The sequence below is a fragment of the Tyto alba genome, unplaced genomic scaffold, assembly GCF_018691265.1.
Source record: "Tyto alba isolate M040663 unplaced genomic scaffold, T.alba_DEE_v4.0 Super-Scaffold_22, whole genome shotgun sequence".
Taxonomy (NCBI): domain Eukaryota; kingdom Metazoa; phylum Chordata; class Aves; order Strigiformes; family Tytonidae; genus Tyto; species Tyto alba.
The window spans coordinates 5,019,219-5,079,994 of record NW_024881296.1 but is presented as its reverse complement, the minus strand read 5'-3'; the positions used below and the strand labels follow the sequence as shown (position 1 = coordinate 5,079,994).

General features: G+C 39.4%; 2 protein-coding genes across 2 annotated transcripts in view; both read left to right on the top strand.

Annotated features, from left to right (window-relative positions):
- Nucleotides 1-1,847: 1,847 nt before the first annotated feature.
- LOC104365161 (ATP-binding cassette sub-family B member 10, mitochondrial) lies at nt 1,848-45,909 on the top strand. Its single transcript, XM_042796115.1, has 20 exons — nt 1,848-2,334; nt 12,768-12,968; nt 13,308-13,510; nt 15,199-15,333; nt 16,970-17,116; nt 17,897-18,032; nt 20,467-20,562; nt 25,507-25,716; nt 25,977-26,056; nt 27,407-27,587; nt 27,831-27,874; nt 29,365-29,399; nt 29,998-30,287; nt 35,755-35,850; nt 40,795-41,004; nt 41,265-41,344; nt 42,695-42,875; nt 43,119-43,162; nt 44,653-44,687; nt 45,286-45,909. The coding sequence occupies exons 1-20, from the start codon at nt 1,848-1,850 to the stop codon at nt 45,575-45,577; spliced, it is 3,183 nt and encodes a 1,060-aa protein (XP_042652049.1). The 3' UTR covers nt 45,578-45,909.
- Nucleotides 45,910-50,773: 4,864 nt separating this feature from the next.
- LOC122153755 (ATP-binding cassette sub-family B member 10, mitochondrial-like) overlaps nt 50,774-60,776 on the top strand; it is a 10,425-nt gene continuing 422 nt past the window's right edge. The window contains exons 1-7 of the mRNA XM_042796156.1: nt 50,774-51,139; nt 56,084-56,293; nt 56,554-56,633; nt 57,984-58,164; nt 58,408-58,451; nt 59,942-59,976; nt 60,575-60,776. The exon at nt 60,575-60,776 is cut by the window's right edge and continues 422 nt beyond it. Coding sequence (XP_042652090.1) covers nt 51,070-51,139; nt 56,084-56,293; nt 56,554-56,633; nt 57,984-58,164; nt 58,408-58,451; nt 59,942-59,976; nt 60,575-60,776 — 822 coding nt within the window. The 5' untranslated portion in view covers nt 50,774-51,069. The remainder of the gene's footprint in view (nt 51,140-56,083; nt 56,294-56,553; nt 56,634-57,983; nt 58,165-58,407; nt 58,452-59,941; nt 59,977-60,574) is intronic.

The window sequence follows — 60,776 nt, the reverse complement described above, 5'->3', positions numbered from 1 at the left end:
TAACCAGAAACATCGAAACCGCCCTAAAACTGGGGACGGGGGGGAGTTCAGGTCAGGATTCTCCCCCTCCCCTCCACGGGGCGGCTCCGCGCAGGGCGAGGCCGCGGCCCCTTTCCCGCAGGGCCCGTCACAGGGCGGGGGGCGGCAGCTCCGCCCCGGCCCGCCGGTCTCGCTCCTCGCCCGAGGGATCGATTGGTTGCGCCTCTCTTCCGAGGGCAGCGCGAGGAGGCGGGGGTGGGAAGCCGCCAAGCGCCAGAAAAGTCCCGCGGGTGTTCTACGCGTGGAAGCGGCGCGAAAAATGGCGTGGCGGGCGGAGGTCGGGCCCCCTGGCGGGCCGCCGCGGTGCGGGGCGCTGAGGGGCGGGCGCGGCGTCCCGCCATTAACGGGCACGCTGGGCAGAGCGTTAATGAGAAGCGAAGCCTCTGCCCTGTCGCCCGTGGGGGCGGGTCGGGGGTGAGATCCCACCGCCCTCGCGTGAAGTGGGGTCAGCGACGGCGCGGGCACCCAGTGGCACGCGTGTCGCTGTGCTTCACCCGGCGGCTCGGTGCTCCACTGCCCAGGGGCTTTGTCCACTTCGGTTCTGTGGGGCACCTCAAGCGCTAGAAAACGATCACCGGGTTTCGCTTAAATATGCAGTTCCTCCCCGCAGCCTCGGAGGTTAGCATCGTAAAAGGGCAAGGAGGCTGGGAACGAGGAAGGAGGGAAAACAGACATCTCGGGTGAGGTTGCCCTGTCAGCGTGGGTCTCAAAACGTGTCGGTCACCTGAGGGCTGCGAGGAAGACACGCTAATTTACCCAAATATCAAGGGAAAACAGCTCTGGCGAGGTGATGGTTTTCCCAGGGTGTGGCTCCATCCCTCAGCATGCTCGCTGGGTGCGCTAGCCCCTCGATTTCCCTAAATACTGGGAATTTGGCTGTATGGTTTGTGGTAGAAAGAGACTGTGTTCACATTTTCTCCTGATTTTTTAATGCAATTGTACTTATTTGCAGACCTTAAAAGTGTGCTTGTTCAAACGGCGTTCTTGCAAACCAAACCTTGCAAGCCAACGTTAAGTAATGCACAAAGAAGCCTGACTTAAAATTTTAAAAGTAAAGCGTAGGTGTTCCTATGCCAGGCTCCCCAGCGGGGGAAAACAGGACACTGGGGTCAGTTCCTCACTCTGGCTTCCAGTACTGCACTGCCTCAGCAAAGCTGCATCCCCAGCGACTCGGCTTCTTTTCCTTAAGGTTAGGGGCAGCAGACTCTTTGGAAGATGTCTTGTACCCTTGCACAGTACCACGTGAAGAAAATTGTAATGATGAAGGGCTGTTCCTACGGATCCTGTAGACTGGTTGGCGCAAGGGCACGTAAAGCCTGTTCCTACGGGTGGCACGGCCGCCGGCCCGAGTGAGGGTCGGGCGCAGGGTGCGCTGAAAGGCAGCTCTCCTCTGGCTGGAGATTTTCTCTTGCCCAGACCCAGACCGAGCCCCCCGGCCAGAGGCAGGACGCACTGTGGACACAGGCCAGCCCGGGATGGCCTCCCCTGGCGTGACCCACGCAGGCCTGGGAGGGGGGACGAGGGGAAAGGGGCAGAGCCCCCAATTCCTTCTCCGGGGGCCGGGAGCCTCAGCCCCCGGCCGCCTCCCTGGTGGGACCGTGCCAGCACCGGGCAGGGCAGGCTCGGGCGCCATTTCAGCAGGCCCCGTCCCCGACCCCTCCCGGGGCCGGGCGGCGGCAGAGGGCGCTGGCTGGGGGTCGAGGCGCGGCCCCGGTGGCCGGGACGAGGCCGACAACCAACCGCAGCCTTATCGGCGCGCCGCAGGCCGGCTCGGGCCCGGGCCGCCGCGGGTTCCCGGCTGCCGGCCCATGGGCGGCGGCGGCGGCTCGGAGGCGCCTCCTCCTGCCGCAGCCCCGGGCGGCGGGGACCGGCTGCAGCCGCAGCCGCAGCAGCAGCAGCAGCCGCTCCGCCGCGCCGGCCGCATGGCGGGCTACGCGCCGCGCCTGCCCTGGCTGCTGCCGCTGCTGCGGCGGGCAGCGCCGCCCCCCTGGGCTCGGGCCGCCGCTCTCCGCGCCCCGCCGCGCCCGCCCGGCAGGTGCGGGACGCTCTCCTCCTCCTCCCCATCTTCTTCCCCGCCGCCGCAGCTGCTGCCGCCGGGCGCGCCGCGCTCTCGCCACTTTCGCCTCCTCCTCCCGCCCGCGGCGGCGGGCAGCGCCTCGCGCTCCCTCAGCGCCTCGCGCTCCCTCCGCGCCGCCGCCGGCGCGGAGCCGCCGCCGCCGCCGCCGCCGCCGCCGCCGCGCTTCGAGTCTCGGAGGCTGCTGGCCCTGGCGCACCCCGAGCGCTGGAGACTGGCAGGTACCGGCCGCGACCGAGGGGCCGCCCCGGGCCTTTGTGCGAGCGGGGAGGGGGCGGCGGGGCGCCGGCCGGGGGGTGTCCCGGGGCCGGGGGTGCAACCTTGGGGGGGGGGGGGGCCCAGCCCGCGGCGGCCGGGGTGAAGGGGAAGGTCGCGTTTCCCCTCCCGAACCGGCGCATCTGGCAGCATCTGAGCACGACGGGAAACCTTCGAGTGGGCGTCTGATAAGCGTAAAACGCTAAAAGCATGCCTTCTTCCTCCCTCCTCCTCTTGGCATCTCATAATTTGTTACTTTGAAGGAAAGGCAAAGTTTTGGAAGTCACAGAACTCTTCTGTTCTGCTAGTAATGTTGGTTAATGCCTCTCTGCTTGTTCAGTGCTGGCTTCCCAAGCAGCCTGCCGTAAACTTGGGCCTGAGACTGCAGGGAATGAAATACAAATGGGAATCCTAAACTTTCTTGCCTAAAACTTTTGTGAGGTGTTTTGAAAACGATTCACCTACTTATTTTTAGTGTCTGTATGGTGAGGTCAAACACCATGGTTGTATAAATTGCGCCCTTAACAGTGGTATCCGATACGTTATCTACCAAGAGTAGAAACAAACTTTTCTTGTCATTGCTTCTCCTGGGGATAATAAGATAATAGTTATTAGTAAGAAAGGAATATCAAATTATTATGTGCTTTGGTTCTTTTACAACCACCTTTATTGGTGGACAGCATGTGTGCTATCGTGGCAGCGTGAGGCCTGTAGGCCTTAGTGAAAACTGGGGAAGTTCCCATGGGATGGGTAAAGGGTGTTCGAGAGAGAAGAGATGAGGTAGTTAGACTTTCATTAAGAAGTGCTTTTGAGAAATATAAAATACTTTGCACAAGATTTTATTTACAGTGGATAGTTACAGGTCTTTATTACATGTTGGCATTATATAGCCAAAATAATTTGGATCCAAATTAATTTTTATAAGAAATTAGGGTTATTTCTATGCCATTAACACCTGTTTTATGCAGCTAATACCACTGTCTTGGGTGTGCAGAGTAAAAGCAGGGGAAAACTGCTGGGACAGGGCTGGATATAGGGGAGAAAAGGTGTTCAATAAGGCATCAGCCTTGCTCAGGATTATTTTTTTAATCGGTTTATGGACTAAAAAAAAAGCTTCTGCCTGTAACTAATATTCGGTCTAGTCATATTTTGGTGAAGAAGTGAGTATCTGATTAGGTAGATTACCTGCTGATTTTACAGCAAAGTTTGTTGGTTTTCCCATTGAAATTGAAACAAATAAATAAATTGGTTGTTTTAAGGATGGGTTTTAGGAGCCATAGGTTCCTAACAGAGAACTTAATTTAGTCCCCTTTACTGAGCACTTGCTGTCAAATTTTTTATCACAGGCAGGGTATGGTATACTTGTTTGTAATTATATTTTAAATTAGGGCTAAGTGCCCTTAATCTGTGTAGTCTGCTGATGGTGTTACCTAAGTAAATTGACTGTCATGGATACTAAAAATCAGCTACATGCAGTTTTCTCTTTTGTGATAACAAAGTGGACTAAATTAAAACTTTTTTTTTTAAAAAAAAAAAAAAAGAAGTAACAGCTTGATGATAGCAGATCATGAGGGTGGAAAAAAATATGCAAATGTAACCACTTTTCAACATTCTGTTGGTCTTGGTTCTGGGAGAGGAGTGAATTTATGTAAAATTTTTCTTCTTTATTGACACCCTAGTTAAGAGAAAATTTGTTATATTATGTGGGAGCATGGAAAAGATAAGGGAAGTACTTTATGTCATTATAGAGTGCAGGAATAACCAATATGGATAAAATGCCTTGTAAGTGACAGTAGGGAAATCACATGTACCCGTTGTATCTAAAATACGTTGAGTTTTGTTCCTGTTGCATCTTTGTACTGTCCTTAAAATCTCAGTATTTCTGGTTTTCCTGCATTCAGAGAAAGAGGAAGGTTAATGGTTTCACTGTATGAAACAACGAACCGAGGGTAAAATGTTCAATTTCTTCTTCAAGTCCACATAACTGGTAAGCAAATACTGTGGGATCTCTTCAGAGGCTTAGAGGTGCTGTTTTGTTCTGCAGGAAAGGTGAGCTCTTCCAGATCTTTTGCATTTTATATAACCAGTAGTTGGGTGGATAGCGTTACCACTAGTGGAGTGAAGTGATATATACCTTTTCTGTGATTCCGCGTGGCACGCGTCACGATATTCTGCTCGCTGCAGTTGTGCACCGAAATTGATGGTCACAGAAGGTGAAGGAGTTGCGGGGATGACAGTGGAGGCCTGGAGAATAGAAACGATTTGCGAGACTAGGTTCACCCATCTTGGGGTGGTGGGGCAGTGGTGTCAGCTGAGGAGGTGCAGGAAGAGCAACCTGCTCCAGTTGTGACTGGCACATCTTGTTTTACGCAGGGCCCCTCCAGCATCTGCTGGCTCAGGAAGAAGCGGTGTGCCCTGGCCAGGGGTTGCAGTGTGCTGGCATGCAGCACCCGCTGCAATACGTTCCTTGCAGAAGGAGGTTCTGCCCCTCCAGAGGCTGTTAGGCATGAAAATAAATGTACCAAAGACTTACTGTCAGAAGGAAAGGAAAAAAAAAAAAGGGGGGGGGGGATGGAGGGGGAAGTATCAGTGTAATCCATGTTTCATCTCCAGTTACTTCCAGAGCTGTGAGTATATTTTAAACAGGACATGTGTGTTAAATTGTGCTGTTCTTATTAACAGTGGTAAAAAGATGGCTACCTACTATGATGGGAATTCACTCTGTTAGTGGCCACAGTTTCGTGCAGTGAAATTAGGTGTTTGGAAATTCTGTAATACCTCCCAGATTTAACAAAGGATGGAAGTAATTGTAGAAATTTTTTGGCTGATCCTGTGCAGTCAGGTCAGGTAAACCTGTGTCTTCAGTTAAATTCAATTCCCAGGGAAGAGGACAGAGTCATTGTTTAAATTATTAAATCCTGCTGTGTGTGTGAGGCCACAAAAATGCCTTTTCAAAACGATCCCTTTTATTTCCTCCTGCCTCCTTGTTTCTCCTTGTGAGAATCTGTCTGTTGCGCTTTATCCAAACCACACTCGAAGGAAACAATAGTACTATTGAATTGTAAAGTAAGCACAAGGAACTCTCATATTTTTAATCAAATAGCAAAGTGTGCCCGTTGCCAGTATAGGGCTTCCTGCATACTGAATAAGAAAGTTTGTTTTGTACACAGGTCTTCTCTAGTGATGTGCAAGAAATGTAAATTCAGAAGTTTCATTTTAGAATTTTTGGCATATTTTATAATAGCTGTTTTCCTATAGGTTAAAATTTGCCATGAAATCAGAAGAGTGCTGCCTTATTCATAATCTGATTTTTCTGTACTTTGAAGTTACACCAGGTGATGCACTTTCTTGTCCTTAAACGAGAAATACTGGATTGTTGTAGATTCACCTTTTGTAGTTTCTATTAAGGAATGCATGCCTATAAAAACAATACTTAAAGAAAAGCAAATTTAAAAAATTACCTAAGACTACCTAATTTTTTTTTAGGTGTATTCTTTGTAATATAGTTCAGAAACTATTTTAGTAATTCTTTTGATTGGGGGTGATTGGGGTAGTGAGCAACTTGAATTTCTTTTGTGCAAGATGCAGATAGAAATGTGTAACACATCAGCTGTGAGCATTCCTATTAGAAAGTCATGGTTTTGGTTATTTATACTTGTAGAAGCTGGCATTTCTGATGTCAGGTACTTGAGTGGGAGTATCTTTGAGAACTTCAATTATTTTAGGAAATTAAATCGGGCAGATAGTATGTATTTAGATTCTAGTAATATTTAAATGGTTTAATTTTTAAACTTTTGCTCTTCCAAGCTTTGTAGCATGAGTTTGGACGTCATCAGGCAATCCACACGCTGTTAAGGATATGTTTCTCCCCCCTCCATTTAAAAATTAATTACAAGTCAGACAAGTGGCATCTCTGAAAAAAGCAGTTTTCATACACCCACTCCAAACCTTCACAGTGAGTCTAATTCTGTAGTGTGATGTGAATAATGGGAAGGAAGATCGTGGGGCAGAGGGGAGACTTACAGGCACTAGAATACCCTTCTCTTAGGAACCTGGATTGGACCCCAGTCTTGTAAATCTTGCTGTTTCTGTGCTGTCGCCCAGTAGCTGGGAAATTCCTGGCAAAAATTTGGGTTCACCTGTCAGGTCCACATATGTGGCCACTGTTTTTTGTTACTGTATGTAGTTACTGTAAAGTGGTTCTGCTCATCTGAAAGCAACTCAACAACCACACCTAACTTGAATTTTCTGAAGGCAATTCTTGTGGTTTTAAAATCGTAATTCCTGTATGTGTGGTATATACAGGGGTACTGGTTGTTCTCTCATGCAGTGTGCCTTTTGTAGGAATCAAATAGGCTACCTGTTTTTCTGTTGTTTCCCCCTTCTCCCTCCATCCCCCTCCAGTTTTTCTTCTGATTTGGTCAGCATTCTGTATGAAACTCAGAAAAGGTCCAAGTGGCCTTGTAGCTTTATCACAAAAAGTTTGCTTTTCTGGTGACAGTTCCTTATTTTAAATGGGTGAACTGTTAATGAAGCTGCTTGGGTAAGACACTGCAGAAACGGTAGCTGCTGACCACTGTGATGAGTTAGGTGCTTACAGGTTAATTTATTTGTGGAGTGTTTTTGCTGCGCTATTTGTGTAAATTGTGAAGATAGAAGGAGTAATAGCTAGATTGATCTGACATAAACATTGTCTTCTATACAAGTAACAAGTTAAATGCTTTCATTTTAAACACATGGTAAAGAAAGGAAGCTGTACTCCTGCGAACCTAGAATTATTTTATCACTTTCCAACACTTGGTGATCAGAAACTTGGTTGATTTTATGGCTGAGGAAAATGAGTATGAGAAAATACAATAGAAATTTTAAAATACTTTGAAACGAATTCTGGTTTTTAAATATCTCCAGCTGCACTCTATGCATAATTAATGGTTTATGTTATTTTAACATGTTACGATAATATACAGAAATTACTAGTGTTTTCCTACTTTTCTGAGTGAGCTCTATACTTCTGCAATATCTGAACTACAGAATGATCCATTGTCCTGAAATAGTAGTCCAGGGAATCTGTTGAAAACATTTGGAGGAGTCTAGCCTGTCTGTATGGGCCATCCTTTTATTGTGCATTTTGATAGGATAGTAAGCTTTTAGAAAGAAAAATTATATCACTCCCCTTCCGCCCACCCTGAATTACTTTCACATTTTGTGGGTGTGTGATAAGTTCTCTAAATATTTTCTACAATGAAAAAAAAATGTGAAAAAGAAAAATTTCAATGGGTTCTTAAACAGGCCTGTTTGTGACAAGCTGGTTTTGAGTGTCTTAAAAAGACTAACTTGTGGAACTCTCTGTATTGATAATAACAACTTGTAAAATAGAGATACCATCTTTCTTAAGAGAAAGTGAAGATACTTGCCTATAGTCAGAGTCAAGCCTCCATCTTTGCTTGCAAGCGGAGATTTTGCACAGCTCTGCGTAGGCCTTCCATCAGGCTGTGTGCCTTGCTACCTCTTCCTCCTTCTCTCTTGTGCAAAGTGGCAGTCTTATTTCTTCATCCTTTTCTTGGACTTTCTCAGATCACTGTGTTCTGCGCTGCCTGGAAAGGCACTTCTGTTGTTAAATATCCTATCTGAAAGCTCTTCTGACAAACCCTCTATAGCCTACTCTGCAAGGGCTCCTTGATGTTTTATTTGCTCCATAGCAAAAGACTCCTGGCAAGTCTGACCCATTTGATCCTAGGGGCCTCACTGAGGAGCTACCAAGAGTGATTTCTGTCAGTCCTGGATACCTCATGGCTCAAAGAACAGGCTTTCTTCAAGGTGATAAACTTCTTCCATAAGTTGCACCACGTAAGTGTTCTGTGCGTGAGGGATGCCACCAGCCGATACTCCGGGGCTCGCTCCTGTGCTGGTATCTCGCTGTGCCCTCCAAACACTGGACACTGTGTCTTGTTCTTGCCATACTATCTCAAAGGTATTGTTTATTTTTCTTGTTTAATTCTGCAACTATTAATTTATCCAAACTGTTGTACAATCCTGGTCAGTCAGATGACTGACAGTATGCCAGCCTTTTCCATGAGCTGTCTTGAAGATATTTTCAGGAAGTTGTGCAACTGTATTGTTACTGTACCAAAGAAAAGAGTCTTCACCATTTGAAAGCCCAAACTGCTCTTTTGTGCTTAAAAAAAATAAATAAAAAAAAAAACAAAAAAAACCCAGCAGCACAGACTCAATGACCACATCAAACTCTCTACAGAATACTCCTATAAACATTTTCTAAAATTTGTGATCATCACTAGAAATAGTAACTTGTAAGATTCGGTATATTGACAATACCTGCAAATTAAGACATTTCTGCTTGGAAAGCTAGCAGCTTTCCAAAATACACCAGGAATGCAGTATACAATTGTGCCATCAGACAAGAACTGTATTTTTTTCTGAGCACCATATTGCAGTTGTTTATTAATAATGTAAGGAAGATGATTCTAAAAAGTTGTTGTATAATAATAGGTGAGGTCCAGATATTGTGTATGAATTTACCTTAACACAGAAAGTCACCAGTCATATCTAACTTAGAACTATATAGAACATCCTTAAATGCTTACAGTTTACTCTGGAAGAACATTCTACCTTGAAATAAATATTTACAGAACTGACTTCACAGGGTTGATACCAGTCCTTCAACCTCCCTATATTAATCCAAAAGAAATTTCTTGTGGGCCAGGCTTTACCAAAGAGGAATGGACTTTACCTAACCAATATGTATAAAATGTATCAGTTCCTCCTCCCATAAAAGAACAACTGAATAGCCTGATCCCTGTGAATTCACATGATAGAATGCACTAGACTTCATTTGTCACTCCAAATGCCCTTGTGGAAATTCAGTGTTAAGCTAAAAAAGTCACTGTGTATTAGAATAAAGCTGCACAGATAACTGGTAAAGGACAGACATTCTTTGTTACTGGTAGAAGGATACATCTCACAAATCCAAAGCTTACTTTCTGACCTGCCAGCCCTGATCTTCAAATGAAACCAGCAAAATACTTAAAAGATTATGAGAGGTAACATTGATAATCTTAAGGAGTAGTAAAAACTAGATCGTGTCCTGTTGCTGTGCTACCATGCACTGGCAAGCATCATCATTGCTTCATTTTTCGGTCCTTCATCCTTGATTGGCTTGAATGATCTTAATTAATTTGAGGTCAAATCTTTATGTATTTGTGTTTAAAACAGCGCTTCCCCCAACAGGCTTGCAAGCAGTTTTTTGGTTTTGTACACTTACACATACTGTCCTGGATGAGAAGTATGATCTGTAAGAACCAGCAAAATTAGAAATCTCTTCGTGGTGTTCTTGCACGTAGAAAATTGGGTTATGACTCTTAGACACCTAGCCCATGTTCTGAAGAGATGTTTCTGATAGCTCTGCCTGGTTATTGTTTGTGAATGTCCTGGTTTATCGCTGGGTGACCAATTCCTTGCCCCTGAATACATTTACTGTGAAATGAAGTTGCAGATCTGCTGTCAAGAATCAAGCCCACATTAGCCTTAACAGAGAGCATGTTGATCTTAATAGTGATAAAGGCATCGGTTTGTCTGTGCATCAATCTGAATTTCTCTGCAAGTAGACAAGCAAAATGTTAGCCTAACATTTCCAAGAGGACTGCTCAGCTGCTCCTGGAGCCAGCTTGCCTTGTCTTTGCTTCTGTTGCCACTTTGATGTAGTGCTGGGTTTATAAGTTCTACTGATCTGCCTCACATTTTCTTTCTTTTCATCTCCTAGATGAAATATATAAAATATATGAATATATAAAATATATAAAAATATATAAAATATAAAATATATCTCATAGATGAGATATATAAAATAAAGCTTCCGAAATACACTTTTTTTGGCATAATTTTCTGGTTAACAGAGTAAACTATGTGAAACTAATACTCTAAAGTTTACTCTGACCTTTTCTTCTGTCAGTAACAACCTTCAGCGTCACTGAAGTGCCTTCATATCTGGTTGCCGAACACCTCGTACTCCTCCCTTTAGCCAGTTATCACGGTGACAGCTCTTCTTTGAATGAGGAGATAGAGTGAGTGTTTGCTGATTCTATTTCTTCAAATAGTCCAGAGTTGTTGTTTTTCAAAAAAAAGAGCAACAGCTTGATACCTCTGCTATTTTCTAGTTGTTCTGCTGGTATAATCATGCAAGCGAGAGTTTCAATTAGGAAACTGTTTTTGCATGTGATTTGTGATTAAATTAATGAACACAGGTATATTGCTTAAGGAGAAAATTAAAAGTGATATCTGCATTATATAAACTTTCATTTTCAGGACTTCATTGTTCCAGTATATTATTGATGCTTTGTCTAATGTTTAAGTAGTTTAGTAGTTTTCAGTTTGTTTTATGTACTAGTGCTTTTTTACTTTGCTTTTTTACTTTGCTTTTAGTTCGCTTAAAGCTGTTGGAAGTAATTACAGTGAAGCCCATGCTAGTTTGAATGAAGAAGAGCTGAAGGTAAATCCAAGCCAGGAAGGCTGTACCACTAGACAGAGACATAGGGGATGTTTAGCTGTACAGTTCAGTGAATATTTTATACAGGCAGTTCATATGTCCAGTTCCATCCATAATGGAGAAATTGTCTGGACTAGTGAAGTGAGCTGCAATGCAACACTCTCCTTATAAGCAATGCTTATGACCATCTCCAGTTGCCTTATACACCAGCCTTTCCTGACAGGAGATGATCTGGCTTTTGTTGCATTTTTCCCAGCTGCTTCACAGCTTGAATACACTAGTGCAGCCAGCATCTTAGTAAGGTCACTCATTCTTACAAAGGTTTAGCTAGTAAATAATATGCTTATGAGATGTGTCTGTGGCATGGATCACATAAGTTTGCAGCAGGAATTCGTTCCCTTTCTACTCCGGCTTCTTGCAGTTTCAATCGCTTCAAGTTAAAGATCGGACTTCTTTATCTTTCACATGCTTGCTGGCCTGAGTGTAACACGATGGAAAGATCGCAAACAGATCTTGAATGCAGGTTGGATGCAACAGCAAGGGTAAAGCTTGTTTGGGCAGTGTGTGGAGCTCTCCCAGGACTGCTCTGGGGCACTGCATGAAGGTGCAGAGAAGTGTTTGCTTCAGGTGGCGGCAGGTATGCGATTTTTGTACCCTGAATTCTTCATCATAAATGCACAGCTGTATTTTACACTTCAGGTAAAAACGGAAACAAAGCCTTTCACCAGTGTGTGGGGGTGGTAAGAGGCATCAAACCATCTGTGACAGATGTTAGAAATATTGCTCACAGCAGTGTGCTGCTGGGAGGCTCTTTGCTGTCTTCATCTTAGAAGTGATGCAAGAAGCTCAGTAGAATGGAACTAAAACTCAGGCAACTTCAGGATTTCCCATACAGTATGTTTTTGCCTTTAAAGGTGTTATCTGCTTGTAGTTTTGTAGCAGTACTATGAATGGTTGCTTTAAGTGTGGGGTTGGCTGTTGGAAAATTGTGCTGTATAAATGGCATTGTTTGTTGTGGTTCAGTGGTTTTCATATCAAGTTTGTTCAGTTTTCAATTAAGATGTGTGTCTTTTCTAGCTCTCAGCCTTCCAAGCTTGGCTTGCCTTTTCAGAATCAAGCTCTGTTCTTGGCTCAAGAAATTTCTTTGCATGTTAAAGTTCAAAAGGCTAAGTCTTGGTCCAGTGCAATTTTCATACTCTCTGTGATGCAGTGTCAAACCAAGTTACATAGCTTGTTCCATGGGTGATCTTGCAACTGTAATTCAAGAGTTCTGTTTGTCAGCAAATGTACTTCTAATTCAAACTTACAGTATTTTTCCTTTAGACAGACAATAGTAAAGAGTAAAACAAAACAAATGTTTATAAATTTTGCCAGTCAAGAGTAAATAAAATGGTTTTTTTCGTTGCTTGCTTCCCACCCCACCCCCCCCCCCAATAAAATTGTGTGTTTTAGACAGTTCTCATATCAGATCTTTACTTCAGTCCATTGCTATCTCAGAAATAGACAATTGGAAGCTTTAATAAAGTAACAAGCATGAATAATAAAACCCAAACCAAACAGGAGTTGAAAGATTCTGTGTGAGGTATGGAAAATGTGGTAACTGTTGATGCACTCTAAGGATGACATCTGTGAAAAGTTAGCCTTTTTATATGGTAGTGTGGAAGGTTAGACAAGAGAAGCAATTCCAGGACTGTGACTGTATACAGAGGCTTTCAGGATCTTAAAATGTGCCTTGCCTATGTTAATTTATATAGTAACTTAAAATACCCCATTCAGAACTGGGCCGAAAAGAACGCTGATTAATAGAAATTTCAAGTGAAAAATTATTTCATATGTTACTATTAATGAATTTGGCAAATTCAGAATGATTTTCCTTTCCTTTTCCTTGTTGATTTGCAGCTGCTGTTGGCTTTCTGACAGTTTCCAGTGTCATAACCATGTCAGCCCCTTTCTTTCTGGGGAAAGTTATTGATGTTATTTATACAAATTCCAGTGAAGACTTCACTGACAGCCTGACCAGCCTGTGTGCCTTGCTGAGTGGAATCTTTTTATGTGGTGCTGCTGCTAATGCTACTCGTGTCTACCTCATGCAGACTGCAGGTAAAAACAGAAGCAAAAAGTTGTATTGAGAGTCATATTTTTTCACAGTGTCAGGATATCTAATGATCTGAAATAAATTCTTGGCACTGAGAGATTCTTCTTGGAGTCAGTAGCTTTTTTTACCAGATCAAAGGTAGACTAATAGTGCAAAGATAAGTATGCTGGAATAATTGCTCATTTTTCTGTATTGTTACGTGATATCTTGAAGATCACTCTCTTTTGGTATATTCTGTAATGGTATATTCTGGTCACTCTGTAATGTGACTTGTTCAGTGCTGCATAATCCTGTGATTTTTAATATTGTTGGTGTCATGCTTGACTGACTTCTGTTTCTGACAGGACAAAGGATTGTGAAACATTTGAGAACAACCATGTTCTCCTCTATTCTGAAGCAAGAAACTGCTTTCTTTGACAAGACCAGAACAGGAGAGCTGATAAATCGCTTATCTTCAGACACAGCCCTCTTGGGCCGCTCAGTGACTGAAAACCTTTCAGATGGGCTCAGGGCAGGAGCACAAGCATCTGTGGGGGTTGGAATGATGGTACGGTGGTCTCTTCCCTTCTTGTCACTTCTTGTAGTTTCAAGTTTGTTTCAGTTCTGGTAGGTAATGTGTGAATGTGATTCAGGCCAGAAACTGTTGTGTGCTTTTGGGTACAAGTGTATTTCAGCGGTTATCTATGATAACTCTTATGTATTGCATTGCAATACATCATGTGCCTGTAGCCACTTGATGTTTGCTTATGAGCCAAAATACAGAGAATGAAGGTTTGAAATTAACTACTGTTACTGCCCAAATTTATCAAGCAAAGTATAGTAGGCAAATAGCTTAACTCTATTCTTACTATAGATACTAAAAGCAGTGATAATGTTCCCATGGTTGTACATAAAATAGGGTGTGAAGGTCCTGATGTAGTAATTGAAGTTGGTTGATTCTGGATAAGGCGTAGGTGAGCAAAGGCAGCGCTGAATAACAGATTACCGCTGAGGATTTTTACAGGTGTTAATCTTTCTGCCTTAGTCTGCCAGTAAAGAATATATTTAGGTAGGAAGCGTGTTAATGAAGGCTTCAGTGCAGTACATCAGTTAATAGTCCTTGATGGTCAGTTGGTTTACATAAAAATCTGACTTCCCTTGATGTTTTCTGTGGCATTAATTTTGTTACGCTTATCTGAGAAAAGATATGTTGGTGGCAGTTATCTTAACTGAAGGTGTGGTAATTTCTGCTGTCTACGTGGAGTTAAAAACAGGTAGCAGAAAGTCTCCTCATAAAAATATGCTTCTAGTATTGATGTTATTAGAAACTGCTAAGAGTTTCCACTATGAGGCTTTAAAGCTTTAATACTTTGTCACTGATAAGAATTATGGCTTTCTGTATTTATCTAAGCAAATAGTCTGAGGTTTTATTTTGCCATCGATTAAATGGAATAACTTTTGTATAAAGTTATTATTGTGTTCTGCTCAAAAATGCTTCCATGATACAGTATTGAAAGGTGGACTATAAAAGCTTGCCCAGAAAGAAGAGATTAATATGAAATAATTATAAAGCCTGTCAATTAAGTTGTTTTTGATTTTTTTCTGGAGATTTCTGTTTTCAATACAAAAAGCAAGATGGAATGAAAACACATTAGATCTAATTTCAATAAATCTTATGAAAAGAACCTATTTAGGAGCTTTGATGATGATTTTTGTGATCGAGAAGGTTTTGCAACAGTAAATTAAATCCATCATTCCAGGTTATGAGCATTCATAGGTGCTGGGGAGCACCGGTGACTCCATCCATTCCTCAGTTACCCAGAAGTAGTATACAATATTTCTTTACTCAAACTTTCTGTATTACACCATCTATTTAAAAGTTGTGAAAGCACTTTAGAAACTATATAATAGGTAATGTCTTTCAGCATGCCTGAAAGATTTCCTGGTAGACCTGTTTACTGGCAGGTGAAGATACTTGGCTAAGACCACACAGCAAACCAGTGAGAAAGCTAGAAATGAAATCCAGACTGCTTTGCTTATAATCCTTTGTTCTAACCATGGGATACATCCCATATGCTGTGGAAGAATGGATGTTTTTGCCTGGAAGAAGTACAACAGGATTAATGAAAGCATGGCAACACTAAATTACTATCCTACTAGTTTTAGAAAACTCTAGCCAGGGAAGTTGCACTTCAGTACTGGAGTGGTTATTTTTAATCTGAATGCTAACCCCTGACACATACCTTTTTCTTCTAGTTTTTTGTGTCTCCTAGCCTTGCTGCATTTGTTCTGAGCGTTGTGCCACCGTTGGCTGTCCTGGCTGTGATTTATGGAAGATATTTGCGAAAACTTACTAAAATGACCCAAGATTCTCTTGCAGAAGCAACTCAGGTAATCTTTTAACAGACACTTTCTAGTTAACTTCAAAGTTTGCTACTGTATTTAGGTTAATATCTCTGGAGTTACAGATCTTCTGAAGATAATTGTACTGTTTATTGCCCTAAGCCATGCTGAGCCTGTAGTTTTGCACCTGAATAGTGTGAGAGGTAAACGTCAGTAACATTTATTCATAGATCTCAAAACCCACATGCTTTGGTTGTCCATAACAATATAATGTGGAAGTAACAGGCCTTGAGGATTTGGGAATCTGGGAGAGGTTAAGGACATGAGGCTTTAGCTTTGTGAGACCATACAAAAATTAACCTATGAAGTCCTTTGTGATTTGGTACCTGAGTTTGAAAAACACTTTTCTTTGACTGTGGTTATGAGTTTGAAGCCATCAGAAGCATCCTAGATGCACGTGTATTTTAAGAAAACTTTACTATCAAGTTCTTCTCTGGAATGGATTATTCGTGCTTAACATTATTTTCAGCTCTTTAATGTTTATGAGGCTTGACATTTCTTAAACTTTTCTGGGTATCTCAGCACATACCCGGATATTTGGGAGAAAAGTAGAGGAAGTTGTTGTTTCTAAAGAGGCTGTTGTAGGGGGGCCTTAATTGTGTTTGCTGACTGCACTGCAATATTGCAAAGTGCTATCAGAGAATAGTAGTGATAGTGACCTTTTCCTCACAGGCTGAGGGTGGGGAAACATCATTAAAAAGCATAGAAATATAATTAGGAAAGATCTAGTTAAAATAGCCACAGTTGTCAGCTGTTTTAAACTTGGGCTGTCCACTGTAAGACTTCTGCAAATTGACTCTGTGGAAGGAAGATTAAGCCCTCTTCTGTTTATCTTCCTCATCCTGTGTTGGAAGGGAAGATCATCCCTTTGTAAACCAGGTGTGAGACTTCACATGACTAAGCAATTTTAGTGTTCCATTCAAATTATCAGGTTGAATGGAGGACAGAAGGAGGAGAATTATATTATTATATCATATTTTTACTCAGAAAAGCAGGCCTTGTTTTCTGTAAGACCATCACAGTGTCTATTAACAACTTAGTCTAGTTGGTTACAATTGAGGTAATTTTAGAATTAATACTTTGCTGTTTAGAAGTTAGACTAAAATACTGAGTTGAAATGAGGCATTAGTAGTTAAGCTAAATTAATTCATAGTGTTGCTTTGATCAAATGAGTGGAATTGTTTCAGGAAATACCTGCTGGCTTTCTTGCGTGATTTAGTGTAGAATAGAATATTCTTTATTTTTGCCCTCCCCATGGTGTTATTGCAAGTTATTGTGAATACTAATCTTCTTGTTTGTGTTGTTCCCATCAAATGAAGGCTTTTTTTTAACCCTACTTCTATATTTTTCTATCTTTGCTAGCACTAAGGCAATCTTGAAGTTCTTTTTAAACTGCCTGGGCATGCAATTTACTTTTAACTTAATAAAATTTAAAAAAAAAAAAAAAAAAGGCGGGGGGGAGTGGTTGGGGAAGGGAGGGCATGAGAAATTTTCCAGTGGTATCCGAAGGAATCTGTTTGGAGATTAGTATAGTGATATTGCTCTAACTTTCAAATGTTCTGTAATATGAACATTCCAAAATGTGTGTCTGTGTGTATTTGTTTTGTTCTTTGCTTTAATGTAGTTGGCTGAAGAGCGTATTGGAAACATAAGAACAGTTCGAGCTTTTGGGCAAGAAGTGGCTGAAATAGAGAAGTATACAAATAAAGTTGATTATGTGCTACAACTGGCTAAAAAAGAGGCGCTAGCTCGGGCAGGTTTCTTTGGAGCAGTAAGTATTTTGGTGAAAGTAAACCAACCATGTTATGCCAAGTGTCAGCTAATTTAAAATTCACGAGGATGCTTGTAAATCTGCAAATAAATGAATTGTGTAAATTGAACCTACATAAAACTGTGGGAAGACTGCACTTAAATCAGTCTAAATTGCTGTGAAACTTCATGTCAAGATACACCGGTATGATAAAGCTGGTTTAAGCCTCTATTTCTGCCCCACACCCCGTAGCTTGGTACTATTTATCTGAGCTCATACCTCCTATTCAGGGAACTAAACCAGTGGAAACCTTCCCCCAGCTTGAGAATTTTACAGGTTTGGCTTCGTGATGAGATGAGCATCAATGCAAAGGAAGCTGGGGAGTGTGCAGGTGGGGGAGGGAGGCTAGGATTGCATTTTTCTGTAGCAATTTACAGTGAGTTTGCTTCATGGTATTCTAAAACTGCAAAATAACTGCAGACAATCACCTCTTCTCCTTTAATGAGGGTTGAGACTAATGTTTGATGTTCCTATCCATCTTGGGTTTAAAAAAAACAAAAATGTTGCTTGCTTTTTGAATGCTTGTTGGATAGCGCAGTGCAATGCCACTGGATGCCTGTCTGTCTGTCAGCTTGGTTTGCTTTAGAATTGGTTTTGTTCAAATTTAACTCAGTCCTCTAAAAATCTAGATACCTGTAGTATGGGAATTCTTTTTTTAGAAGGAAAATTCTGAAACAACATTTTAGAGGATGAAATTTAAGATGTATGTGACAAAATCTGCCTTTTCCTCTTTTTCCTTAGACTGGCCTTTCTGGAAACTTAATTATCCTCTCAGTCTTATACAAAGGAGGATTACTAATGGGCAGTGCCTACATGACAGTTGGTGAACTCTCATCTTTCTTAATGTATGCTTTCTGGGTTGGAATAAGCATTGGAGGTATGGAATGAGAAATTAGATTTTCTTCACTTCAAAGCATTACAGTCAGTATGGGGGTGGGAAGGAAGAAGCTCTTAAAAGATCTGGCTTTCTTAAAAAGTCTCTTCCCAAGAAATCATGCATTTTGTTTTCTGAAGAGTTAATGAAAATAATAATTTATAACTTAAATCTTAATATAAGCCTTCCATTTTCCCAAAGGAACACAGAGGGTGGGGTTTTTTTTTTTCAATGTTTGCATGTGACAGATAAATATTACTTTAATTTTCTTTGGCTCTAAATTAAAATTCTTGGTATATTGTGTAAAGAAATATTACTGGTATTATATTTTTTACAAAATATGTGAGTCGGTGTTCTACATACCTTTCTAAATAGAATATGTTTAATTTAGCTGTGATTCAGTATAGTGTCTTGAGCTGAAAGAGTAAACAAAATGCCAGCGGAACACTACACTCTGGTGCTAACCTTTTGGTTTTCCTTACTGACTGATTTCTCCTTGAAGCTCAGACTCTGTAATCTAATGGCCCAGAAATAAACTGTTCATCTTTTTGACAGAGCAGTCTTCACTACTGCATATAGGCAGAAATGAAGATAAGGTACTTTGAAGTTTGATCACTGTTTGGAAGGCTGCTCTTTAAAGTGAGTCTGTTGCTTCTGAGAGACCAGCAGGGCAATGCAGCTCATTTGTACTCTTCTTTTCTTAGACTAAGCCTGATATCATGGGAAGCATAAAGATATACCTGAGAGCAAAATTCACAAAACGTGCTTCCTTGAATATCAAAATTTCAGTGCACCCACTCCCACTACCAAATTCTTTCCTTCTCTGCTTAAATCATCCAAGTTTGGTCAACAGACAGATACCTGGCACTTTGGAAACATGGGACAACTTAATGTTAAATAAATGGAAAGTAAGGTTACAAGTACTGATAAAATGTAATTGAATTAGCTTCTATTTGCCGTAAAAACATATTTTAAAATTCTACTTAAGATTATTGAAGAATACAATTCTGCACAGAGCTCATTCTCATGGGGACTCTGCAGTCTTGCCACAGGAGGCATGCCTTCCTTGACCGCCTACAAGGCAAAGATATCTTTGAAGTGCTAGGTCTTCTTTGTGTATGCCATCATCAACACGTATATGACTTCATGCAGTGAACTGTGAAGTTCACTGCGTAATTTGGGACTTTGCCCCTTTTTGTTGTAAGTTTGCTGTGTTTTCTACCAAACACTGAACACAGGTTATGAAAATGAAAAACATTTTCTAATTAGTATTTGCTGTACATATTATACAGTGCTTTTTTATGGGTGGTTGTGAATTTGCAGACCTCGTTGTCTCAGTTTCAAGGCACTGTGTGAGGCTCATGCCTTCTCCCCTGTGCCCTGCTCTAGGATTGTAGGTACTTTGGCTCTTTTTTCCAAGCAGACAGCTTCTCACCATGACTAGTGCCTTGTGTTGCAAGCTTCCAGGTAGTCCTCAGCAGCCATATAATGAAATGCCTTCTCTACACTCCCAGACTCATGATCTTGTGCTGGGCTTGTTGCTTTGCAGTAATAAGCCTGTAAACATTTTAGTATACCTTGGGTTTTCTGCCATCCTGAAATCACTGTTAACACTCCACATTTTAAGGTGGAAGTGGTTTATTCTGTTGGAATTCAGAGAGTTTTGAAATTGGTTATTCTATTTTGAAAGACACGCAAAAAGTGAAGAAATGAGACATTTTATATTTATGTCTGACTCCATTTTTGGTTCTAGGTGCGTTTCTGTGTTTATTTCAGCTGGAAAGTCCTTCAGCCAAGCCAACTTGAACATGTTTGGCACAGCTGCTAAGAGCAGGGAACCAGTGCTATATGTAGCCTCTGTCCTTAGCTTTTGCTTTCTCCAGTAATGTTTGAAGCACACTAACTTGGGAGATGTATTTCTTTACATTGTCCATTCTCCACATAGCTTCTCAAGCGTCAGTTCAGCCTTAGGTTTTGTGCCCTCCCTCCCCTGTGGCTGACTCAGCCAGGCTCCTTTGTAGTAGTATAACCCTGTCTGACAAAGAAGGGCACTCAGAGCGCCCAGTTCTACTGAATGATTTTGAAAATACAGCGGGTTGTATGCAAGGCTATTTCTCTAAAGTTGGATGGTGTTCTTCCTGACAGATGCCTGAAAAAGAGTTGCTTTGCTTTTGAGTATATGCAAGCTTAAGTGTTTTCTTACTTTTATTTCAGACTGATTTATTTTACTGATAAGAATGGTGAGTAAGGGTTATTGGTAGCTCTCAAGTGAGACTAGGTAGGGTTTAAATCAGCATGTTTGATAGCGTGTTGGAATAAAAGGTTCCCTACGCATCTGATTCTTCAATGCTGGTGATGAAAAGTATAATGCAAATTGTATGTCTCCTATGTCTTCCATTCCGTATGGGTGCATAATACTGTTTTACCTTTTGATTAGGTCTGAGTTCCTTTTATTCGGAGCTAATGAAAGGACTAGGTGCTGGTGGACGTCTGTGGGAACTTATTGAAAGGAAGCCCCAACTTCCATTTAATGGTGAGTCCTTGGTTTGTTACTGTTCCTAGGTTGATTTTTCTCTTATTGGTCACCAGTACTTCAGAAGGATGTTTGCAATACTTAAAGGTAGTACTGACTTACATTCTTCTGAAATAAACTAGGTAATTCTTCTGACTTTTCCTAACTGAAACAAATGATGAAATTTTCCTTTAATCAGAAATATTAGAAGCTGAAAACTTGGTGGGTTTTTCCTTTAATTCAGAATATGCTTTTAAATATATTACTTTGAAAGTTAGGTGACTGAGGACATGCTCATTTCTAGCTTCTTGAAATATTTCTTTGATGTCATCCCCACTTTCTCTTGGATCAGCTTTAGAGTGAAAAGAGTTGGAAGAAAGGAAAAGGAGGGGTGGGAGGAGCTCTGAGATGGCTGTATCTCGTATTTCCACTAAAAGGTTTACCATGCTCATCTCTCCTGGCTAAGAGATTAGCAGTCTGAAAAGAGACGCTTTCAAAACCAGGTGTTTTTCATTAAGACTGTCTCAGGTTTAAAGGGTTCATACTAACCTCGTGAAAACGGTTCCTTGGTGAGACATGTTGATTTGAAGCTGAATTTGCAGGCACAGACAGTTTGAGGCCTTTCAGCACCACATGCCAGACTGAATTTTGGAGTGGGGGACTGAGGCATGACTGGGGAATGAAAGCGAGGAAGGGATGGAGCTGAGCTGGGGAGCCCTGCTTCATGGGAGGGTGTGGATGTGCAGGTACAGCAGGTGTTGCTTTTGAAATGATTTGCACCCTTCTCAGTAGTGCTGCCCACATTTCTCCCGTCTTTGAGGGGCAAGGAGCCACTCTAGCACACGGCTTACCTGACTCACCTATGGGTAGGGGAGCTGTGGGCATTTTGCTGCATGAGCAGCCTGCCATACCACGCGGTTGCCTAGCTGGGCATGTGTAGTGTTGGACCTGGTAACATGGTGATAATATTTTTCGTATAGCTGCAGTGTTCCAAGGATACAAACAAGGAAGTTTTGAAGGGGAGGTAGTATCCCTGATGAATCAAGTTTGACATTGTTGGAAGTGCGAGGAGAAACAAAGCAATTTTTGTGTCAAATCAGTCGTTCACATCTGAATTTTTTTCATGGGCTGCTTTAGGCCTAAAGATAGGTTTGTGAGTCTGAAATCACATCTGTTTTTATCGGTACATTTATAGAAGAGTACCTTTGAGAGGTGTTAGATTTTTATGTGAGTTTGCTGATGTAGTAGTCAAATCCCAAAAAGAAGATACGCAAACTTCATCTATAAATCTACCTCTTAAATAAGTAATTAAATATAGTAACATATAAACAAATAGAAACAATAAATATTAGCCACTGTGTTTTAAATATTTAATTGTTTAAATAGTATAATAAAATATTTTTAAATATTTAATAATATTTAAATATAGTAAAAAAAATGTATTTCCAGCAACACCTTGTTTCCAGCTTTATCATTTGGAAGCTAGACAATGCCCTCCAGTAGTGAGTATATTTTGTATAAACAGCATTTGCCTGTATCCAACAAAGTAATTCAATGAGCTGCTCATAAAAGATACTTTCTGTGCGAATTGCTGAATTTTATCAGCTGCATCCCACTAAGCAAAACTCATACATGAGTGTTCACCAGCTCTGTGTGTTGTTAAGAAAAGCAATATAGCAGAGTCCAGGTGAGCTGTTAACACTAGATTCTCTCTGAGTTTATGGTCCTCTAGTTTGTAAACTTTTTAAGGGCTGCTCTAAGAGGAAGAGTCTGAAAAGAAGATCCAACAGACCTAAAAAGGGCTTTGAGTGAGCTCTGGCTTTAGGAAATCATAGAGCACCAGGTTGGAAGGGACTTTAAGGATCCTCTGGTCCAACCTTTCTTGGCAAAAGCACGGTCTAGACAAGATGGCCCAGCAACTTAGAAGTATCCAATGTTGGGGAATCCACCACTTCCCTGGGGAGATTATTCCAATGGCTGATTGTTCTCATTGTGAAAAATTTTCCTCTTGGGTCCAATCAGAATCTCCCCAGAACTAACTTGTACCCATTATCCCATGTCTTTTCCATGTGACTCCTTGTAAAAAGGGAGTCTCCATCTTCCTTGTGGCTACCCTTTAAATACAGGAACATGGTGATAAGGTCCCCCCTAAGCATTTTCTTCATGCTGAACAAACCCAGATCTGAGCCTTTCCTCATACAGCAGGCTTCCCAATCCTTTGATCATCTTTGTGGCCGAACCTTCTCTGGACCCTCTCCAGCCTGTCCACATTGTCTTTGCATAGTGGGGACCAAAATGGAACACAGTATTCCAGGTGTGGCCTTATGGGTGCTGAGTAGAGTGGGGTAATGACTTCTTTATCCCTGCTGGTGATGCTCTTCTTGATGCAACCCAGCATCCTGTTGGCTTTCTTTGCTGCAGCAGCGCAGATAGAGTTTTATGTTTTGAGTTAATTACCACAGAGGGGTTCTTTTGAAATGCTGTGCTTCAGATTTCTGTTTTGCTTCTGTCTCCCTGTTCTGGAATTCGTTAAATTCTTAATCTGATAGACACCAAGTCACATTCTGACCTCTGTCTCTTATCTCTTCACAGCTGCAAACCTGGCTGTAGGATGCTTTTCAATGTGTATAGACTTTATTTAGTCAGTGAAAAGTAATATTACCAAAAGGAAACCACTATCTGGCTGATGAAGGAATAACTACACGCTCTGGTTTGTAGCAGTGAAGCTGGCTTAAACTTCCTGCCATGACATCCAGTGCCGCACTGAAGTTTGCTGTGCCCTTCATATACCTAGTGCAACTGTTGATTTCATCATCATTTGGATGGGATTCTTTTTTTTTTTTTTTTTTTTATAATCTGGATTATTTCAGTGCTCTTCATCTTTACAGTGGTACCAGGGCAGAATAAGCAGTAGTATTGGGTCAGAAGTTGTCTTTGCCCCTGAAGGTATTGAATTGTTTAATCACATCAATAGTGACATCCAGAAAACAATCTTTATTTTATAGATGGAACACAAATTGATCAACGTTTCAGATGCCCACGTAGCATAGGTTTAGAGAAATCTTCTTTTACATTTCCTTTCAATATAAACTAAATATATAGGAAAGGATATAAACCTTTGTCTCAAAACGCAGTTATCATTGATTCTGTCTCATCAGACAATAAAGCCAAGAGATTATTTCTTTACTGCCCAAACACACCTGAAACATCTACTCGCTTGGCTAGTTAGGTTTTATTTTCACAGAACTTCAGCTGTTGGTGATAACAAATACCTCTGGAACAAATTATAATGGCTTTTTTCCCTGTATCTAGAATCCAAATAAGAAACAGGTACAATCCTATATATAGCTTTTAGATATTTTTACAGTAATGTACAGAGGAAGGACTTGTGGTACCATACTTCCTGTATTGCAGTAGATTTCAGTGTTTCAGGCCATGGAATAGACCGTGCAATAACTTGAACTGAGAATAAAGATAAGAGATTACTTGTTACTTGGGAATAGTAAGGATTATGCTGTTACCACAGAATTTAGCAAATACATTTATATTCCCAAAGGGAGGTTTACAGACCCTTGTGGTTTTACCAAACAAATAAGTTACAATGTATATGTCCACGGATTGAAGTCAGAGAAGGAGTCTGAAATTGTGTGCTCTTGCCTTTGCCATTTCTATGCTACTACCATTAAACTGAACGCCTGGAGAAGAGGAGGGAATATGGGGAAAAGAAAAGCAAAATAAATTACTTGCTCTGGGGACAGCAGGACTAGTGAAATCTTGATTGCTACTCGTGAGGGTCTGTTTCCCATCCACAGTTACTGTTTAACCAAACTTGGGCATGTGCTACCGTGTACTGTGGCTGTTTGGGGGTTCCTTGTGTGCTGCATCAGAAAAGAATTAAGGGGTTTGACTTGCATCTCTTTAGCATGAACAAACACTACTTGGGTGTTGCTCTGGTGCTGCCAGTTTTCACAGAACTGGTAGGAACTTCATCAGTGAGACTTTGTCCCTTGGGAATGCGGCACCACTGTCCAATTAGTTTGCTTTGTATGGATGTGCATCGCTGAGGTTGAACAGGGCTTGAAGAAACTGTGTTTGTCTTACCTATTTATAAACTTTTTCTAGCGCTGATATTCTCTGAAGATAATTGTTTAAATCAAATGTCGTGCTACAGAAAGGAGCTGGTTTTATTTAACTTCAGCAGTCGTTCTTTCATGATGGTTCATTATGGTATTTCACAAACTAAAATTTTAATTTCAGTGAATTGTTGCTTAAGAGTTATGCTTCTGATTGGTCGTTGAATACACAGTTGTCTTGAATTTATTAAATATACTTTCCACTTTAAAAAAAAATAATCTAAAAAATAGCCATTAATGCAACAAACCTAGCAGCAACTTTATTGCAGTGACAGTTTTTGCTTAAAAGCTACCCAGTTAACAGACAGTGGAGAGGGAAGGGCTCTTATCCAAAGCGGAGAGTGTTTCAGGTGACTTGTGGCTCGGTGAAAGGGCAGTACGTGATTTGCAATGTTTATCTTTTTGCATGTGTTCTATGGCAACAGGACTTTGGCCTTCAACAACTCCATTTTATTTCATTGCTCCTAGTGGACAAAACTTAAGTTGTTTATAATGTGTTAAAAAATTCAGATAACTCTACTAGAAATGAGCATTGTGAATTGTTAGGTATTAGCAAGATGCAAATTCTCCCTCTTGCTGTACAGTTACCCTCTTGCCTACGGGTTCACTGCTGGTGAGCAACCTGAAGTTGCGTTCAGGACAAGTGGCAAAGCACAGTGGTTCAGTCATGGCTGAAATATAATCCCTGTGGTCCTGAATTGTGGCTTGCCCCTATCCCTAGATCTAACATGGAGATAGATGTTTCTATTGGGTGTCTGTAAAGCAAGTTCTAGGAGGGCTGAGCTGATTTTTGTTTCTGTTCACGTTTCTGTATTTTTTCTTTGTCATACAGAGGGAATCACATTAGGCAAAGACACATTCAGAGGTGCTTTGGAATTCAGGGATGTCGAGTTTGCATATCCAACACGTCCAGAAACATCAATTTTCAAAGATTTTAGCCTTTCCATTCCAGCTGGCTCTGTTATGGCTCTGGTTGGCCCAAGTGGTACAGGGAAATCAACTATTGTATCCCTTCTACTGAGGCTGTACGATCCTATCTCAGGTATGCTTTGCGTGTTGCTGTCATTCATAACAACTGATGCTTTGCATCTCAGATACCCCTTATAAACAGTTGGGGTTCCTGTTCCACTGATGCACCACGCTTGCCTCTGGGGCATGTGGCTACCTTGTGGTGCCTGCATAGCTTCTGCCTTTCTGATCCACCAGTATGGGATTCCTCAGGGGTCGTTGTTCTCAGCTGTTCTTTCTGCCTCTCTTCAGTACTTGTCAAACACACGTGACTTTACTGTTTCTTAAATTAAGGTACTATCACTGTTGATGGCTTTGATATCCGTCAGTTAAATCCACTGTGGTTCAGGACAAAGATTGGAACAGTGAGTCAGGTAAGGGAAAAAAAAAAATTCTAAGTGAATGAAGTAATTTTGTGTGATCAACTAGCTGTGCCTCACTTTGCTTCTTTTTAAAACTATATCATTTTGCTTCTTAGTGAAATCCCTACATCTCACCGTAACTACTGTTGTGCATGCTTTGTTCCAAAATTAAGTATTCCGAGCCCATCCCATTATTCTGTAATCTTTTTTTACATATTGATAGAGATTCAGATTGTGAAGGTAGAAGAAAAGTGTGCATGTGGAGACCGGAAAGTACATTGTTGCAAATTGCATAGGTGTTACTATCTTGATGTTTCCTATGATTTGTTGGAAGAAGGTAATAGAAAGCTTTATAGTTAATCACATTTTGTATTAACGGCAGTTACATAATCATATTTTACACAACCATTTGAAAACTGACCTTATGTGCTCTGTGTTGTTTCCAGGCAAACACAGTTCCACTAGGAAAGCATGAAAGTACAGTAGTTTTGGTGCTTGCTGTTGTAGTGTCCCCTCCCTAGCGACCCCCAAACTCTGGAAGTGCAGACAAATGCTTAATGGTCTCCTAAAAATAGACTGACCAAGTAAAATATGTGTGTTCATTCCCTCATCCCCCTAGATGCTTCACAGTGTAATTAACTGTTAGGTTGATGTTTTGGTTAAAAGCATAAAGATAACTTGGCATATGTTGCATTTCAAAACAACTATTTTTTGTAATAATGCCAACAGAAGCTTTTGCGCAAAAATGATTTTCATATGAACACATTAGCATTTTTCTTTTAGAATGTAGGTATTCCTCTCGAGTTACCAGTAGGAGATTTATACTGGTATTCATCTTATAGCATGTCTCTTTATTTTATAAACAGAGCAGACAGCTTGTGTCAGATATTTTCCCATTGTACATCACTTGTCCTACCTTCTAGTCCTCTTCTCTGTTCCAAGCTTTAATGTAAATTAAATGCACAAAATGGCATGAAAAGTGTGTAGAGATTAAGAGAAGAATCATCATTTTTGCAAATGATGCTATGTAGTAAAGTACAAAGGGAGAGTTTCTGATGTTTGAATGAATAGCTTTTTCTGAACTTTTCCTCAAATATTAAGAACTGAGAGTTATGTTATGTTTTGTCAGTTAAAAAAGCAACTTATTTGTAATCGGTTTTCACTGCCCATTTTTGTTGCTAGGTGAGGTTTTTTGTTGTTTTTAATTCAGTTAACTCTTGCTCACGTATTCTTTTTTATGGATATAAAAGCAATTAATGTTGGGTCTGAGAAGTGATAAGGGATTTATGTTATCTGGGATATAGACAATACATGCATGTAATTACAGATCTACCATATTAGTTATGTTTTTGAATTTTTCAGGAACCAATTCTGTTCTCCTGTTCTATTGCTGAAAATATTGCCTATGGTGCAGAGGATCCTTCTACTGTGACTGCAGAGGAGATTCAGAAAGTTGCTGAAATAGCTAATGCTGCTAGTTTTATCAGAGATTTTCCAAAAGGGTTTGACACTGTAGTTGGAGAAAAAGGCATTTTGCTTTCAGGTACTTTTTTATACTGCTTATCTTAAAAATCTTGATGCTATAGAGTGAAGTAAAAATTCTGTTATTTTTTGTTACCAGTTCTTTCTTCAAGTCATAGCCTGCCTTAAGTATTAAAAAAATGCCCTCCTTCATCTCCATTCCCCCTCTAAAGTACATATGCCTAATTCTGCTCAGCCCATGCATTCAGTTAAAATTACTTCACATCTTTTTCCCTATTTCAATTTACTGAGCTTTTTCCCCTAGGTGGACAGAAACAACGAATTGCGATTGCTCGAGCTCTGCTCAAGGTAAGCCAGCACTCAAATAGCTATTTAACTACTTTGTGGGGAGGTCGGAAGGGTTAAAAAGGAGGATATGTTTCAATGAGAGAGGTTAAAAAGTATTTTTAAAAAGAAAATTGTATCTTTTATATTAATTAAGAAGCTTGAAAGGGCCAAGTGGTTTAACTAAAGACAGTTTACTTACATAAGTGCTTCTTCTTGTCTTTTAGTCATGTTTTTTGATAGTTCTTGCCAAAACTGGTGGTAAATCATGTTATAATGGCTCACTTTCAGAAGACCGGGTCAAGGATGAAGGAAGACTTTAAGAATGTGGTGCCAGTAAACTTGTATATGACATTTCAATCTCTGTTTAGATCTCTGTCTTCTGGGTTGCAGGTTACTGGCACTACAGATGCCCTGTCTTGGCTTTGAGGGGAGCTGGTCTGGATATGGGACAAGATACTATTTTGGTCACAGTTTTGTGTCATTTTTTTCTTCAAGGGTTGGCATGGTTCTGGCTTTAGGGCAGACTCTGCGCTACACAAATTTGAGGAGGCTTCTGAGGATCAGGACAGGGAATTTGGTTCAGGGACAGCCATGGGGCCTTACAGGGTGGCTGGAAGCTTTTGACCCTTGCTGAATTCAGCTTACATTCATGTTAAGCTGCGTGGGTCTCTATAGCATTTTAGCATGCCCAGTTCTGCTAGATTACTGGGAATTTTTCATTATAGCAGTTCTCTTTCACCATGAATGCTGAAAAGCTAATTGCATTTCATGTCAAGTACAGTTCATGGGAGTAGAGACTTCATTGGGAGCGGGGGGGGGCGGGGAAAAGTTGTAAAAAATAAATGAGTAGTTGATACATATGTGATTGGGGGTGCAGTGGAGTCCCTTCTCTTCCAGATGAAGTCTAAAGCTTTTAGTCTCAACTTTATCAAGTTTGGTTTATGTACTGTAGTTCAGAAGCAGCTTCTTAGGGATATGAGTGCTGGCAATTTTTTTTATTATTATTTTTTATTTAATTGGGAAGAGTTCTTAAATGCTAGCTCTTAAATACTACTTATTTCATCTGTGGGTGAAATGCTGCTTGTTGGTAGGTTGTTATTTTTTGCTACTAGACCATTATATATAGCAGACTGACAGAAAGCAGAGAGTAGCTGGGCCTCTGTGAAAGATCCACATAAGAGCAGTAAATAGGAAATTGAACTTTTGACTACAATGCTACCAAGTATGCATTAAAAATCATGACCTACCTTTAGTTTGTATCTTTTAAATAGTTATCAGGTAATAGCGTTCTGTTACTTTAGTTTGGAAAATTTGAAGATGGAAGAGTGTTATTTCTGTTTTGTCACCCGAGGATTTAGGCTTCTTAAAAGTTATACTTTGAACAACAGTCAGTTCTTTTGATGAAGTACGCTTCCTTGGAGTTTTAAGCTGTATGAATCCTATTCTGTATTGATATAAATAAGCAGATCTTGTCTAATTCTTATTATAACCAATTTTACTTTCTTCTTCAGAATCCTAAGATTCTTCTGTTAGATGAAGCAACGAGGTAAGAAAGAAAATAAATAGAAGCTTAGAAATTATCTGTCTGTAAAACTTAGATTTGGGAGTTCTCTCTTTCCTTCTTTGAATGCCCTTGCACAAATTACCTAGCCCCTTATTTTTCTCTACCCACAAAAAGAATGTGCTTTATAGAATGTGTGAATTGGTTAGGAGACCTGTGATAAAAGCTGTTTATGCAAAGGGTAGCTGGCACACTGCTGTAATTTTTGATGAAGTTAAATTTGTAATATGTAACTTGATTTTGAAACATCTACTTAAATCTTTTTTGTATCTTTAAACTATGATCTTAGTGTAAAACAGAGGTGATTATACCTTATAATATATTAAGTATAACTTAATTTTTTTCACTGAATTAATTTAGTGTTATTTCTCCATGCATATTTTTGCATATGAGAATATGTAGTGCCTATAACTTAGATGTGTGCACTAAGCATGTTCACGAAACTTTCATGCAGTTCCATTGGCTCATCTTCACCAACAATAGCAAAGGTTTGCAGTTTTAGCAAAATAAGCCTAATACATATAAAATTAACCTGTCTTAAAATATCCTCCTTTGTCCCCTCATGCTTCCCATTTCTTACTAGCGCTTTGGATGCTGAAAATGAGTATCTAGTGCAAGAAGCTCTGGACCGGCTGATGGAAGGGAGGACAGTCCTAATTATTGCTCATCGTCTGTCTACTATTCAGAATGCTGATTTTGTTGCAGTCCTTGGCCAGGGTAAAATTCTTGAATGTGGAAAACATGAGGACCTACTTGCAAATCCAAATGGACTTTTCAGGAAACTAATGCAGAAACAAGCTTTTCTTCAGAATGGTGATACTTTTGCATTAGATTTACAATCTAGAGAAAAGGATGTATTAAAAGAAAATGTATGAGAGAACATACGGATAATGGAAACTTACAAACTACAAAGAATATAACTTATGTGTCAGTTATGTAAATGTTATATTTTTCCAAAATGTACAAAATATTCTTTGAAACTTAAATGTGTTTAAACTTTTTATTGAAAGCTTTTTAATAAGTATCACAACTTTTAAAAATGTCTATCACACTGAGATTATTTCAGTGTGTGGATTTTTCTGTTTTGTGTCATGTTAATTGAGACCATTTAGAATCGTTTTCTGTAATGCACTGTATGATCATGTGTTGCATTCTCAAGCAAATACAGTATTTTAAGGGTAATTAAATGACAGTCTTTTCATTTTCATATCATTGTCTCTTCCATTTTCAAGGAACTTTTGCTTTCTGTGCTTGTCAGTAGTCTTAAAATGCTGGAATTCAGAAATGTGTGACACTAACGTACTCTGAAAGCTCTGTCTGACTTCCACTGCACTGTCCTTTCAGTTACCATATGTTCTGAAATCTGGAAGTTGATTATGATCACCATCTACAGTTACTGTAGAGAATTACATATGAGAAAACATTTTAGAGAATATGGAAGCGTGAGTTGGAGGAAAGTTCTTTAAAAACACAAACAAAAACCCCACAAAAAAGCACAACCAAACAAAAAACCTAACTGACTTTACATAAGGACAAAGAAAGTGTTTTGGTATATTAAGTCAGCATAGGAAAATCTAAAATTTGCATGCATTTTCTTCTCTATTTTACAGTTCTTTAGTTTCACTTCCTTTGTAAGATGCCTTTGTAAGATGGCATCCACAAGAACACACTCATAATGTAAGTTTTTGTCCTTTTTTTAAAGCATGTGTAAGTTTTTTATTGTTACTTAAAATTTCATTCATAGAAATCCCCAGTTTTCCCTAACTACTTAATTAGGGACAACTAGTAAACTACCTCTGCAAGGACAACTAGTAAAATAAACAGCATTACATTGATTTGAATAACTGCAGGAGGGTACATTTGGCAGTAAAGGGTAGGCTTCATGTTTCTAATTTGAGAATCTCTTTTAATAGAATCTCTCTAGACTTTCTGAGGATGCAAAACCCCACAAGATAATATTAAAAAGCTAGTAAATTTCCAGGTCACATTAAAGCTCATCTATGCTAGGAAAACTTATTGCTGGAAAACTTTGTTGGCAATAGGTGAGATACCTAGTGTTGGGAGAGCTTAAAATGTTTGTCTAATGGGCCATTATTGGCCCTTTGTGGAACACAGTGAAAACTCTAAAGAGATCTGTGTGCTAGGGAATGAAAACAAAATTACATCCACATGTAATTTTATCTTCTGATACAGCTTTACTAAAAGCAGATACTGTAATAAAGGTATGCCAGAAATACCACTGACCCAGTGATTAATTTCTGTGTTGATTACCAATTATTCTCTTTCTAATGTATGTAGAGGGACTTGAACTTTAATCTTTACTCATGTAATCCCTCCTTATGTGAGATGCAGCGACCCCCTTTAGTCACAGGTTACAGGAATTACTTGCACCCTAATTGAAGGAATGTTTTATGTCTTTTTGTTCATTAGTTGTTCTGACAGGGTTGTAATCTACAGAAAAGATAAAAAGAAGCTCCAGTCCACAGAAAGGGGAATGTCTGTCATAACAGGTACACTGAATAACAGACTCTTCAGGTTAGAACCACTTGAAATACTCCTTGGAACAAACCACAGACTTCAACAAGGTAAGAAAACAAAGTTTCTTAGGAATTTGCAAGTGGAAAGCCTTGCTGGACAGCTGCAGGTTTGTGGATTACACACCTGCAACGTATGTGATGTGTGCACAGGGCATGAGTAGCACAGCAGTGCTACTCAACACTGGATAGCATTGCATTTTGAACTGTAGGAGCCCTAGTAGCTTAATGTGGAAAAAGGTGAGAGAAAGAAAAATGGAAGTACTGCACACTGATGTTACAAGAGTGGAAGACTTTCCTGTCTAAGGCGGAAACTCCTGGTGTATCTCTAACAATCCTGATAGGTGTCTTCTGCTAAGGACCACTGTTTCACGCTGCTGCCCTGCGTTGTGCAGTCCGTAGGACAAACAGGGGCCATGCGGTGTAGAAAAGACTTAATGTGAGAGTATCTGACTGGGCATCGCAAATAAGTTTAAACCAAGCTTTCTTACACTCACTGACTGTATTCTCCATCGTTGCCCCTTCAGTCTTTAGTAACACTGCGTATCTGCTATTTGTTTTGTTTAAGCTCCTGCTAGTAGGAAGAGGTTCAGCTCCATGAGGGATGGTTATTAACAGCTCAATACAGCTGTGCTCCTCCTAGTGCATTCCAAAGGCCAAAAGGTACTCAGAAATGCTTTTGATCGCAGACAAATACGATTTAAGTCAAATTAAACTTACCCAGCATCTCCTGAATGAAAGGTCAGACCTTATGCAGAATTGGTAGAGGTTTCAAAGTGTCCTTGCAGCCCTGGTGCAGCACACTGTATAAGGCCATCTCTCTTTTATGCTGCACACACTAGTTTTCAACTTTGGCCTAAACATATCTTCTCTGTGTAGAAAAGTAATAAAGATGATTTCCCAGGCATTAAAGAATAAATGTAATTAATTTCACATGCACACCCATATATCAAATACGTAATAAAAATATCTTCCAGTTTTTATCACTAGTTGCCATATTTTAGTTGATCTCTATGGGCATTATTTTGAAGACTTTTGTAAATACTGCCTTTTTTACCCTTGCCACGGGGACCAGAACTATTTCCTTCCTTAACTTTTGCTGCTCAGTCATGACTTTTGGGGCTTAAATACTGTATCTAATTGCTTTTCAAAACTACCTTGCTAAATTGACTTTACTAATTAAGGTTGAGTATTTGGAGGCTTAATGAAAGGTCAGCTCTCAATGTATGCGTAATCCCTTTACTGTGTTCCTAGTTAGTTTTCTGATTTTTGGCAGCACGAATGTTTTCCTGAGTGAAATAAGACACTGAAAATAAAGTGTCTTGAGTAACTGTATTACTTAAACTACTCATTAAACTATTTATTTTAATGCTTAAATAGAGTACTGATCACAACATTATCACTGTGGTGAATGATTGGCATCTCTCAGCTAAAGTTCTTTCAACTCAGGTTTCAAAATGCAACTTTCTGCTTTAATCTTCTGATAGAGAGAGCCTCTCTATCAATACTTTAATATTTGAAAAGGAAGTTGACAGTTACTGGAGTAATAGAAGAAATTATCCTGCCTTTGTGATTTCCACCAATTCTGCCTTCACCTCTCCACTGCTCAACATTTTCAGCTGTCTTGAATGTGGACAATCATTTCCAGTTCCTTAAGGGGTCTTAAAGTCATGATGCAATGATCCAATAGATTAACACTCTGACCTATCAGGAAACTGTGAATCTGATGAGCAAGACATTATATTTTTTATCTTATGAAGAAGAAAATGGTACTGATCTTTAACACACAGCTTTGTTTAAACATCTGCATAGTCCCACAAGGCATATTCAGTTAACTAATTCATGACAATTTTATTTGTTTTGTAGGTGATGGAGTTTGCTGCTACCCTTTCAAACTAATTTTGTTTCTAAATGGGTAGGGAGCTATTTGTGGGTAGTCTACCCAAGCAGTATTTTCTACACTGGTTTTCAATCCATCAACCAATAAATAAAAAAAAAAACAAAACAAAACAAAAAAAAAACAGAAGTAAAAAGATGATCAATCCCATACATTTTCAAGTTGTGGCTCTAATATAAGTTCACTACTTCCATTCTCTTAGGTCGAGTCCCCACTAGGTCAGTATTGTCAAAATTGCCTGCTCGACATTCACCTTTTCATGTGAAAAACATATGCCACATGAGTCCCAGTTCAAGAACTGGTTAAGTCTCTAACCAATATCGGCATAAACTAGTTCCATGTCAAAAATTAGATTTAAAGGTTGAGTTGTATCCTGTCTCCTGAAGATGGAGCTCAACACAGTGCTAGGACAGCAAAAGGCAGCTGAGTAATTCCCTGAGGAAGTGTGGCAAAGAGAATATGGGAGTCAATCAGCAAAAAACGGCTGCTGACACTGCATCATCCTAAATATTTTACAAATTAGATATGAAGAGGAGCTTTCAGTTTTTAAAATAATTTGAATGTCACTGTTGATGGACGGTGGGAAATGTGGATGGCAGCTTTAGTTTTACTCTCTTTTTCCCCATTTGCTTGTGTGTGCATTTCTCTTTGGTTTGGCTTGTTTTTCTTGTTGAAACAACAGTTAACATGATTTAGCACCACTGCACGGAATATAATAGAGAAGGCTATATAGAAGGATACTACATTAATGTAACAGTATAGTAAAGCTCCGCTAAATGTTCATACTTTGCTTTTCCCATAAAATCAAAGCCAAAGGAGACAGAGTGAAGTTAAAAGGCAAACCACTGACATACACAGGTTCCCCAAACTTCAGTACTGCCAGATGAAGCATCTCAAGTTTAACCTCTGCATTTCAGGTTCAGTCATATTGGACCACAACCAATAGAGAAAGCTTAACACCCATAGCTCTTCTAATCAAATAACATATTTTTGAAAAATTATGGGAAATTTTGGAACATTCTATTTTTAGTTAATTTGATCTTAACTGATTAGCTTGATAATATACATACAACTCCTTCCCCAAGTAGATGGTACACACATATCTTCTGAAAGCTTTTTCATGCAAATCAATGCAGTTTTTTCTTTCAGTGAGAAAATGTAGTTCCCCTTTAAGACTAAAATCTAATTCTATACCTTGGAATAGTTGTAGTGCATGATTTTCATTTACCACAGGTGTGAAGCATACCAATGTTGGCAAAGAATGTTTTCTTGGTGTTTATTTTTATTAGAAATCTTGGGACAAACACAGGTTACGCAACACAGGCAATTTTAAAGATCGGGCCACAACGTCGGTGGAATGCGCGTCCTTCCCGACGTGCCAGGCAGCGGTTTGCAAGGGTCTTTCAGCCGCTGTTCCCTGAGTGCATCCAGCCACCTGTCTCTGCCCTACTGAGCGCCAGAACTGCATGAATTCAGCGAAAACTGCTTCCCAAATCCAGCCTTGTGAATCCCTCCGGCAGCATCCCGAAGGACCGAGCGCACCCCCTCTTCTTCAAGCCGACCCGGGCGAGGCGCCCCGTGTTTTTGTGGGGCCACCCCACCCAGCCGGCCGCCTGAAAAAGAGTTGCTTTGCTTTTGAGTATATGCAAGCTTAAGTGTATTAATGTTTTCTTACTTTTATTTCAGACTGATTTATTTTACTGATAAGAATGGTGAGTAAGGGTTATTGGTAGCTCTCAAGTGAGACTAGGTAGGGTTTAAATCAGCATGTTTGATAGCGTGTTGGAATAAAAGGTTCCCTACGCATCTGATTCTTCAATGCTGGTGATGAAAAGTATAATGCAAATTGTATGTCTCCTATGTCTTCCATTCCGTATGGGTGCATAATACTGTTTTACCTTTTGATTAGGTCTGAGTTCCTTTTATTCGGAGCTAATGAAAGGACTAGGTGCTGGTGGACGTCTGTGGGAACTTATTGAAAGGAAGCCCCAACTTCCATTTAATGGTGAGTCCTTGGTTTGTTACTGTTCCTAGGTTGATTTTTCTCTTATTGGTCACCAGTACTTCAGAAGGATGTTTGCAATACTTAAAGGTAGTACTGACTTACATTCTTCTGAAATAAACTAGGTAATTCTTCTGACTTTTCCTAACTGAAACAAATGATGAAATTTTCCTTTAATCAGAAATATTAGAAGCTGAAAACTTGGTGGGTTTTTCCTTTAATTCAGAATATGCTTTTAAATATATTACTTTGAAAGTTAGGTGACTGAGGACATGCTCATTTCTAGCTTCTTGAAATATTTCTTTGATGTCATCCCCACTTTCTCTTGGATCAGCTTTAGAGTGAAAAGAGTTGGAAGAAAGGAAAAGGAGGGGTGGGAGGAGCTCTGAGATGGCTGTATCTCGTATTTCCACTAAAAGGTTTACCATGCTCATCTCTCCTGGCTAAGAGATTAGCAGTCTGAAAAGAGACGCTTTCAAAACCAGGTGTTTTTCATTAAGACTGTCTCAGGTTTAAAGGGTTCATACTAACCTCGTGAAAACGGTTCCTTGGTGAGACATGTTGATTTGAAGCTGAATTTGCAGGCACAGACAGTTTGAGGCCTTTCAGCACCACATGCCAGACTGAATTTTGGAGTGGGGGACTGAGGCATGACTGGGGAATGAAAGCGAGGAAGGGATGGAGCTGAGCTGGGGAGCCCTGCTTCATGGGAGGGTGTGGATGTGCAGGTACAGCAGGTGTTGCTTTTGAAATGATTTGCACCCTTCTCAGTAGTGCTGCCCACATTTCTCCCGTCTTTGAGGGGCAAGGAGCCACTCTAGCACACGGCTTACCTGACTCACCTATGGGTAGGGGAGCTGTGGGCATTTTGCTGCATGAGCAGCCTGCCATACCACGCGGTTGCCTAGCTGGGCATGTGTAGTGTTGGACCTGGTAACATGGTGATAATATTTTTCGTATAGCTGCAGTGTTCCAAGGATACAAACAAGGAAGTTTTGAAGGGGAGGTAGTATCCCTGATGAATCAAGTTTGACATTGTTGGAAGTGCGAGGAGAAACAAAGCAATTTTTGTGTCAAATCAGTCGTTCACATCTGAATTTTTTTCATGGGCTGCTTTAGGCCTAAAGATAGGTTTGTGAGTCTGAAATCACATCTGTTTTTATCGGTACATTTATAGAAGAGTACCTTTGAGAGGTGTTAGATTTTTATGTGAGTTTGCTGATGTAGTAGTCAAATCCCAAAAAGAAGATACGCAAACTTCATCTATAAATCTACCTCTTAAATAAGTAATTAAATATAGTAACATATAAACAAATAGAAACAATAAATATTAGCCACTGTGTTTTAAATATTTAATTGTTTAAATAGTATAATAAAATATTTTTAAATATTTAATAATATTTAAATATAGTAAAAAAAATGTATTTCCAGCAACACCTTGTTTCCAGCTTTATCATTTGGAAGCTAGACAATGCCCTCCAGTAGTGAGTATATTTTGTATAAACAGCATTTGCCTGTATCCAACAAAGTAATTCAATGAGCTGCTCATAAAAGATACTTTCTGTGCGAATTGCTGAATTTTATCAGCTGCATCCCACTAAGCAAAACTCATACATGAGTGTTCACCAGCTCTGTGTGTTGTTAAGAAAAGCAATATAGCAGAGTCCAGGTGAGCTGTTAACACTAGATTCTCTCTGAGTTTATGGTCCTCTAGTTTGTAAACTTTTTAAGGGCTGCTCTAAGAGGAAGAGTCTGAAAAGAAGATCCAACAGACCTAAAAAGGGCTTTGAGTGAGCTCTGGCTTTAGGAAATCATAGAGCACCAGGTTGGAAGGGACTTTAAGGATCCTCTGGTCCAACCTTTCTTGGCAAAAGCACGGTCTAGACAAGATGGCCCAGCAACTTAGAAGTATCCAATGTTGGGGAATCCACCACTTCCCTGGGGAGATTATTCCAATGGCTGATTGTTCTCATTGTGAAAAATTTTCCTCTTGGGTCCAATCAGAATCTCCCCAGAACTAACTTGTACCCATTATCCCATGTCTTTTCCATGTGACTCCTTGTAAAAAGGGAGTCTCCATCTTCCTTGTGGCTACCCTTTAAATACAGGAACATGGTGATAAGGTCCCCCCTAAGCATTTTCTTCATGCTGAACAAACCCAGATCTGAGCCTTTCCTCATACAGCAGGCTTCCCAATCCTTTGATCATCTTTGTGGCCGAACCTTCTCTGGACCCTCTCCAGCCTGTCCACATTGTCTTTGCATAGTGGGGACCAAAATGGAACACAGTATTCCAGGTGTGGCCTTATGGGTGCTGAGTAGAGTGGGGTAATGACTTCTTTATCCCTGCTGGTGATGCTCTTCTTGATGCAACCCAGCATCCTGTTGGCTTTCTTTGCTGCAGCAGCGCAGATAGAGTTTTATGTTTTGAGTTAATTACCACAGAGGGGTTCTTTTGAAATGCTGTGCTTCAGATTTCTGTTTTGCTTCTGTCTCCCTGTTCTGGAATTCGTTAAATTCTTAATCTGATAGACACCAAGTCACATTCTGACCTCTGTCTCTTATCTCTTCACAGCTGCAAACCTGGCTGTAGGATGCTTTTCAATGTGTATAGACTTTATTTAGTCAGTGAAAAGTAATATTACCAAAAGGAAACCACTATCTGGCTGATGAAGGAATAACTACACGCTCTGGTTTGTAGCAGTGAAGCTGGCTTAAACTTCCTGCCATGACATCCAGTGCCGCACTGAAGTTTGCTGTGCCCTTCATATACCTAGTGCAACTGTTGATTTCATCATCATTTGGATGGGATTCTTTTTTTTTTTTTTTTTTTTATAATCTGGATTATTTCAGTGCTCTTCATCTTTACAGTGGTACCAGGGCAGAATAAGCAGTAGTATTGGGTCAGAAGTTGTCTTTGCCCCTGAAGGTATTGAATTGTTTAATCACATCAATAGTGACATCCAGAAAACAATCTTTATTTTATAGATGGAACACAAATTGATCAACGTTTCAGATGCCCACGTAGCATAGGTTTAGAGAAATCTTCTTTTACATTTCCTTTCAATATAAACTAAATATATAGGAAAGGATATAAACCTTTGTCTCAAAACGCAGTTATCATTGATTCTGTCTCATCAGACAATAAAGCCAAGAGATTATTTCTTTACTGCCCAAACACACCTGAAACATCTACTCGCTTGGCTAGTTAGGTTTTATTTTCACAGAACTTCAGCTGTTGGTGATAACAAATACCTCTGGAACAAATTATAATGGCTTTTTTCCCTGTATCTAGAATCCAAATAAGAAACAGGTACAATCCTATATATAGCTTTTAGATATTTTTACAGTAATGTACAGAGGAAGGACTTGTGGTACCATACTTCCTGTATTGCAGTAGATTTCAGTGTTTCAGGCCATGGAATAGACCGTGCAATAACTTGAACTGAGAATAAAGATAAGAGATTACTTGTTACTTGGGAATAGTAAGGATTATGCTGTTACCACAGAATTTAGCAAATACATTTATATTCCCAAAGGGAGGTTTACAGACCCTTGTGGTTTTACCAAACAAATAAGTTACAATGTATATGTCCACGGATTGAAGTCAGAGAAGGAGTCTGAAATTGTGTGCTCTTGCCTTTGCCATTTCTATGCTACTACCATTAAACTGAACGCCTGGAGAAGAGGAGGGAATATGGGGAAAAGAAAAGCAAAATAAATTACTTGCTCTGGGGACAGCAGGACTAGTGAAATCTTGATTGCTACTCGTGAGGGTCTGTTTCCCATCCACAGTTACTGTTTAACCAAACTTGGGCATGTGCTACCGTGTACTGTGGCTGTTTGGGGGTTCCTTGTGTGCTGCATCAGAAAAGAATTAAGGGGTTTGACTTGCATCTCTTTAGCATGAACAAACACTACTTGGGTGTTGCTCTGGTGCTGCCAGTTTTCACAGAACTGGTAGGAACTTCATCAGTGAGACTTTGTCCCTTGGGAATGCGGCACCACTGTCCAATTAGTTTGCTTTGTATGGATGTGCATCGCTGAGGTTGAACAGGGCTTGAAGAAACTGTGTTTGTCTTACCTATTTATAAACTTTTTCTAGCGCTGATATTCTCTGAAGATAATTGTTTAAATCAAATGTCGTGCTACAGAAAGGAGCTGGTTTTATTTAACTTCAGCAGTCGTTCTTTCATGATGGTTCATTATGGTATTTCACAAACTAAAATTTTAATTTCAGTGAATTGTTGCTTAAGAGTTATGCTTCTGATTGGTCGTTGAATACACAGTTGTCTTGAATTTATTAAATATACTTTCCACTTTAAAAAAAAATAATCTAAAAAATAGCCATTAATGCAACAAACCTAGCAGCAACTTTATTGCAGTGACAGTTTTTGCTTAAAAGCTACCCAGTTAACAGACAGTGGAGAGGGAAGGGCTCTTATCCAAAGCGGAGAGTGTTTCAGGTGACTTGTGGCTCGGTGAAAGGGCAGTACGTGATTTGCAATGTTTATCTTTTTGCATGTGTTCTATGGCAACAGGACTTTGGCCTTCAACAACTCCATTTTATTTCATTGCTCCTAGTGGACAAAACTTAAGTTGTTTATAATGTGTTAAAAAATTCAGATAACTCTACTAGAAATGAGCATTGTGAATTGTTAGGTATTAGCAAGATGCAAATTCTCCCTCTTGCTGTACAGTTACCCTCTTGCCTACGGGTTCACTGCTGGTGAGCAACCTGAAGTTGCGTTCAGGACAAGTGGCAAAGCACAGTGGTTCAGTCATGGCTGAAATATAATCCCTGTGGTCCTGAATTGTGGCTTGCCCCTATCCCTAGATCTAACATGGAGATAGATGTTTCTATTGGGTGTCTGTAAAGCAAGTTCTAGGAGGGCTGAGCTGATTTTTGTTTCTGTTCACGTTTCTGTATTTTTTCTTTGTCATACAGAGGGAATCACATTAGGCAAAGACACATTCAGAGGTGCTTTGGAATTCAGGGATGTCGAGTTTGCATATCCAACACGTCCAGAAACATCAATTTTCAAAGATTTTAGCCTTTCCATTCCAGCTGGCTCTGTTATGGCTCTGGTTGGCCCAAGTGGTACAGGGAAATCAACTATTGTATCCCTTCTACTGAGGCTGTACGATCCTATCTCAGGTATGCTTTGCGTGTTGCTGTCATTCATAACAACTGATGCTTTGCATCTCAGATACCCCTTATAAACAGTTGGGGTTCCTGTTCCACTGATGCACCACGCTTGCCTCTGGGGCATGTGGCTACCTTGTGGTGCCTGCATAGCTTCTGCCTTTCTGATCCACCAGTATGGGATTCCTCAGGGGTCGTTGTTCTCAGCTGTTCTTTCTGCCTCTCTTCAGTACTTGTCAAACACACGTGACTTTACTGTTTCTTAAATTAAGGTACTATCACTGTTGATGGCTTTGATATCCGTCAGTTAAATCCACTGTGGTTCAGGACAAAGATTGGAACAGTGAGTCAGGTAAGGGAAAAAAAAAAATTCTAAGTGAATGAAGTAATTTTGTGTGATCAACTAGCTGTGCCTCACTTTGCTTCTTTTTAAAACTATATCATTTTGCTTCTTAGTGAAATCCCTACATCTCACCGTAACTACTGTTGTGCATGCTTTGTTCCAAAATTAAGTATTCCGAGCCCATCCCATTATTCTGTAATCTTTTTTTACATATTGATAGAGATTCAGATTGTGAAGGTAGAAGAAAAGTGTGCATGTGGAGACCGGAAAGTACATTGTTGCAAATTGCATAGGTGTTACTATCTTGATGTTTCCTATGATTTGTTGGAAGAAGGTAATAGAAAGCTTTATAGTTAATCACATTTTGTATTAACGGCAGTTACATAATCATATTTTACACAACCATTTGAAAACTGACCTTATGTGCTCTGTGTTGTTTCCAGGCAAACACAGTTCCACTAGGAAAGCATGAAAGTACAGTAGTTTTGGTGCTTGCTGTTGTAGTGTCCCCTCCCTAGCGACCCCCAAACTCTGGAAGTGCAGACAAATGCTTAATGGTCTCCTAAAAATAGACTGACCAAGTAAAATATGTGTGTTCATTCCCTCATCCCCCTAGATGCTTCACAGTGTAATTAACTGTTAGGTTGATGTTTTGGTTAAAAGCATAAAGATAACTTGGCATATGTTGCATTTCAAAACAACTATTTTTTGTAATAATGCCAACAGAAGCTTTTGCGCAAAAATGATTTTCATATGAACACATTAGCATTTTTCTTTTAGAATGTAGGTATTCCTCTCGAGTTACCAGTAGGAGATTTATACTGGTATTCATCTTATAGCATGTCTCTTTATTTTATAAACAGAGCAGACAGCTTGTGTCAGATATTTTCCCATTGTACATCACTTGTCCTACCTTCTAGTCCTCTTCTCTGTTCCAAGCTTTAATGTAAATTAAATGCACAAAATGGCATGAAAAGTGTGTAGAGATTAAGAGAAGAATCATCATTTTTGCAAATGATGCTATGTAGTAAAGTACAAAGGGAGAGTTTCTGATGTTTGAATGAATAGCTTTTTCTGAACTTTTCCTCAAATATTAAGAACTGAGAGTTATGTTATGTTTTGTCAGTTAAAAAAGCAACTTATTTGTAATCGGTTTTCACTGCCCATTTTTGTTGCTAGGTGAGGTTTTTTGTTGTTTTTAATTCAGTTAACTCTTGCTCACGTATTCTTTTTTATGGATATAAAAGCAATTAATGTTGGGTCTGAGAAGTGATAAGGGATTTATGTTATCTGGGATATAGACAATACATGCATGTAATTACAGATCTACCATATTAGTTATGTTTTTGAATTTTTCAGGAACCAATTCTGTTCTCCTGTTCTATTGCTGAAAATATTGCCTATGGTGCAGAGGATCCTTCTACTGTGACTGCAGAGGAGATTCAGAAAGTTGCTGAAATAGCTAATGCTGCTAGTTTTATCAGAGATTTTCCAAAAGGGTTTGACACTGTAGTTGGAGAAAAAGGCATTTTGCTTTCAGGTACTTTTTTATACTGCTTATCTTAAAAATCTTGATGCTATAGAGTGAAGTAAAAATTCTGTTATTTTTTGTTACCAGTTCTTTCTTCAAGTCATAGCCTGCCTTAAGTATTAAAAAAATGCCCTCCTTCATCTCCATTCCCCCTCTAAAGTACATATGCCTAATTCTGCTCAGCCCATGCATTCAGTTAAAATTACTTCACATCTTTTTCCCTATTTCAATTTACTGAGCTTTTTCCCCTAGGTGGACAGAAACAACGAATTGCGATTGCTCGAGCTCTGCTCAAGGTAAGCCAGCACTCAAATAGCTATTTAACTACTTTGTGGGGAGGTCGGAAGGGTTAAAAAGGAGGATATGTTTCAATGAGAGAGGTTAAAAAGTATTTTTAAAAAGAAAATTGTATCTTTTATATTAATTAAGAAGCTTGAAAGGGCCAAGTGGTTTAACTAAAGACAGTTTACTTACATAAGTGCTTCTTCTTGTCTTTTAGTCATGTTTTTTGATAGTTCTTGCCAAAACTGGTGGTAAATCATGTTATAATGGCTCACTTTCAGAAGACCGGGTCAAGGATGAAGGAAGACTTTAAGAATGTGGTGCCAGTAAACTTGTATATGACATTTCAATCTCTGTTTAGATCTCTGTCTTCTGGGTTGCAGGTTACTGGCACTACAGATGCCCTGTCTTGGCTTTGAGGGGAGCTGGTCTGGATATGGGACAAGATACTATTTTGGTCACAGTTTTGTGTCATTTTTTTCTTCAAGGGTTGGCATGGTTCTGGCTTTAGGGCAGACTCTGCGCTACACAAATTTGAGGAGGCTTCTGAGGATCAGGACAGGGAATTTGGTTCAGGGACAGCCATGGGGCCTTACAGGGTGGCTGGAAGCTTTTGACCCTTGCTGAATTCAGCTTACATTCATGTTAAGCTGCGTGGGTCTCTATAGCATTTTAGCATGCCCAGTTCTGCTAGATTACTGGGAATTTTTCATTATAGCAGTTCTCTTTCACCATGAATGCTGAAAAGCTAATTGCATTTCATGTCAAGTACAGTTCATGGGAGTAGAGACTTCATTGGGAGCGGGGGGGGGCGGGGAAAAGTTGTAAAAAATAAATGAGTAGTTGATACATATGTGATTGGGGGTGCAGTGGAGTCCCTTCTCTTCCAGATGAAGTCTAAAGCTTTTAGTCTCAACTTTATCAAGTTTGGTTTATGTACTGTAGTTCAGAAGCAGCTTCTTAGGGATATGAGTGCTGGCAATTTTTTTTATTATTATTTTTTATTTAATTGGGAAGAGTTCTTAAATGCTAGCTCTTAAATACTACTTATTTCATCTGTGGGTGAAATGCTGCTTGTTGGTAGGTTGTTATTTTTTGCTACTAGACCATTATATATAGCAGACTGACAGAAAGCAGAGAGTAGCTGGGCCTCTGTGAAAGATCCACATAAGAGCAGTAAATAGGAAATTGAACTTTTGACTACAATGCTACCAAGTATGCATTAAAAATCATGACCTACCTTTAGTTTGTATCTTTTAAATAGTTATCAGGTAATAGCGTTCTGTTACTTTAGTTTGGAAAATTTGAAGATGGAAGAGTGTTATTTCTGTTTTGTCACCCGAGGATTTAGGCTTCTTAAAAGTTATACTTTGAACAACAGTCAGTTCTTTTGATGAAGTACGCTTCCTTGGAGTTTTAAGCTGTATGAATCCTATTCTGTATTGATATAAATAAGCAGATCTTGTCTAATTCTTATTATAACCAATTTTACTTTCTTCTTCAGAATCCTAAGATTCTTCTGTTAGATGAAGCAACGAGGTAAGAAAGAAAATAAATAGAAGCTTAGAAATTATCTGTCTGTAAAACTTAGATTTGGGAGTTCTCTCTTTCCTTCTTTGAATGCCCTTGCACAAATTACCTAGCCCCTTATTTTTCTCTACCCACAAAAAGAATGTGCTTTATAGAATGTGTGAATTGGTTAGGAGACCTGTGATAAAAGCTGTTTATGCAAAGGGTAGCTGGCACACTGCTGTAATTTTTGATGAAGTTAAATTTGTAATATGTAACTTGATTTTGAAACATCTACTTAAATCTTTTTTGTATCTTTAAACTATGATCTTAGTGTAAAACAGAGGTGATTATACCTTATAATATATTAAGTATAACTTAATTTTTTTCACTGAATTAATTTAGTGTTATTTCTCCATGCATATTTTTGCATATGAGAATATGTAGTGCCTATAACTTAGATGTGTGCACTAAGCATGTTCACGAAACTTTCATGCAGTTCCATTGGCTCATCTTCACCAACAATAGCAAAGGTTTGCAGTTTTAGCAAAATAAGCCTAATACATATAAAATTAACCTGTCTTAAAATATCCTCCTTTGTCCCCTCATGCTTCCCATTTCTTACTAGCGCTTTGGATGCTGAAAATGAGTATCTAGTGCAAGAAGCTCTGGACCGGCTGATGGAAGGGAGGACAGTCCTAATTATTGCTCATCGTCTGTCTACTATTCAGAATGCTGATTTTGTTGCAGTCCTTGGCCAGGGTAAAATTCTTGAATGTGGAAAACATGAGGACCTACTTGCAAATCCAAATGGACTTTTCAGGAAACTAATGCAGAAACAAGCTTTTCTTCAGAATGGTGATACTTTTGCATTAGATTTACAATCTAGAGAAAAGGATGTATTAAAAGAAAATGTATGAGAGAACATACGGATAATGGAAACTTACAAACTACAAAGAATATAACTTATGTGTCAGTTATGTAAATGTTATATTTTTCCAAAATGTACAAAATATTCTTTGAAACTTAAATGTGTTTAAACTTTTTATTGAAAGCTTTTTAATAAGTATCACAACTTTTAAAAATGTCTATCACACTGAGATTATTTCAGTGTGTGGATTTTTCTGTTTTGTGTCATGTTAATTGAGACCATTTAGAATCGTTTTCTGTAATGCACTGTATGATCATGTGTTGCATTCTCAAGCAAATACAGTATTTTAAGGGTAATTAAATGACAGTCTTTTCATTTTCATATCATTGTCTCTTCCATTTTCAAGGAACTTTTGCTTTCTGTGCTTGTCAGTAGTCTTAAAATGCTGGAATTCAGAAATGTGTGACACTAACGTACTCTGAAAGCTCTGTCTGACTTCCACTGCACTGTCCTTTCAGTTACCATATGTTCTGAAATCTGGAAGTTGATTATGATCACCATCTACAGTTACTGTAGAGAATTACATATGAGAAAACATTTTAGAGAATATGGAAGCGTGAGTTGGAGGAAAGTTCTTTAAAAACACAAACAAAAACCCCACAAAAAAGCACAACCAAACAAAAAACCTAACTGACTTTACATAAGGACAAAGAAAGTGTTTTGGTATATTAAGTCAGCATAGGAAAATCTAAAATTTGCATGCATTTTCTTCTCTATTTTACAGTTCTTTAGTTTCACTTCCTTTGTAAGATGCCTTTGTAAGATGGCATCCACAAGAACACACTCATAATGTAAGTTTTTGTCCTTTTTTTAAAGCATGTGTAAGTTTTTTATTGTTACTTAAAATTTCATTCATAGAAATCCCCAGTTTTCCCTAACTACTTAATTAGGGACAACTAGTAAACTACCTCTGCAAGGACAACTAGTAAAATAAACAGCATTACATTGATTTGAATAACTGCAGGAGGGTACATTTGGCAGTAAAGGGTAGGCTTCATGTTTCTAATTTGAGAATCTCTTTTAATAGAATCTCTCTAGACTTTCTGAGGATGCAAAACCCCACAAGATAATATTAAAAAGCTAGTAAATTTCCAGGTCACATTAAAGCTCATCTATGCTAGGAAAACTTATTGCTGGAAAACTTTGTTGGCAATAGGTGAGATACCTAGTGTTGGGAGAGCTTAAAATGTTTGTCTAATGGGCCATTATTGGCCCTTTGTGGAACACAGTGAAAACTCTAAAGAGATCTGTGTGCTAGGGAATGAAAACAAAATTACATCCACATGTAATTTTATCTTCTGATACAGCTTTACTAAAAGCAGATACTGTAATAAAGGTATGCCAGAAATACCACTGACCCAGTGATTAATTTCTGTGTTGATTACCAATTATTCTCTTTCTAATGTATGTAGAGGGACTTGAACTTTAATCTTTACTCATGTAATCCCTCCTTATGTGAGATGCAGCGACCCCCTTTAGTCACAGGTTACAGGAATTACTTGCACCCTAATTGAAGGAATGTTTTATGTCTTTTTGTTCATTAGTTGTTCTGACAGGGTTGTAATCTACAGAAAAGATAAAAAGAAGCTCCAGTCCACAGAAAGGGGAATGTCTGTCATAACAGGTACACTGAATAACAGACTCTTCAGGTTAGAACCACTTGAAATACTCCTTGGAACAAACCACAGACTTCAACAAGGTAAGAAAACAAAGTTTCTTAGGAATTTGCAAGTGGAAAGCCTTGCTGGACAGCTGCAGGTTTGTGGATTACACACCTGCAACGTATGTGATGTGTGCACAGGGCATGAGTAGCACAGCAGTGCTACTCAACACTGGATAGCATTGCATTTTGAACTGTAGGAGCCCTAGTAGCTTAATGTGGAAAAAGGTGAGAGAAAGAAAAATGGAAGTACTGCACACTGATGTTACAAGAGTGGAAGACTTTCCTGTCTAAGGCGGAAACTCCTGGTGTATCTCTAACAATCCTGATAGGTGTCTTCTGCTAAGGACCACTGTTTCACGCTGCTGCCCTGCGTTGTGCAGTCCGTAGGACAAACAGGGGCCATGCGGTGTAGAAAAGACTTAATGTGAGAGTATCTGACTGGGCATCGCAAATAAGTTTAAACCAAGCTTTCTTACACTCACTGACTGTATTCTCCATCGTTGCCCCTTCAGTCTTTAGTAACACTGCGTATCTGCTATTTGTTTTGTTTAAGCTCCTGCTAGTAGGAAGAGGTTCAGCTCCATGAGGGATGGTTATTAACAGCTCAATACAGCTGTGCTCCTCCTAGTGCATTCCAAAGGCCAAAAGGTACTCAGAAATGCTTTTGATCGCAGACAAATACGATTTAAGTCAAATTAAACTTACCCAGCATCTCCTGAATGAAAGGTCAGACCTTATGCAGAATTGGTAGAGGTTTCAAAGTGTCCTTGCAGCCCTGGTGCAGCACACTGTATAAGGCCATCTCTCTTTTATGCTGCACACACTAGTTTTCAACTTTGGCCTAAACATATCTTCTCTGTGTAGAAAAGTAATAAAGATGATTTCCCAGGCATTAAAGAATAAATGTAATTAATTTCACATGCACACCCATATATCAAATACGTAATAAAAATATCTTCCAGTTTTTATCACTAGTTGCCATATTTTAGTTGATCTCTATGGGCATTATTTTGAAGACTTTTGTAAATACTGCCTTTTTTACCCTTGCCACGGGGACCAGAACTATTTCCTTCCTTAACTTTTGCTGCTCAGTCATGACTTTTGGGGCTTAAATACTGTATCTAATTGCTTTTCAAAACTACCTTGCTAAATTGACTTTACTAATTAAGGTTGAGTATTTGGAGGCTTAATGAAAGGTCAGCTCTCAATGTATGCGTAATCCCTTTACTGTGTTCCTAGTTAGTTTTCTGATTTTTGGCAGCACGAATGTTTTCCTGAGTGAAATAAGACACTGAAAATAAAGTGTCTTGAGTAACTGTATTACTTAAACTACTCATTAAACTATTTATTTTAATGCTTAAATAGAGTACTGATCACAACATTATCACTGTGGTGAATGATTGGCATCTCTCAGCTAAAGTTCTTTCAACTCAGGTTTCAAAATGCAACTTTCTGCTTTAATCTTCTGATAGAGAGAGCCTCTCTATCAATACTTTAATATTTGAAAAGGAAGTTGACAGTTACTGGAGTAATAGAAGAAATTATCCTGCCTTTGTGATTTCCACCAATTCTGCCTTCACCTCTCCACTGCTCAACATTTTCAGCTGTCTTGAATGTGGACAATCATTTCCAGTTCCTTAAGGGGTCTTAAAGTCATGATGCAATGATCCAATAGATTAACACTCTGACCTATCAGGAAACTGTGAATCTGATGAGCAAGACATTATATTTTTTATCTTATGAAGAAGAAAATGGTACTGATCTTTAACACACAGCTTTGTTTAAACATCTGCATAGTCCCACAAGGCATATTCAGTTAACTAATTCATGACAATTTTATTTGTTTTGTAGGTGATGGAGTTTGCTGCTACCCTTTCAAACTAATTTTGTTTCTAAATGGGTAGGGAGCTATTTGTGGGTAGTCTACCCAAGCAGTATTTTCTACACTGGTTTTCAATCCATCAACCAATAAATAAAAAAAAAAAACAAAACAAAACAAAAAAAAAACAGAAGTAAAAAGATGATCAATCCCATACATTTTCAAGTTGTGGCTCTAATATAAGTTCACTACTTCCATTCTCTTAGGTCGAGTCCCCACTAGGTCAGTATTGTCAAAATTGCCTGCTCGACATTCACCTTTTCATGTGAAAAACATATGCCACATGAGTCCCAGTTCAAGAACTGGTTAAGTCTCTAACCAATATCGGCATAAACTAGTTCCATGTCAAAAATTAGATTTAAAGGTTGAGTTGTATCCTGTCTCCTGAAGATGGAGCTCAACACAGTGCTAGGACAGCAAAAGGCAGCTGAGTAATTCCCTGAGGAAGTGTGGCAAAGAGAATATGGGAGTCAATCAGCAAAAAACGGCTGCTGACACTGCATCATCCTAAATATTTTACAAATTAGATATGAAGAGGAGCTTTCAGTTTTTAAAATAATTTGAATGTCACTGTTGATGGACGGTGGGAAATGTGGATGGCAGCTTTAGTTTTACTCTCTTTTTCCCCATTTGCTTGTGTGTGCATTTCTCTTTGGTTTGGCTTGTTTTTCTTGTTGAAACAACAGTTAACATGATTTAGCACCACTGCACGGAATATAATAGAGAAGGCTATATAGAAGGATACTACATTAATGTAACAGTATAGTAAAGCTCCGCTAAATGTTCATACTTTGCTTTTCCCATAAAATCAAAGCCAAAGGAGACAGAGTGAAGTTAAAAGGCAAACCACTGACATACACAGGTTCCCCAAACTTCAGTACTGCCAGATGAAGCATCTCAAGTTTAACCTCTGCATTTCAGGTTCAGTCATATTGGACCACAACCAATAGAGAAAGCTTAACACCCATAGCTCTTCTAATCAAATAACATATTTTTGAAAAATTATGGGAAATTTTGGAACATTCTATTTTTAGTTAATTTGATCTTAACTGATTAGCTTGATAATATACATACAACTCCTTCCCCAAGTAGATGGTACACACATATCTTCTGAAAGCTTTTTCATGCAAATCAATGCAGTTTTTTCTTTCAGTGAGAAAATGTAGTTCCCCTTTAAGACTAAAATCTAATTCTATACCTTGGAATAGTTGTAGTGCATGATTTTCATTTACCACAGGTGTGAAGCATACCAATGTTGGCAAAGAATGTTTTCTTGGTGTTTATTTTTATTAGAAATCTTGGGACAAACACAGGTTACGCAACACAGGCAATTTTAAAGATCGGGCCACAACGTCGGTGGAATGCGCGTCCTTCCCGACGTGCCAGGCAGCGGTTTGCAAGGGTCTTTCAGCCGCTGTTCCCTGAGTGCATCCAGCCACCTGTCTCTGCCCTACTGAGCGCCAGAACTGCATGAATTCAGCGAAAACTGCTTCCCAAATCCAGCCTTGTGAATCCCTCCGGCAGCATCCCGAAGGACCGAGCGCACCCCCTCTTCTTCAAGCCGACCCGGGCGAGGCGCCCCGTGTTTTTGTGGGGCCACCCCACCCAGCCGGCCGCCTGAAAAAGAGTTGCTTTGCTTTTGAGTATATGCAAGCTTAAGTGTATTAATGTTTTCTTACTTTTATTTCAGACTGATTTATTTTACTGATAAGAATGGTGAGTAAGGGTTATTGGTAGCTCTCAAGTGAGACTAGGTAGGGTTTAAATCAGCATGTTTGATAGCGTGTTGGAATAAAAGGTTCCCTACGCATCTGATTCTTCAATGCTGGTGATGAAAAGTATAATGCAAATTGTATGTCTCCTATGTCTTCCATTCCGTATGGGTGCATAATACTGTTTTACCTTTTGATTAGGTCTGAGTTCCTTTTATTCGGAGCTAATGAAAGGACTAGGTGCTGGTGGACGTCTGTGGGAACTTATTGAAAGGAAGCCCCAACTTCCATTTAATGGTGAGTCCTTGGTTTGTTACTGTTCCTAGGTTGATTTTTCTCTTATTGGTCACCAGTACTTCAGAAGGATGTTTGCAATACTTAAAGGTAGTACTGACTTACATTCTTCTGAAATAAACTAGGTAATTCTTCTGACTTTTCCTAACTGAAACAAATGATGAAATTTTCCTTTAATCAGAAATATTAGAAGCTGAAAACTTGGTGGGTTTTTCCTTTAATTCAGAATATGCTTTTAAATATATTACTTTGAAAGTTAGGTGACTGAGGACATGCTCATTTCTAGCTTCTTGAAATATTTCTTTGATGTCATCCCCACTTTCTCTTGGATCAGCTTTAGAGTGAAAAGAGTTGGAAGAAAGGAAAAGGAGGGGTGGGAGGAGCTCTGAGATGGCTGTATCTCGTATTTCCACTAAAAGGTTTACCATGCTCATCTCTCCTGGCTAAGAGATTAGCAGTCTGAAAAGAGACGCTTTCAAAACCAGGTGTTTTTCATTAAGACTGTCTCAGGTTTAAAGGGTTCATACTAACCTCGTGAAAACGGTTCCTTGGTGAGACATGTTGATTTGAAGCTGAATTTGCAGGCACAGACAGTTTGAGGCCTTTCAGCACCACATGCCAGACTGAATTTTGGAGTGGGGGACTGAGGCATGACTGGGGAATGAAAGCGAGGAAGGGATGGAGCTGAGCTGGGGAGCCCTGCTTCATGGGAGGGTGTGGATGTGCAGGTACAGCAGGTGTTGCTTTTGAAATGATTTGCACCCTTCTCAGTAGTGCTGCCCACATTTCTCCCGTCTTTGAGGGGCAAGGAGCCACTCTAGCACACGGCTTACCTGACTCACCTATGGGTAGGGGAGCTGTGGGCATTTTGCTGCATGAGCAGCCTGCCATACCACGCGGTTGCCTAGCTGGGCATGTGTAGTGTTGGACCTGGTAACATGGTGATAATATTTTTCGTATAGCTGCAGTGTTCCAAGGATACAAACAAGGAAGTTTTGAAGGGGAGGTAGTATCCCTGATGAATCAAGTTTGACATTGTTGGAAGTGCGAGGAGAAACAAAGCAATTTTTGTGTCAAATCAGTCGTTCACATCTGAATTTTTTTCATGGGCTGCTTTAGGCCTAAAGATAGGTTTGTGAGTCTGAAATCACATCTGTTTTTATCGGTACATTTATAGAAGAGTACCTTTGAGAGGTGTTAGATTTTTATGTGAGTTTGCTGATGTAGTAGTCAAATCCCAAAAAGAAGATACGCAAACTTCATCTATAAATCTACCTCTTAAATAAGTAATTAAATATAGTAACATATAAACAAATAGAAACAATAAATATTAGCCACTGTGTTTTAAATATTTAATTGTTTAAATAGTATAATAAAATATTTTTAAATATTTAATAATATTTAAATATAGTAAAAAAAATGTATTTCCAGCAACACCTTGTTTCCAGCTTTATCATTTGGAAGCTAGACAATGCCCTCCAGTAGTGAGTATATTTTGTATAAACAGCATTTGCCTGTATCCAACAAAGTAATTCAATGAGCTGCTCATAAAAGATACTTTCTGTGCGAATTGCTGAATTTTATCAGCTGCATCCCACTAAGCAAAACTCATACATGAGTGTTCACCAGCTCTGTGTGTTGTTAAGAAAAGCAATATAGCAGAGTCCAGGTGAGCTGTTAACACTAGATTCTCTCTGAGTTTATGGTCCTCTAGTTTGTAAACTTTTTAAGGGCTGCTCTAAGAGGAAGAGTCTGAAAAGAAGATCCAACAGACCTAAAAAGGGCTTTGAGTGAGCTCTGGCTTTAGGAAATCATAGAGCACCAGGTTGGAAGGGACTTTAAGGATCCTCTGGTCCAACCTTTCTTGGCAAAAGCACGGTCTAGACAAGATGGCCCAGCAACTTAGAAGTATCCAATGTTGGGGAATCCACCACTTCCCTGGGGAGATTATTCCAATGGCTGATTGTTCTCATTGTGAAAAATTTTCCTCTTGGGTCCAATCAGAATCTCCCCAGAACTAACTTGTACCCATTATCCCATGTCTTTTCCATGTGACTCCTTGTAAAAAGGGAGTCTCCATCTTCCTTGTGGCTACCCTTTAAATACAGGAACATGGTGATAAGGTCCCCCCTAAGCATTTTCTTCATGCTGAACAAACCCAGATCTGAGCCTTTCCTCATACAGCAGGCTTCCCAATCCTTTGATCATCTTTGTGGCCGAACCTTCTCTGGACCCTCTCCAGCCTGTCCACATTGTCTTTGCATAGTGGGGACCAAAATGGAACACAGTATTCCAGGTGTGGCCTTATGGGTGCTGAGTAGAGTGGGGTAATGACTTCTTTATCCCTGCTGGTGATGCTCTTCTTGATGCAACCCAGCATCCTGTTGGCTTTCTTTGCTGCAGCAGCGCAGATAGAGTTTTATGTTTTGAGTTAATTACCACAGAGGGGTTCTTTTGAAATGCTGTGCTTCAGATTTCTGTTTTGCTTCTGTCTCCCTGTTCTGGAATTCGTTAAATTCTTAATCTGATAGACACCAAGTCACATTCTGACCTCTGTCTCTTATCTCTTCACAGCTGCAAACCTGGCTGTAGGATGCTTTTCAATGTGTATAGACTTTATTTAGTCAGTGAAAAGTAATATTACCAAAAGGAAACCACTATCTGGCTGATGAAGGAATAACTACACGCTCTGGTTTGTAGCAGTGAAGCTGGCTTAAACTTCCTGCCATGACATCCAGTGCCGCACTGAAGTTTGCTGTGCCCTTCATATACCTAGTGCAACTGTTGATTTCATCATCATTTGGATGGGATTCTTTTTTTTTTTTTTTTTTTTATAATCTGGATTATTTCAGTGCTCTTCATCTTTACAGTGGTACCAGGGCAGAATAAGCAGTAGTATTGGGTCAGAAGTTGTCTTTGCCCCTGAAGGTATTGAATTGTTTAATCACATCAATAGTGACATCCAGAAAACAATCTTTATTTTATAGATGGAACACAAATTGATCAACGTTTCAGATGCCCACGTAGCATAGGTTTAGAGAAATCTTCTTTTACATTTCCTTTCAATATAAACTAAATATATAGGAAAGGATATAAACCTTTGTCTCAAAACGCAGTTATCATTGATTCTGTCTCATCAGACAATAAAGCCAAGAGATTATTTCTTTACTGCCCAAACACACCTGAAACATCTACTCGCTTGGCTAGTTAGGTTTTATTTTCACAGAACTTCAGCTGTTGGTGATAACAAATACCTCTGGAACAAATTATAATGGCTTTTTTCCCTGTATCTAGAATCCAAATAAGAAACAGGTACAATCCTATATATAGCTTTTAGATATTTTTACAGTAATGTACAGAGGAAGGACTTGTGGTACCATACTTCCTGTATTGCAGTAGATTTCAGTGTTTCAGGCCATGGAATAGACCGTGCAATAACTTGAACTGAGAATAAAGATAAGAGATTACTTGTTACTTGGGAATAGTAAGGATTATGCTGTTACCACAGAATTTAGCAAATACATTTATATTCCCAAAGGGAGGTTTACAGACCCTTGTGGTTTTACCAAACAAATAAGTTACAATGTATATGTCCACGGATTGAAGTCAGAGAAGGAGTCTGAAATTGTGTGCTCTTGCCTTTGCCATTTCTATGCTACTACCATTAAACTGAACGCCTGGAGAAGAGGAGGGAATATGGGGAAAAGAAAAGCAAAATAAATTACTTGCTCTGGGGACAGCAGGACTAGTGAAATCTTGATTGCTACTCGTGAGGGTCTGTTTCCCATCCACAGTTACTGTTTAACCAAACTTGGGCATGTGCTACCGTGTACTGTGGCTGTTTGGGGGTTCCTTGTGTGCTGCATCAGAAAAGAATTAAGGGGTTTGACTTGCATCTCTTTAGCATGAACAAACACTACTTGGGTGTTGCTCTGGTGCTGCCAGTTTTCACAGAACTGGTAGGAACTTCATCAGTGAGACTTTGTCCCTTGGGAATGCGGCACCACTGTCCAATTAGTTTGCTTTGTATGGATGTGCATCGCTGAGGTTGAACAGGGCTTGAAGAAACTGTGTTTGTCTTACCTATTTATAAACTTTTTCTAGCGCTGATATTCTCTGAAGATAATTGTTTAAATCAAATGTCGTGCTACAGAAAGGAGCTGGTTTTATTTAACTTCAGCAGTCGTTCTTTCATGATGGTTCATTATGGTATTTCACAAACTAAAATTTTAATTTCAGTGAATTGTTGCTTAAGAGTTATGCTTCTGATTGGTCGTTGAATACACAGTTGTCTTGAATTTATTAAATATACTTTCCACTTTAAAAAAAAATAATCTAAAAAATAGCCATTAATGCAACAAACCTAGCAGCAACTTTATTGCAGTGACAGTTTTTGCTTAAAAGCTACCCAGTTAACAGACAGTGGAGAGGGAAGGGCTCTTATCCAAAGCGGAGAGTGTTTCAGGTGACTTGTGGCTCGGTGAAAGGGCAGTACGTGATTTGCAATGTTTATCTTTTTGCATGTGTTCTATGGCAACAGGACTTTGGCCTTCAACAACTCCATTTTATTTCATTGCTCCTAGTGGACAAAACTTAAGTTGTTTATAATGTGTTAAAAAATTCAGATAACTCTACTAGAAATGAGCATTGTGAATTGTTAGGTATTAGCAAGATGCAAATTCTCCCTCTTGCTGTACAGTTACCCTCTTGCCTACGGGTTCACTGCTGGTGAGCAACCTGAAGTTGCGTTCAGGACAAGTGGCAAAGCACAGTGGTTCAGTCATGGCTGAAATATAATCCCTGTGGTCCTGAATTGTGGCTTGCCCCTATCCCTAGATCTAACATGGAGATAGATGTTTCTATTGGGTGTCTGTAAAGCAAGTTCTAGGAGGGCTGAGCTGATTTTTGTTTCTGTTCACGTTTCTGTATTTTTTCTTTGTCATACAGAGGGAATCACATTAGGCAAAGACACATTCAGAGGTGCTTTGGAATTCAGGGATGTCGAGTTTGCATATCCAACACGTCCAGAAACATCAATTTTCAAAGATTTTAGCCTTTCCATTCCAGCTGGCTCTGTTATGGCTCTGGTTGGCCCAAGTGGTACAGGGAAATCAACTATTGTATCCCTTCTACTGAGGCTGTACGATCCTATCTCAGGTATGCTTTGCGTGTTGCTGTCATTCATAACAACTGATGCTTTGCATCTCAGATACCCCTTATAAACAGTTGGGGTTCCTGTTCCACTGATGCACCACGCTTGCCTCTGGGGCATGTGGCTACCTTGTGGTGCCTGCATAGCTTCTGCCTTTCTGATCCACCAGTATGGGATTCCTCAGGGGTCGTTGTTCTCAGCTGTTCTTTCTGCCTCTCTTCAGTACTTGTCAAACACACGTGACTTTACTGTTTCTTAAATTAAGGTACTATCACTGTTGATGGCTTTGATATCCGTCAGTTAAATCCACTGTGGTTCAGGACAAAGATTGGAACAGTGAGTCAGGTAAGGGAAAAAAAAAAATTCTAAGTGAATGAAGTAATTTTGTGTGATCAACTAGCTGTGCCTCACTTTGCTTCTTTTTAAAACTATATCATTTTGCTTCTTAGTGAAATCCCTACATCTCACCGTAACTACTGTTGTGCATGCTTTGTTCCAAAATTAAGTATTCCGAGCCCATCCCATTATTCTGTAATCTTTTTTTACATATTGATAGAGATTCAGATTGTGAAGGTAGAAGAAAAGTGTGCATGTGGAGACCGGAAAGTACATTGTTGCAAATTGCATAGGTGTTACTATCTTGATGTTTCCTATGATTTGTTGGAAGAAGGTAATAGAAAGCTTTATAGTTAATCACATTTTGTATTAACGGCAGTTACATAATCATATTTTACACAACCATTTGAAAACTGACCTTATGTGCTCTGTGTTGTTTCCAGGCAAACACAGTTCCACTAGGAAAGCATGAAAGTACAGTAGTTTTGGTGCTTGCTGTTGTAGTGTCCCCTCCCTAGCGACCCCCAAACTCTGGAAGTGCAGACAAATGCTTAATGGTCTCCTAAAAATAGACTGACCAAGTAAAATATGTGTGTTCATTCCCTCATCCCCCTAGATGCTTCACAGTGTAATTAACTGTTAGGTTGATGTTTTGGTTAAAAGCATAAAGATAACTTGGCATATGTTGCATTTCAAAACAACTATTTTTTGTAATAATGCCAACAGAAGCTTTTGCGCAAAAATGATTTTCATATGAACACATTAGCATTTTTCTTTTAGAATGTAGGTATTCCTCTCGAGTTACCAGTAGGAGATTTATACTGGTATTCATCTTATAGCATGTCTCTTTATTTTATAAACAGAGCAGACAGCTTGTGTCAGATATTTTCCCATTGTACATCACTTGTCCTACCTTCTAGTCCTCTTCTCTGTTCCAAGCTTTAATGTAAATTAAATGCACAAAATGGCATGAAAAGTGTGTAGAGATTAAGAGAAGAATCATCATTTTTGCAAATGATGCTATGTAGTAAAGTACAAAGGGAGAGTTTCTGATGTTTGAATGAATAGCTTTTTCTGAACTTTTCCTCAAATATTAAGAACTGAGAGTTATGTTATGTTTTGTCAGTTAAAAAAGCAACTTATTTGTAATCGGTTTTCACTGCCCATTTTTGTTGCTAGGTGAGGTTTTTTGTTGTTTTTAATTCAGTTAACTCTTGCTCACGTATTCTTTTTTATGGATATAAAAGCAATTAATGTTGGGTCTGAGAAGTGATAAGGGATTTATGTTATCTGGGATATAGACAATACATGCATGTAATTACAGATCTACCATATTAGTTATGTTTTTGAATTTTTCAGGAACCAATTCTGTTCTCCTGTTCTATTGCTGAAAATATTGCCTATGGTGCAGAGGATCCTTCTACTGTGACTGCAGAGGAGATTCAGAAAGTTGCTGAAATAGCTAATGCTGCTAGTTTTATCAGAGATTTTCCAAAAGGGTTTGACACTGTAGTTGGAGAAAAAGGCATTTTGCTTTCAGGTACTTTTTTATACTGCTTATCTTAAAAATCTTGATGCTATAGAGTGAAGTAAAAATTCTGTTATTTTTTGTTACCAGTTCTTTCTTCAAGTCATAGCCTGCCTTAAGTATTAAAAAAATGCCCTCCTTCATCTCCATTCCCCCTCTAAAGTACATATGCCTAATTCTGCTCAGCCCATGCATTCAGTTAAAATTACTTCACATCTTTTTCCCTATTTCAATTTACTGAGCTTTTTCCCCTAGGTGGACAGAAACAACGAATTGCGATTGCTCGAGCTCTGCTCAAGGTAAGCCAGCACTCAAATAGCTATTTAACTACTTTGTGGGGAGGTCGGAAGGGTTAAAAAGGAGGATATGTTTCAATGAGAGAGGTTAAAAAGTATTTTTAAAAAGAAAATTGTATCTTTTATATTAATTAAGAAGCTTGAAAGGGCCAAGTGGTTTAACTAAAGACAGTTTACTTACATAAGTGCTTCTTCTTGTCTTTTAGTCATGTTTTTTGATAGTTCTTGCCAAAACTGGTGGTAAATCATGTTATAATGGCTCACTTTCAGAAGACCGGGTCAAGGATGAAGGAAGACTTTAAGAATGTGGTGCCAGTAAACTTGTATATGACATTTCAATCTCTGTTTAGATCTCTGTCTTCTGGGTTGCAGGTTACTGGCACTACAGATGCCCTGTCTTGGCTTTGAGGGGAGCTGGTCTGGATATGGGACAAGATACTATTTTGGTCACAGTTTTGTGTCATTTTTTTCTTCAAGGGTTGGCATGGTTCTGGCTTTAGGGCAGACTCTGCGCTACACAAATTTGAGGAGGCTTCTGAGGATCAGGACAGGGAATTTGGTTCAGGGACAGCCATGGGGCCTTACAGGGTGGCTGGAAGCTTTTGACCCTTGCTGAATTCAGCTTACATTCATGTTAAGCTGCGTGGGTCTCTATAGCATTTTAGCATGCCCAGTTCTGCTAGATTACTGGGAATTTTTCATTATAGCAGTTCTCTTTCACCATGAATGCTGAAAAGCTAATTGCATTTCATGTCAAGTACAGTTCATGGGAGTAGAGACTTCATTGGGAGCGGGGGGGGGCGGGGAAAAGTTGTAAAAAATAAATGAGTAGTTGATACATATGTGATTGGGGGTGCAGTGGAGTCCCTTCTCTTCCAGATGAAGTCTAAAGCTTTTAGTCTCAACTTTATCAAGTTTGGTTTATGTACTGTAGTTCAGAAGCAGCTTCTTAGGGATATGAGTGCTGGCAATTTTTTTTATTATTATTTTTTATTTAATTGGGAAGAGTTCTTAAATGCTAGCTCTTAAATACTACTTATTTCATCTGTGGGTGAAATGCTGCTTGTTGGTAGGTTGTTATTTTTTGCTACTAGACCATTATATATAGCAGACTGACAGAAAGCAGAGAGTAGCTGGGCCTCTGTGAAAGATCCACATAAGAGCAGTAAATAGGAAATTGAACTTTTGACTACAATGCTACCAAGTATGCATTAAAAATCATGACCTACCTTTAGTTTGTATCTTTTAAATAGTTATCAGGTAATAGCGTTCTGTTACTTTAGTTTGGAAAATTTGAAGATGGAAGAGTGTTATTTCTGTTTTGTCACCCGAGGATTTAGGCTTCTTAAAAGTTATACTTTGAACAACAGTCAGTTCTTTTGATGAAGTACGCTTCCTTGGAGTTTTAAGCTGTATGAATCCTATTCTGTATTGATATAAATAAGCAGATCTTGTCTAATTCTTATTATAACCAATTTTACTTTCTTCTTCAGAATCCTAAGATTCTTCTGTTAGATGAAGCAACGAGGTAAGAAAGAAAATAAATAGAAGCTTAGAAATTATCTGTCTGTAAAACTTAGATTTGGGAGTTCTCTCTTTCCTTCTTTGAATGCCCTTGCACAAATTACCTAGCCCCTTATTTTTCTCTACCCACAAAAAGAATGTGCTTTATAGAATGTGTGAATTGGTTAGGAGACCTGTGATAAAAGCTGTTTATGCAAAGGGTAGCTGGCACACTGCTGTAATTTTTGATGAAGTTAAATTTGTAATATGTAACTTGATTTTGAAACATCTACTTAAATCTTTTTTGTATCTTTAAACTATGATCTTAGTGTAAAACAGAGGTGATTATACCTTATAATATATTAAGTATAACTTAATTTTTTTCACTGAATTAATTTAGTGTTATTTCTCCATGCATATTTTTGCATATGAGAATATGTAGTGCCTATAACTTAGATGTGTGCACTAAGCATGTTCACGAAACTTTCATGCAGTTCCATTGGCTCATCTTCACCAACAATAGCAAAGGTTTGCAGTTTTAGCAAAATAAGCCTAATACATATAAAATTAACCTGTCTTAAAATATCCTCCTTTGTCCCCTCATGCTTCCCATTTCTTACTAGCGCTTTGGATGCTGAAAATGAGTATCTAGTGCAAGAAGCTCTGGACCGGCTGATGGAAGGGAGGACAGTCCTAATTATTGCTCATCGTCTGTCTACTATTCAGAATGCTGATTTTGTTGCAGTCCTTGGCCAGGGTAAAATTCTTGAATGTGGAAAACATGAGGACCTACTTGCAAATCCAAATGGACTTTTCAGGAAACTA

Excerpts from the sequence above, each read along its gene's own strand:
- LOC104365161 (XM_042796115.1), top strand. The coding sequence starts at position 1,848 with ATGGGCGGCGGCGGCGGCTCGGAGGCGCCTCCTCCTGCCGCAGCCCCG. Across the intron at positions 27,588-27,830 it reads AAAAGGCATTTTGCTTTCAG|GTGGACAGAAACAACGAATT; the intron begins GTACTTTTTTAT and ends TTTTTCCCCTAG. Across the intron at positions 27,875-29,364 it reads TTGCTCGAGCTCTGCTCAAG|AATCCTAAGATTCTTCTGTT; the intron begins GTAAGCCAGCAC and ends TTTCTTCTTCAG.